We start from the raw sequence: 72,089 nt of genomic DNA on the forward strand, positions 1-72,089 counted from the left end.
AGGAAGACAGATCTTCAAGAAGGTAAAGGTTCAAGGAGATAAAGATTCAGGAAGGCAAAGATTTAGGAAGATAAAGCTTCAGGAAGGTAAAGCTTCAGAAAGATAAAGCTTCAGAAAGGTAAAGCTTCAGAATGATAAAGCTTCAGGAAAGATCCAGGAAGATAAAGATTCAAGAAGACAGATCTCTACGAAGATAAAGGTTCAGGATGACAAAGCTTCAGAAAGGAAGGTAAAGCTCAGCGACTTGACTACCCACCTCGAACGACTTAGCCTGCGGTCGCAGACTAAAGTTATAGGGGGTAGTTCAATAAGGTAAACAAACAGGAAGGTAAAGGTTTGGGAAGACAGATCTTCAGGAAGGTAAAGGTTCAGGGAGATAAAGATTCAAGAAGGCAAAGATTTAGAAAGATAAAGCTTCATAAAGGAAGGTAAAGCTCAGCGACTTGACTACCCACCTCGAACGACTTAGCCTGCGGTCGCAGACTGAAGTTATGGGGGGTAGCTCAATAAGGTAAACAAACAGGAAGGTAAAGGTTTAGGAAGACAGATCTTCAGGAAGGTAAAGGTTCAGGGAGATAAAGATTCAAGAAGGCAAAGATTTAGGAAGATAAAGCTTCAGAAAGGTAAAGCTTTAGAATGATAAAGCTTCAGGATGATAAGATTCAGGAAGAAAAAGCTTCAGTATGACAGAGCTTCAGGAAAGATTCAGAATGATAAAGCTTCAGTAAAGATCCAGGAAGATAAAGATTCGGGAAGATAAAGCTTCAAAAAAATAAAGCTTCAGAAAGGTAAACCTTCAGAAAGGTAAACAGGAAGGTAAAGATTCAGGATAATAAAGCTTCAAGAAGATAAAGCTTCAGGGAGATAAAGCTTCAGGGAGATAAAGCTTTAGAACGACAAAGCTTTAATATGACAAAGCTTCAGAATGATAAAGCTTCAGGAAGGTAAAGCTTCAGGAAGGTATGAGGATAAAACCTCTTTAAAAAATCATCAAGTAAGACTTAACACTTTGATGCAAATAGTTTTTTCTATTCTCCTCTGTAAAAATTTTCAACAAACCGATTGTTTGTTCAAATTTTTTTGGGGTAGCTTAAATTTCAAAAAATTAGACCAGTTCTTCACTCGGAAAAAACTGACACAAACCGATTGTTTGTTCAAGTTTTGGGGGTAACTCTAGTATAAAAAGTAAGATTTATAAGAAACCGAGATATGTCTCAGAAGAAGTTTTTGAGTGAGAAACTTTAAACTTTTTTCCAGGTAAAGATGTTCAATTCAGTTTGAAAAATTATGATGTTCTACGGCTAATAAGATAAGGAAAGTGAAAGTCAAAATGTCCAAGACTTCCATTCATCAACATTGAAATTTTGTTCATTACAATTTTTTTTTTTTTTTTTTGCATGAAAAAGAAAAGATACATTTGAAAAGGAAAGTTCAAGTATTTACAAGTTGAAGCCCCGAGACTCACTCCGAACTCCGAGATCTCTTTTACACCATCGTCCAGGATACCAAGAGGACCTGACTATCCGCCTCGAACGACTTAGCCCGCGGTCGCGGACTAAAGTTATGGGGGGTAGCTCAACAAAGTTAAAGTTTATGCAAGGGAAAATCACCGAAGCTACACCAAGCTCTCATATTAAGATCTCTCAGGAGCAACTCGGACAAAGATACGAGGAGACAACCCCTATAACAAACCTTACGGGGAGACAACCCCTATAACAAACCATACGGGGATATCACCTCTACAAAAAATAACTAAGTAAGTTCACCGCTTCTAAAAGATTTTTTCCTATCCTCCTCGGTCATAACTCATACAAACCGATTGTTTGTTCAAGTTAAGGAGGATAACTCAAAGTAAGATTTTTTCCTCCTAGTCTCGGAGGCAGAAAAAAAGATTTTTCCCTGCTAGTCCCGGAGGTTGAAACAAAAAGATTTTTTCCCTCCTAGTCCCGGAGGTTGAAACAAAAGATTTTTTCCCTCCTAGTCCCGGAGGTTGAAACAAAAAGATTTTTCCCTCCTAGTCCCGGAGGTCGAAACAAAAAGATTTTTCCCTCCTAGTCCTGGAGGTCGAAACAAAAAGATTTTTGAAACAAAAGATTTTTCTTACCCTCCTCGGAGTTAACTTACGCAAACCGATTGTTTGTTCAAGTTATTAGAGGATAAGTGAGAATTGATTTGTTATGAAAAGTTTTTTCATAACAAAGAATTCAAACATTACAAAGTTCAAAAATAAAGATATTCACAGGTGAGACCAAGCTAGATGGTGTTCAGATTACAAGATTCGATATGCCAAGAACAAAACCTCAGGCCACCAGAAGCCCCTAGTCATTGTAAGTCTTGGACAACCAAAGCCTTAGAGCTAGTCTGAGCCTCTAAAGCCGCCAAGAGAGATTTTTGTGGAAGCGGTCTACGAAGCACTACTGATGAAGAAGCTTCGGGTATGTTAAGCCTTTTTCTTCAACGGTTTACCATTTTTTGTTAGACAGAACCTTGATCTCAGGAAAGTTGTATGCAAAGTGTTCTCTCAGAGTGGCATTTCACCACAATCTTGGTGAAATCAACTACATCAGTCCGATCCATCTCCTACCGAGAGTAGAAGATCATCTTCACAACTTTGGCCCGACCAACAATATTATGTAGAGGCACTTATGTAGAAGATATTTATGGGAGTTTCTATTAGTACTCCGACAGATCAAAGTGTCCAAGAATTGAATTGGCATCCATCAGGTTGGACACCACTCCAATCCAAAGATTCAAGGCATTATTTGTCATAATTACTTTGAAAGAGGCAGCAATTGTTAGATACAGGTTATGGAAGATCCAGATTCAGAAATTGAGGTACTTAATTCTCTTACATTCTAAATTCAAATAAGAGAATTAGGGGGTAACTGTTGGAGAAATAATCAGCTCCAAAGACACGTGGGCCTAAGGTAGTATCGGGGGCTGAACCCATCGGGTTGACCCGGCCAGATTAGACTTAAGTACAAGACCATCCATTATCTCCAAAAAGCCGCATATCCCAAATATATCAAGATAGACTTCTATCCCATCAAATATGGGATAAGGTACCTAATAGAATGACATTAGCTAAAGATAGTGTCATATCCAGTTTGGACTCTACTACCCAATTTGAATTCTATGAAGATAAGATTAAAGACTATGTGATCTAGGACTTGAACTCCTAATTAGATTGTGCTCCAAGCACTCCAGTAGTTTCATAACTGTGAACTGTGAGTCTATAAATAAGACTACTACGTCAGGTACTTTTGACAGGCAGATTCTCTAAGCTTTGAGATTATTGATACTCTCCAGAAAATAAATAGTTTGAACTGACTTAGGCATCGGAGTGGGGGTATGGTTGGCACCCCCACGAGCCGACGAGTCGTTTATTATTTTGAAGATTACGAGGAGAGTTAATTACAAGGAAGGCAACGAATCACAAGACAACACGTCACCGTACCGGAAACTGTACCAACAAATTGTTTTACTTCTTTTCAATGTGTAGAATGATTATTGGATATCTATTATGATTTACGGATACATGTGATGATTTGAGATGATTTCACATAATTGATTGCTTGGTTTTTATTTACAAACAATCGGATATCTCTTGTGATTTATTCTACGGATACATTTGATGATTTGGTTTAAACTAAATATCTTTTGTGATTTGTGTAAAGAATTGATACATGGGATGTTTTGATTAACTGTTTGAAGCGTAATAAAACATACCTAAGATTTTAATTATGAGAACTTCGGATTAATATTGATGAATATGGAATATTTTGTTATGATTCGGTGAGTGTGGATTTCAAAACCTTAGTATTTTTCTTTTGTTTTATTTTACTTTATGTTTTCTTTTTATCAAAAATCAAACTTCTTTTGGAACTAAGTTAAGATTTAATTAATTTAGAAACAAAATTGTTCTTAAAAAACACAATTCCCTATGGGATTGACCTCGCACTTGTAATCCATTAACTGCAAATGATTCGTGCAGTTGCGAGTACAATTAAAATTCACATCAATACAATCAAATGATTGATTGAATTTGACATGATTGAAGGTTCAATCGAACGTCAGTTGATCCTAGTACATTAGTCTAATCGATCATGATAAGATCTAAGGATCAATAGAACTTGACACGATTCAAGGTTTGATCGAACTTCCGATTGATCCTAGTATATTAGTTCAATCGATCGTGATATGGTCAAATGATCAATCAAACTATATGAATTTTCTATCATCTTTGTGCACTAGCTTGATTGATTACTGTTTGGTTGCTCTAATATGTTCAACATCCAATAGAACATCTTGTTCCTCATAAGTGAACATATCTAATTGCTTTCTCCATCATTTGAACCCCAACCCCTCGAGCTTTCAAAGAAAATTTTCTTGGATGGTTATGCACTCTGCCTTCCCCACTGATGGTGTTTATCTTTTTCACGGTAACTAGCATTTGGCGAATCGCAACCATGCAAACTTGCTGATTCATTTGACTTTTCCAAATCGAGTCTTTTACGGTTTAGATTGAACTATCCCCTCAATAATCTTCTTATCCCAATTACAAGCATTTATTCTTTGTTCAAGCAAAAGCTTTCCATCATATCCGCAAGATCCAGATTCATCAACATCTCCAGCTTTTTTCTCCCTACTAGCTGCAACATCAACATCTTCGACCTTTTCCTACTACATTAGTCTGATCAATCATGATACAATCAAATGATCAATCAAACTCTGTGAATCTTGTATTATCCTTATGTATTAGTCTAATCGATCATGATAGGATCGCAGGTTCAATTGAACTATTTGGATTTTGTATATCTTGATTCATTAGTTTCATCGATCATGACAATCGAAGAATTTTGTATTTAGGAATGCATTAGTCTGATCGAATTCTATGAATTTTGTATTATCCTTGTGCACTAGTCCGATCGATCGTAATCCAACTTGACACGATTTAAGGTTTGATCAAATGTCTAATCGATCATAGTGCACTAATACGATCAATCGTGATACTATCAAATGATTGATCAAACTTGACACGATGAAGGTTTGATCGAACGTCTAATCGATCCTAGTGCACTAGTACAATCGATCACGGCATGATAAAATGATCAATCGAAATCTTTGAGTTTTCTTTTCACTAGTTTGCTCGATTGTGATAAGTTTGAAGGATCAATCGAACTCTTTAAATTTTGTCTCATCGAATGATCGATTGAACTCTTCGGATTTTATATCATCTTGATGCATTAGTCCGATCCATCATGATACAATCGAAAAATAGATCGAGACATTCTTGATGGGAATTTTGAAAATGACTGGCTCTTGAAGATTCCAACAGACCTCAACATGTGATGGATCAAGACATTCTGTGGATTTCGTCATGTTCTCCCCTCTCAACGAGGGATTCTTGTTATTTCTTACAATGTTCAGAGACCTCATCATGCTTTCCCCTCTCCATGGTTGATCTAACTATTTGGGTTTTGCATTATCCTAGTACAATAATCCGATTGATCGTGATAGGATCGAACGATCGTATGTGGTTCCCCAAACACATGAAGTATTTTCTCTAGCCAGTTGCCTCTTCCTATTAGCTGCAACAACAACATCTCCAACCTTTTCCTAGTGCATTAGTCTTGTGAAAAGTTCGTAGGCTCATTGAGACACTCTTAAAAGACGCATTGAGAGAAGAAGAGAGACATCATGGCTTATAAAGTGCCCAAATAAAGAAAATCTTAGCGATATAGGACACTTTAACACGACCCCTCACGTGTGGCAACTAATGGCCAAACATGTGGATAACAATGGGAGGGAAAGACCTATCATTGCAAGAAACATGTGGCTCTGATACCATGTGAAAAGTTCATAGGCTCATTGACACTCTCAAAAGACTCCTTGAGAGAAGAAGAGAGACACCATGGCATATAAAGTGTCCATGTAAAAGAAATCTTAGCGATACAGGACACTTTAACAAGTCTGATCAAATCATGATAGAATCAAATAATTTATCAAACTCTACAAATTTTGTATTATCATTGTGCACTAGTTTGATGAATCAAAGAAGTCATGTTCGAGCGCAATTGGCCTTAGTAATGTCCGAAAAAAGATTACAAAAAATAATTACTTGGAAGTCATTTCAAAATTATCAGATCAAGATGATGATACAAATATGTCTTCGATTCTTGGGAATCTCCTCCATCAATTTTTTCCAAGACGCCCAGGATCTCTATGAAGAGACTGATTCCAACTATAACTCTCTTTAGAAGATTAGTTCCGTGTTATATCTTTCCAAGAGCTGCCAACAATCATAAAAGTTAACAATAACCAACTTCAAGGAGTTTACAGTTACTTTTCAGACAAAAAATATCAAGAGTCTGCTCAGAAACATTCAGACCCAAAATTAGCAAGAATCATTTCATGTCAGGAACATCAGAATTATGAAGCAATCAAGTTAATGTTTAGTCAAGAATATGCACCAAATTACTATTTAAAGTCAGGAATATGCAATCATGTCCGGCAAGAATAATCTTCAGAATTTTACAATTATGTCCAACAAGAAGAATCTCAATTAAATTACTATTCATTTGTGATTATCCAGTTTTAGCGAGTAGTAACTGCTCTGTGTATGCCCCAATACAAGAGGACAAATCTTTTAAGATTTTAGAGAAAGGCCCTGTTTAGTAAACCCCTTCCCCTCCCCTCCCCCCCTCTTTTTCTCTGTTTGTGTCAGTACAGATAAGCAGATAAATCTAAAAAAGAAGCCACATTTTAATTTATTCCTATTTTACCCCTAATCTTTCAATGTGAAAAAACAAAAAGATATGGGAATAGACTGAAATGTTGGGGGTAAAATGGGAATAGAAAGAAATGTTGGCTTCTTCTATTCCCATTTTACCCCAACATTTCAATATGACGAAAAAGAAAAGAAAAGGAATAGAATGAAATGTTGGGGGTAAAATAGGAATAGATTAAAATGTTAGCTAAATTTGACTGGTTATCCGTACTGACAAGGGGGAAAGGGGGGAGGGGAGGGGAAGGGGTTTACTAAACAGGGCCGAAAATACATTTCACTTCTTGAAGTTGGACCCCATTTTCTATATGGCTTTCAATGTTTAAAAATTGGCAATCGACTCCATGAAGTTTCAATCATCAGCAAGTTTGCCCATTCGTTAACCTTTTATATTTTTCTTGACGGAAAATAACACACGTGCGTTGCATGTGAGTTTTTAGCGGATGAAGTCTCCAAATGCCTCTAAGGGATAAAGTGTTACAAAAAAAAAAACAGTTAAATACAAAATTTCAAAAAAAAAAAAATAAAAAAGGTAGTGGAAATCACTTTAATGGGCCATGGGGTGGCCGAAACCACTCCAATTGCCATTTTGGCCGCCCCCAATTTTCTTTTTTAAAAAATATATATATTCGATTTTTTGAATTTTGTATTTAACCCTTTTTTATTTTTTTAACACTTTACCCGTTGACAGCCATTTTGGAGAGTTAACGAGATAAAAAGTCACGTACGACGCGCGTGATTAACTTTTCATTAGGGAAGATGAAAAAATTTAACTAATGGATAGACTTGCTGACTATTGAAACTTCGAGGAACCAATTGCTATCTAGTAAACATTAGAGGTCACATAAAAAAAAATTAAAAAAAAAAAAAAAAAAAATCAACTTGAGGTAAAACGTATTTGAGAAATGTTATGATTTTTCCTAAAAGATATGTCACCCTCTTATTAATTTATTATTTTAAATAAATAGAGATATAAGGTGATGAGATATTGACGCATAGTTTAAAATCAAATTTTGGAGAATAAAAAATTTGGAAACCTCTCATTTCTCAAACGTATTTTCCCCAAGATTTTTAAAGAGAAATGATACTCACACACTTCACAACAACGACACAACAGCTTACGCGGAAAGTGATTTTAATTTTTTTTTTTTCATTTTTTTTCTTTTGCTTGAAAACTGGTTGGAGGGAAAGCTGAAATATAATTTCCCCTCCAGCGCTGCCCCCCCTCTCTCTCTCTGAAATTTCTCTGCCGTACAGTTCCACGTCCGGTCAGTGACGTCGTCGGCTTCTCTCTCGGCGGTCGGCCTTCTCCGTCGTCCGGCGTCCCTATCCAGCAGATTCTCTCTCTCTCCGGCAAATATTTGCTGCCTTACTTTTTTGTTGTTGGCCCAGTAAGCAAACAAGATCCAAAAAAAAAAAAAATTGCTGGCTTCCACTATTTGAAAATCAACGGCTGGGCGTCTTCTGCAACAAAGCATCGGCAGCGCCAAATATTCGTCTATTTTGTCGCAACTGGGCGTCCTTCCCTTCTGCACTAAATTCTGTCCCTTTCTTTTTTTCACGCAGAGCAGCAGCTCATCAAGAGAAGCCACGCTTTCTTTGCCAGCTTCTCTCTGCATCGTCCATAGCTCAGTCGCCGGTAGTCCCCGTCCCTCTCGGCGGTCGGCCTTCTCCGTCTCCGGCGTCCTTCTCCGGCTAAAAAAAACAGGTTCTCTCTCTCTCTCTCTCTCTCTCTCTCTCTCTCTCTCTCTCTCTTTGTGGTCGGATCTGTTGCTACAAAAAAAAATGGGGGAAATTTTTGCATTGGTGGATTGCTGCAAAAGCATAAAGATTGAAAAATACACACAATGGAGATTGAAAAATCTTTATGCTTTTGTAGCTAGAGCAGGGTAAAAAACAAGGTGAAATAACAATCTTTATGCATTCATCTGCTGTGTGTATGCGTTCAAGGTGAAATAACAATCTCTCTCTCAGACATAAAGGCTTGGCGAATGGGGAAGAAGAGGGAAGAAAGAGATATGGGTAAGTTCTTTGATGGGGTTATAGAGGCCATGCCAGTGTTTGCCAAGGAGCTGGTTGCGGGGGGAGTTGCTGGTGAGATTGCAAAGACCGTGGTTGCTCCCCTCGAGCGTGTCAAGATTTTGTTTCAGGTACAATTGGGTTGGACTTTCTAGTTGGTATTTGTTTCACTATGATTCTTGTACTTGGGGCTTTTTGGGTTTCTTATTTTTCTTGTTTACTTCTTTATATTTTTGTTATCTTTGATGGGTTTTTGCCAAAAATTATTCTGATTTTGGATCTCTTGGTTTGACTACAAATGACTGTGTTTGACTGTAATTGAATTGAGATGGAATGAGTTCTGAAGATGGTTTTTGTGGGGGCGTCTGTTGCAAATATCTTGGAATAACTAATTGGTGTGTGATTGAGGTGGTAATTTATTCTTGGAACAGTCTGCAAATAATTGCTTCAAGTTCCTCCCCCCCCACCCAATAAGTGATTCCAGAGTGGGGGATTATGCGCTTTCTTTGTAATTAAACAGAGGGCTTCTAATATGTGAAGTTTACTTCGGACATAATTATCTATGTATGAGCTACTCAATCAAGTCCAGGAAATTGTAATTCAAACCATAAAAATTGGAACATGGCCCCAACCTTATACCATAAAGTCACCTACCAATTGACAATTGTGATGTGCCCGAGTTAACTAAATAGAACCCTAACCTTTGCTATATCAACTCAGGTATAAATGCCATAGTTTATTTCAATACGTTTGCTTTATCTTCTTATTTTCTTGCTAATAGCATGACCCTGATTCTGTTGGTTTGTTCTAAGAATAAACTTCTTAGATTCTGTGATTCCAACTAAAAAAATACTTCCCAATCATTTTGATAAAAATTTTGGTTGGAAATTAAGAGTCTACTTTTAAGAATGTACTTCATGAAAGTATTTCCAATTTAGATCATGTATTGCATGAAAACCCAGTAACTTCTCATCCACTCATAGTGGTACAAAGTATTATGTTGGATATTTATAGAAAATATCTACTTATGTATTGGATGATTTTGGTTGAAAATGTCATATATCTTTAATTCGGATGGTAGTGGCCATTGTCTGGTGTAATGGTAAAGTTTCAGGCAGCCAAGCATGAGTGTGCATGAGTTTGAGTCTTAGGAGAAGTAATTCATGCAGAAAACGTTGAAGGATAGGACCATGTTCAAGCCACCCCTCTGAGGATCCCACTCAGGATCTGTTTGTTAACAATCAATCCAAAAAGTGATTTTAGGCCTCGAAATCAATTTTAGAGAGAGTATCAAAATTGGCTCTTATGAAAGTTGTTTTTGTCAAATAAATGGGTTTAAAAAAGTTTCCTTTTGGTACCAAACATTGTCTTTCCACTTATATGTTTACTTAGGTGGGACAACCATTAGGCGATTATCCTTTTCTCTGATTAGGATAGTGGATCAGCAATTTTGGCATTGATTCTCCCTTGGGAAATATGACTCTGTACATTTCTAGCTTTATACTGCCACTGAAGATGGGGTTTGATCCAATAATAAATAGATCATCCTTGAAAGTTAAAAGAGAACTTATTTATTGATCCTTTTTAGACTAGAAAAGCAGAATTCCAGAGCATAGGGCTATTTGGTTCCTTCAAAAAGATTGCAAGGACAGAAGGGGTTATAGGTTTTTACAGGTGGATCCCCGAGTCATTCTTATTTTTGTGAGGTTGTTGCTTGACAACGCAATTGCTTCTTTGGGATTACATTGTTTCAATTGTTGTGTCTTTGATGTCTCAAGGTATATTAATATTACTTCTTTTTCTTAAAACTCATAATTCAAGCCATCATATCACAACATAATTCATGAGAAACTTGCAATCTGAAAAGCTGAAAATTCAAAAAGAAATATTATGGGGTATGAGAAACTTGATGGATAGAGGAGAATATTATAAGATACAAATTAGAAGCAAGTGGAGTGGTTCTGTTTTATTAGATACAAATTTGCAGTCTTTTTGTTTTTTGAGTTTGGGTCTCTGTTTGTTTGTGATGGTTTCGAAGCTCAGGTACCAAATGAGGAGCAGGAGGAGATGCTGAGGAATTTGGAGAGAAGAGAAACTGAATACATGAGGCTGCAAAGACGTAAGTGATTGACCACATTCCCTTTATAGAATAGGATTTACCTTGTGCACTAAATTGTTCTATGATTGATTTCACACAATAATTTCTAAATTAGGTTTTCTGCTTGTTTGATGTTCCAGATGCTGATCCAACTTGAAGGAGGCATTTTGCGGTTGGTATTTGGTTGGTATTTAATGGGACCGCCCAAGAAGCTTCATGAGCTTCATGGGGTTGACGAATATAACGCATAAGATGTAGAACCAATAGCAGTAGCTTTAGAACTACTTCACAAGAAAGATATAACACGAATAAGCGGACAGTGATGGCTTGCTATAGTGGTTGTACTTTAATTGTGGGATTGATGTTTATTGTATGTGTGCTATTTGCCGAATAATAACAGATATTTGGCTATTACTTGTAATGAAGGTTGGAGTTTGTCCCTACTTCGTACTGATGTAGTGTATTGTCACTAACTGTTTGAATAGTTTGCATGGGTTTACATTTTTTTTTCTATGAAATGCAGTTTCATTTGTAGTATGGTGAATTACATTTTTTGTTTAGCAATTTGCTTTCACTAAAACTTTTACAGGAGATTCCTTAGTAGTTAATATACCAATTTGCTTTTGTTGTGGGATTGTTATAATTGCTAGGAGCATACTTAATATGGTAGATAGAGAATGGACTAAAAGTTACTTTGATTATGCCAATCTTCTATTTTGAGGGCATATTCAACGTTATTGTTTCGGTGTCCATGGCGCCATGCTGATATTAGAACGAGTTCTAAGCAGGGCGGGTACAATGTAATATATATTTATTCAACTTTCTCAAGCACTTAATTTGGTTTGCAATAAAAAGCTACTTTCAAATGTTAATGAAACTCCAAATCATGGAGGAGAATTTGAAATTAGATGAATGTAATATAGGATTTTTTTTTTTTTTTTACTAAGTTAAGCACATATTACATTCCTCTAATTTCAAAGTTCAATTCATACACCAGAGCTCAAAAAATGTATACATCAAAATGCCCATCAAATTGTATATCAAAATACTAATGTCAAAATGCCCATCAAAATGTACATCAAATATGCATTCCGCACCTTAACTGTACAAATATATATACATTCAGCATCAAATATACATTCACATCAAATACTAATATCAAAATGCCCATCAAAATGTACGCCAAATATACATAAATATACACCCATCTTTAATGGCAACAAAAATTTACATCAAATACCATTAACAACATAGCATCGGTAATTGGTTTCTTTGTTCTCGGGGCCAGGTTTTTTCACTGCGTGCAGCTCAGAGACTAGAAACCTGAAAAGTGAAATTGGTTTAGTACTACATCTTTCAAAGCTAATTTGAGTAGGAATTAAAACAGGGCGGTAGAAATAAAGACATTAACCCTCCAAATGTATCGGGCTCTTTGGGGAAGTCGTCAATTCCATTTGGCCAAACGCACATCTGAAAACAAATTCAAACTCATATTAAATAATATTACACGTAATTTACGTAAAAGAAAGATTAATTTGTGTTCCTAAAAAGTGTATTCATTTTGGAAGGGAAGTAAGAAAGGTGGAGCCCAAAGATCAATAAGGTGACACAACAGGCCATATACACCATTTCTAGATATTAATGCTTATACCAAAATTACTTACAATCCCTTGCAAATGGCATTTTTCAGATTGTACAGAATTTCTCTTTCACTACATCACACAATTCAATCTGAGGTCTAAATCATATCTACAATAAATAGAGTGAACTGTGAACAACCATGTCCTTGCTTTAAAGCTAACATTCTGTACCTTTAAAGATAAAGGAAAATGTTGACATGAATGCACACATAAAATGATAATGCATGCACATCATTTTGGCTACTAACAAGTTCAAAATACCGACCATTTTCTTTGCGGAAACACTCGTACAATAACATGTATGTCGCTTCCCTCAATAAAACCCTATTCAATTTGACAGTCATTTCCATACATATTCACAATGGAAATGTTGGCTGGTTTAAGGAAAAAAAAAAAAAAGGTAACAAGTAGCAAATCCTCTCTACTAGTCTATACTCCCCACATGATGAGGATGGTTAGCCTAATAAATGCAGCTAGATCAGAAATATGTATGGTAAGAGAATGTTGTTAGACAACACTAAGAATGAGGATTATTAGCTTTGTACATGTACACAAGAATCATTCTTTCACACATATGACATTCCCCTGCAAGGAGAATAGGATGGAATAGAACATATCAGTGTGAAAAATGAGGAGCAATCACAAAACTGAGCTTGAGAAATTGGAAATCAATCATGAATTAAACAAGGATTTTTTGCCTAACCTATGCTGAGGTTGGAACCAAGTTACTCCATGTGTTCCACTTAGAGCTAAAAACCAAGTTATCAAACCACATATGAAAAATAAATACAGCAGCATAAGATCACCTATCAAGAGGTAAACCAAATGGGTGTAAACACCTATGCCAGCTAATTATAATATTTAAACATTAAATTAAATCATACATATGTTTAAGGTTTGAAATTAATTGACAACGTCAAGGCCAATGCCCGGACCACAGCTACAAAACTGGAGTTGATTTACTCATATCAGTTCTCATCTAAATCCAATGAGACCAAAAAACAAAAAATATTGAGATTCAAGGACCAATTTTTTCTTATTCTCCAAGTCCCACTAAAAGTCTCAGACAATAATTCTTAAGAAACTTGCAAGCAACAATTTCAACACAACGTTCAAATACAAAAGGCAAGTTTCCTATGATACAAACACTCCCTGTACCGTAAAACAAAATGCAACATGACCAATCTCTTAGCTTTGGATAACAATTAACAGGTATAATTCACAATAAAAATCTCATCTTTCTCACAATCAAATAATTATAGCGAGAGAGAGTCGCCGACGACGGAGACGGCATCGGTAGAGAAGAACGACGGCGGAGAGAGACAGAGAACGGCAGTGAGATCTGTAAACATGGAGAAACAGTATACCCATAAAAATGTTAGCTCAACAAGGAAACAGAGAAAGAGAGAAAGAGAGAGAGAGAGTACCTTTTTTTGATTTCGCCGGAGACAGATCTGGCCGCCAAATTCGCCGGAGAAACGAACTGGCTAGCCAAAGAGAAAGGACGACCGTTTCACAGAGAGAGAGAGAGAGCGTGTGCGCCGGATATAGATCCGGTCACCAAATTCGCCGGAGAAAAGAAACGGCCGGCCAAAGAGAGAGAAGGACGTGTGCGTCGGAGACAAAGGGAGCCATTTCAGAGAGAGAGAGAGAAGCTACGGGCCCCCCAACTAGTTTTCAGATCCGAAATAAATGAGAAAAGAAAAAAAAATAGGAAAATGTTAGATTTACAACACCAATACAACAACTGTACAACAATCCCTCACATGAGGGTGGATCCCACATACTAGGGCCCATCCTCATGTGAGGAGTTGTTGTGCAGTTGTTGTATTAGTGTTGTACAATAATCAAATCCCAAAAAAATAATTAAAATACCTTTACACGTCAGCACATTGTGCGGGTGTTGTGAAGAAAATGTGTAAGTATGATTACTCATTTTTAAAACACAAAGCTCAGTTGAACTCAGACGTCAGACGTCAGTTCAAAAGAGGAAAAGGGGTAGGGTTGGGACTGGCTCTCTGTCTCTCTCTCTCTCTCTGTCTCTCTCTGTGGATAATCTGATTTGATAGCAGAGAAGAGAGGAAGATGAGTAGCCAAGTGGCGCCTCCTGGGCCGAGGAGAAACAGTGTGAGCCGGAAACAACGCGGCCCCTCCACTGTCAGGAAATCTGCTACTCCCGACGACGGAAATGCTTCCAAACCCTCTTCTCCTCCTGGCCCCCAATCGTAAGTTCCCTAATTCTTGCTTGTTTCCCAGGAAAATTACTCTTCAATATGTTGTCTGAAGGATAGTGGATGGATTTCTAGGTCTCTGGGTGGGGAAAGGACGGTGAAGAAGCTCAGGTTGTCCAAAGCCCTGACCATTCCCGAGGGCACTACCGTTTCCGATGCCTGTCGGCGGATGGCAGCTCGTCGGGTCGACGCTGTTCTCTTGACTGATGCCAATGCCTTGCTTTCTGGAATAGTTACTGATAAGGTTTTGTTAGGATTTTTATTGGTTTGGGTTGTTTGATTTTATCAGGCTCATATGTTTTTTGGTCTTTTGCGGTCAGGACATCGCCACTAGGGTTATAGCGGAGGGTTTGAGGCCGGAGCAGACGATAGTATCCAAAATCATGACGCGCAATCCTATTTTTGTTACTTCGGATTCGCTAGCCATTGAAGCTCTTCAGAAGATGGTTCAAGGTGAGCTTTATATCTTTAGCCATTTTTTTTTAAAAAATTTGTCGTGTTTATTTTTGGGGGCTTACTCAAGTTGGTGATTTGTTATAAATTAAAATCTGCATGACAAAACAATTTATTATATATATTGCTTGAGATATAGCTATCTGAGGCTTATTTCTCTTCAGTGCTCGAGTCAGTCTGTCGAGAGAGGGAATTTTTACCGTTTGATTGGATAATAGACTGAAATAGACTGGTGGGAAGTAAAAGAAACTGCTTCATGTCTTCTGCTTTCACTTTTTACTTGAATCAATAATTGACACCCTGCTTTTTACTCCAAGTAATTCTGAAGATATTATAAGTCTCCACGGCCCTTGGAACTTGGTCATGATAGAATTTCCTAGAATGAAACAAGCTACTGCATTCTTTGGGTCAGTTGCTCATATTGGTGTTTTTCCTTATGTTCCTTTTAGCCCCCAAAGGATCTCATATGATCTTTCTTTTGTTAAAAAAAAAAAGAAAAAGAAAAGAAATCTTACCTAAGATAGTTGGGCATTGGCTGTAATGGTTTCCAGTTATTGAATTAACCTATCAACATGCTTTGCCATCAAACATTTATTTTATTTTGGATTTCAATAATTTTCACAAAATTTATTTTTCATATTGAGCTCCAAATATATGATATTTGGATAGAATGACTCCTAGCTTTTGCCCCCTAAGAGCCACACATGTGAGTTCCCCCGCATATCACTCAAGCAACAAAGGCTCTTTCCTTCGCACTTGGTATGCGTTTTTGCTGTTGCCAAGTTTACTGCAGCTATGTTACAAACCCATGGCTGCTCTATCTCCCTCTCTCTTGGTGCTAGCTTAGTGGGGATTCTTTATATACACCTGTAAACTCATTTTCTATTTGATGTTTATTATTTAAGACATGAACACATTTCTGGAGTTTTATTTGGAACCCTAAATGTTTGTTGTGTTAGTTGAATTCAACTTTATGGTGGCAATTTCTTGGACTCTTTTGATCATCTTGACATGCTCATGAAAAAGAAAGAGTTTTTCTCTGATATCAATTTTTGGAAACAGGTTTTTCCTAAACACTAAAACTCTGCAGAATTTCCCAAAGATCTTTAACCCCTTTTTCATCATGAATCAAAAATCACATCAACTAAACAAAAAGGACTAACTTTTGATCTTTTCTTTTATTTTTCTCAAAAGATTTGGCATTTAAGCATTTTATGTTATCACTTGATTTTACTTTTTATGTTATCACTTGAGCATTTAAGCATTTTGATGGTAACATGAGGTAATTTTTGCTATCTTCTTTGTTTCTTATCTCCTTATCAGCAATGGACATGATATCACATCCTTTTTATTTTTAAAGTCGTTTCTTTGTGTCCTTCACTTTATTGAATTCAAAATCATATTTGTATGTATGCTGTCATATTGTCTTTTTTAAATATATTTTTTGGGTGTGCCTATATGTAAAATCAGTTTTTGGATAACAGGCAAATTCAGACACCTCCCTGTCGTAGAAAATGGTGAAGTTATTGCTTTGTTAGATATTACGAAATGTCTTTATGATGCTATATCTAGAATGGAGAAGGCTGCCGAACAGGGCAGTGCAATTGCTGCTGCAGTTGAAGGGGTGGAACGTCAGTGGGGAAGCAATTTTTCTGGTTGGTTGATAAGTTCACATGTACTAGTATAACTGTTTATCTTTGAATGATGTTATTGCACTCATGCATTCTTGAAGGAAACACTTACTTCTACTCTTGGTTTGAGAAAACGCCTATGTTATAGACTAAATTGAAGCTTAATTTTAAACATTCCTTTGAGGCTTCCCAACCCCCACCCCCCCCCCCCCCCCTGCGCGAGTATTGAGAGGATTTGCCAGAAGTATATAAACAAATAAGTTAATGAAACTGACTAAAGTATGTATTCCTTATGTTTTATGATTTTTTTTTTATTAGTACGAATGTACTCTAACTTATGCACAAAGTTGTATAATCACTTGGTTGCAACTTTAGGTGCTTAGTAATTTGGCTTGTTTTATAGAATTTGTCTTCACGCACCACCGCTAGCAGAGGGAGAGAGAGAATTGTGGCCTTGCCTAGAGGAAGGAAGCTGTTAAAAACTTCATGTTGTTTAATAAAGAATTGTTGGGTAAATGGCTTTAGAGATTCGCTCTAGAAGAGAACTCTCTAAGGAGACGAGTGATTGTTGAGAATTAAGGGATCTAAAGAGGGGACTGGTGTTTAGAGCACTCCCATTAGACTCACTAAAATGGTTCCCTTCCTTATATTTAGGGAAAATTTCATCAAAAACATAAAAAAAAACCCTCCATCAGACACCCTAAATTTACATGATCTCCTTGGGAATCTACAGTAACCATGTATATTTGCATGGTTACTGTAGATTCCCAACCTAATATTTTAATAAATAAAAAAACCATCTCTCTCTCCTCTCTCCTTCCACCTTTCCCGTCCTCCATCGTCTCCACCCCGTCAAAACTCAAACTCAATCAAAATCAGAAATTTCTTCAACCACAGCAAAGCCCCAAGCCCTAGGATCACCGAAAAATTCACAGTTCAGAATTCTACCGGAATTCCACCAAAATTTCACAGTTTGAAATGTCCGGAATTCCACCGAAAATTTCCTTTTGTTTCACCGGAAGTTCGCACCTCAAGCCATTAGAATTGCGCCCTCAACTTCTACGGCGTCGACCCGGCATCACCCACCAGAGATCGGACCTTTCTCTCACTGCGTCTCTTCTTAGGCAACCGGAAATCAGACCCACGGGTCTCTCTGCATCTCCGGTTCTCTCTTTGATTCGATCTCTCTTCCTCAAGCTCTCTCTCTCTCCCTAATTCGGTCTCTCTCCCGGGTTCTCTCACTCTACTTGTTTTGGGTCACAAAGAAGAGAGGAAGGAAGGATCGGGAAGATGAAGAAAGGGAGAAGAAAAGAAGAGGAGGAAGAGAAGAAGGGGCGGTGCACTGGTGGGTTTTGAGAGAGAGAAGACAGAGATGACAAGAGAGGAGAGAAGAAAAAAATAATAAAAAAATAAAAGTAGGAAAGAGAAAAGATAATAAAATAAGAGTAAAAAATAGTATTTAATTGATATAAGGAAAATTTAGGGAATTTATTGTGGGGTGTTTTTTTATAAGGAAGCAAAAGGTAGTTTTGTCCCCTAAATATAGGGAAAATGGTTGGGAAACTGATGGGAGTGCTCTTAGAGGAATCTCAAGGGCCCTATGGGGTGTGCCTTTGGAGGAATATTAGGCATGGTTGAGGAAAATTTTCCAACTTTGTCTCCTACAAGGTTTGGGAATGGGCCTCGTATTCGTTTTTGCCATGATTTTTGGTGCAAAGGAGTGGCTCTCAAGTCTTCAGGCCCAAAACTCTACTTAATAGTGTGTGACAAAGAGGCCTTAGTGTTAGATTATTTGGACTCCTCCGGCACCTATATCCATTGGAATTCGAGTTCCTTCAGAGTAGTCCAGGATTGAGAGATGGAGTCCCTTGATGCTTTCCTCGACCTATTGTACTCCTTGAAAACTCATCAGAGGGTGACAGATAGTATATTGTGGACCCTAGTATGCAATCACGACTTTGAAGTGAAGGGCTACTATAAATCTTTACAGTCTGAATAGCCTTGTTTGTTCCCATGGGAAAACGTTTGGAAGGTTAAGGCTCTGTCCTACATTGCTTTCTTCACTTGTATGGCAACTTTGGGTAAAAAATCCTCACTATTGATAATCTTAGAAGACGGGGTCTTCCTCTTGTTAATTGTGTTGCCTCTGCAAAAAGGATGAGGAGACAGTAAATCACCTCCTCATCCATTGTGAGTTTACTAGCAATCTTTGGCACTTGGTTCTAAAATTATTCGGAGTTTCATGGATCATGCCTAGCGATATCTTAGAGCTGATACACTATTTAAAGACCCAAGGACGGGGACATTCCAAATAGGCTATCTGGAAAGTTATTCTAGAACAATTAATGTGGAGGGGAGGATTGCGAGTTAGATTTGCTCTATTGAAAATCCCACTCTTTGAGATCTCATTTTTATTTTTAATTATAAGTAAACGAAATATCATAAAAAAGCACAAAAGGTGCAATCTAACTACAAGATAAACACCTAGCTAGAAAGAGAAAACAAGTTGAGAAAATCATGAAAACTAGGCAAATAAAAATATAAAGCAGCTATCCAGAGGTTAAGAGTTTAGAAGAAGAAAGAATGTAGTTCCGCCACTGTCTTCTCGCGATCTTCAAAACATCTATCATTTTTATCCCTCCAAGGACACCACAAAAGGCATGGTGGAACCAACTTTTACATAGCTACACACTAAGGACTACCTCCCAGCCCTCTCCAACAAGCGAAAAGGTCTACCACTCCTAAAGCTCTCTGTTATGCCCCTTGGACCTGAACCCCATCGTGAAGCATAACAGAGACCACTCCAAAGGAGAGAAAGACTGGACACCGCCCGTAGACTCAACCACCGAAGGAACATCAAGCAACGAGCTAGAGACGTGGGACGACGCAGAATCACCGCGATCTGCCAGGAAAGGAGAGGACGAGCTCGACTTGAGAAACACCCGCTTGAGAAAGCCCACATCATCATGTTCTCCTTGACCCACGACCAACTTCGGCTTCCTCATGTCCTTGCATTTGCGCTTGTACTGAATCAGAGTCTTAGGCGTAGAGTCTTCCAAGGATAATTTTGGAGGAACCCTACCTTTCGGTGAACCCACCTCAGGCGAAGATTTAGGAAGAGAAAACCCTGAACTAGTAGAACCCAACGCAGAACTAGCAACCAGAACCAGCCTTGCTTCCTTCCTCTTCTAGCACCTAGCATCAATGTTCTCCAACGTCACAGCCTCCCGAACTGCAGGAAGGGGCATACCCGTAAGGCCAAGAGTATCTGACAACTACTCTTCAGCGGTGGCACCGACTCTCTTAGCCTTGGACTTGCGGAAGTAGAGGTTTAGAGGCTTGGACATCACCGGCCCATGCCCCAAATCCACTCCTCTCTGCCCTTGATGAGGAGCATTTTCGGGAGGATATGCTTGTGGGTTGAGAGCTTTAGGGGTTGGTTTGTTTTGTGGGATGTTGTCTGGGGCGGGTTAGTGTTGAAGTGTTTGTTTCTCGTATACTCCGTGTGTACTAAGGGTGCCTTACGTTGTTATGTATAAAATTTGCACTTAAAAAAAAAAAAGAACTCTTCTAGGCATAGCCCAAGCAAACCTAAGGTGATTGAAGATAACAATCCACAAAGCACTTGTGCTCTCACAACGGACAAGAAGATGATCCGGTCTCCCCACTTATTTTGCACATACAACACTAGTCAATCATAATGACATTATGTTTTCATAGTTTATCCATCGTTAGGATTTTCCCTAAGGCGACTGTCCAAGCAAAACACGCCACTCTTAAAGGGACCTTATGATGCCAAATACGCTTCTAAGGGAAAGGGGCACTCATGAGGAACTAGGACGTTATAGGAAAAGATCTCACATCAAACATCCCTCTGGAAGGAACCCATTGTAGCTTGTCTTCACCTCCTTGTCTCAATCTTAGAGAATACAACTTTTTGAGCAAGATACTACCGGAGGCCCTTCTAGTCGTTAAGTAACACCAATCCATGTGTTGGTATCCCCACAAGCTACGCACGACATTACTGGAAATGAACTCCAATTTAGGTTCCTGCAAACAACTACGGACGACATTACTGGAAATGAACTCCAATTTAGGTTCCTGCAAACAAATAAGATCTGCCCTCCATTGTCTGAGCAAGTTCTGGACTCTTACGGCATTTTTCAACTTCATGCAACCCTCGTACATTCCAAGATAAAACCTTAAGCTTCATAAGCCCTCCCCTTTACTCTACCTCGACTTGTACTACCTCCTTTTGAATCATAGTAGATAGAGCAAGACATCTTTTTGAGCTTTCTATTTTCTTTATTACCTAGTTTAGAGCTAGAGCCCAACTTGCTTAGAGATCTCTCTTAGATTCGGTTGTAGGTTATGTACCTAAATTCTTCTCGAATCTTGTAGATCTTGTTAACTTTTTAAACTTTAGACATCATTAGTGTGGTTGCATCTCTTGTATACTTTCCGTGTACTTGCTTTGACTTTTTTTTTTTTAATAATAAATTATTATTCATAAAATAAAAATAAAAATTTAGGTTGTGTTATAAATACCCTAACTAAACCTTTTGATGGTTGAGGGGGTAACCTAGAAGTAGTTCTATTATATGTTCACATTTGCTTAAGCCACCTGCAAGATTCTTGGGGGTTTTTCCTAGTAGAAGTGGGCATGCAACACTCATCAGTGAACTATAGTATCTGAAAAACAAAAGTTTTCAAACAAAGTTGTGTGGCTTTTTTGGTAAGTCAGACTGGATTAGGACAAGCTTTATTGGAAATCACCTGATTTTATGGATTTATATATTCCATGCTTAAACAGCAAACCTTTCAGAAGCTTTAACTTTTAACTTACCATATTTGGCATAAGCTTTAGGCAGCAGTCAACCAAATCGCCACAAAATAACAGAAAATAGGATGCTGAACCCTAATTCTTGTTCCCAAGTAATTGTAAAAATATGACTGGTATTCCACGTTGACCAGGACAAGATGGACCATCTCTTACTAATTGTGAGCTTCTTTCCCTTTGAGAGTTGGCATTATAGGAGTTTTCTCACATAAGAGGCCATAGAAAGGTTTCAATTTAAGGTATAAATTCTTTTAAGATAAATCCAATCCAGTAAAGATAGAGGAGTCTTCATTATCAGAATTCCCCTAAAGATTGTGGCCAATGTACTGGTTTTTATTATTATTCTAATGTTTAGGAGACTGCAACATCTACTTTTACTAGGTTATTACAGAGTATATGAAAGTTAGAATTTAACGTTTCTGTTTATCAACTGTTTCAGCTCCATATGCATTTATAGAGACATTGAGGGAGCGGATGTTCAAACCTTCCTTGTCAACTATCATTGCTGAAAATACCAAGTACCTTTTAAGCTTTACTTGCTTATCTGTTCATTAAAGAAAATAGTGTTTATATAGATTTTGTAGTGTTACCAGTTTTGTAGCTTTGTATGTTTTCAGGGTTGCAATTGTCTCTCCATCAGATCCTGTAAATGTTGCTGCCAAAAAGATGCGGGAGCTGCGGGTAAATTCAGTTGTTATTATGACGGGGAACAAGATTCAGGGGATACTTACGTATTACTCTTTCCTTAATAGGCTTTATCTTTTTCAGTGGCTATTCTGTAATATTTTGGGGCCTGAGATGTCTGTGGGTCTATCTGCAAACAGAACATATAAATTCATATATTAATAAACACAAATATGCAGTTATATATATAAATCCTTGTTTGAATGGATCTCTGCAAATGCCTTTCTCAATATCTCTAACTTTGTAGACTTTTGTTCCCTCCTTTCTCATTCTTGAATTTGTGGGGTGTTTTCTTTTGTATACTCCCTGTGTAGTTGGATTGCGCCTTGTGCTCTTTTAATAAACTACTTTACTTATAAAAAAAAAATCATTACTTCATAAAAATGAAACATTAGTGATATCTCTTTGTTTACAATCTTGGGAGTGCTCATGTCGATAACTTGTTTTAATGTCTGATGACAGCACTCATACTTGTGTCGTCAAATTGTAGCTTTTGGATGACATTTAATTTGTCTTTGAAATATCATCTGGTGTTTGCTTATCATTTTGTGATGCCACTGTATTACAGTTCAAAGGATATCCTTATGCGAGCGGTGGCACAAAACCTCTCTCCTGAATTGACTCTGGTGGAAAAGGTTTATTGTGAAAATCCTATCATTTATTTACTTCTTACTTTTGCAATGTGTGGTTAGCACATACTTAGTTCTAAAAGCTGCTGATACTTAGCATGATCTCACTAGTGATTAAGTTGTTGTGTTTGCTGGTTTGTTTTGTTTTTTTTTTTTGGATTTCCCTCTTTGTCTAATATATTTCTCAAGGTAATGACGCCAAATCCTGAATGTGCAACGTTAGATACAACAATTCTTGATGCCCTGCATGTAATGCATGATGGGAAGTTTCTACATCTTCCTGTTTTAGACAGAGGTGAGCAATGCTTTTTTAGCCCCAGATCTTAAACCAAGGATATCAAGTTTGTTATTAAAAGATGTATTTATGAGAAGTGCTTTATTATTAAAAAAATGACTGACATCTGTTGCACAGATGGATGTGTGGCTGCTTGTGTAGATGTTCTCCAGATAACTCATGCGGCGCTCTCTATGGTAAAGTATTCAATTCCTGATTCCAAGTTGCATGCTTAGAATAGTATTTTCCAGAATAGAGCGAATCATTTTAAGGTTTTCACCTTGCTTTATTGAATCACAAAACATAAAGGAGTAGGCTTATTCTATGTAGTTTATCATAAAAATATTGGCTAATGTTTACGTATAGAAAATTCGAATTAGGTCTTAATTTGAGCAATAAAGTCCCCTTAATCAAGTTTGTCTTTTTCATCAAGTGGATGGTGTTTTAATGCAAATTGATTGAGCCTGTTGAGGTGGCTTTTCCCTCCAAAATTGAGTTACATTGAATGACATTTTAAGTTAGATCAGAAAGGGAATGCAAATAGCCCCAAATCAAACTCATTAAGATCTTCAGGCCTTAAAATGAAAAAACCATGAGTATGTCATTAGGAATTTAGTTTGTTATTTTTGTATTGCCTTCATTTCATCTTTCTGAAATCTTGTTAAAAATATTACTAGTGACCTTTTTTGTTTTTTTCACTTCATTAGGTTGAAAATGGCTCTGGAGTTGATGAGATGGCGAACACCATGATGCAAAAGTTCTGGGACTCAGCACTTGCTTTAGAGCCGCCTGATGATTATGACACCCATAGGTTTCATTTTTGCTGCCTTGACTTTATTTGGTTATCCAGTTGGTTTTGCTGCTAATTCTGCTGGATATTGTTTACAGCGAATTGTCTGGATTTATGGCTTCTGATGGGACAGAACAAGGGAAGTTTACCTATCCGTCTCTTGGTCTTGGAAATTCATTTGCCTTCAAATTTGAGGATCTTAAGGGTCGTGTACATCGAATCAATTTTGGTGAGTGGTCAAGGACAGGATCTTTGGAAGAAGCAGAGATCTGAATTATTTTTTGTACTCTTTTACTCCCTCCATCACATAATGTCTTTTTGTACAAACAAAACACAAGCACTTTAAGGAGAATACTTAAGGCCTTGACAGTTCAAGCTTTTGTATGTTCAAATTCCAAAATTATCGTTGTTTTATTTAATTCTTTGATATAAAGGACACAAATTTCAAAGTTGAGCTAAAAAGGGGAAGTAGGAGTAACTTCAACTTTTTTATATGTGGACAGACAATGGCTGAAGATGACATTCATTATAGGATGCAGGGAGTATATCTTAAAGTGTAAGCATCTAATAGAATGATTTCTAAAAAGTACTTGAAGAGGTTAGAATGCAAGATGTCCCCTTTTAGCTAGAGTTGAATTGGAAAAGGCATGTTATGCATGCACACTTACACCCGCTGGATACCTTCTTTTCATCTCTCTCTCTCTCTCTCTCTCTCATGTTTTTTTTTTTATTCTCGTTGTCCCATAATAACAGCACAATTTACCTTTAGATATCCCAAGATAAGTCCATTAAGAGTAGTCAAAAGATTCTGGAATGGTGTTATTGGGGGGAATAGTGGTCGTTTGAGGGTGTTCATGGCAGTATTGTTCTGATGGTAGTGTGCTGGAAGTTGGGTGGGGTTGGAATCAAAATGGTGGTGAGCTGGCGGTTCAATGGTGGAGATGGTGATGGCTGAGTTGTATCATCTGTTGTTTGGTAGAGTTCAATTGGGAGAAGCATGTTTACTAATCTCTCTCTCTCTCTGTCCACCCCCCCCAACCAATTTTTTGTAAAGAAGCATAAGTGGTTCAATGGTGAGTTGGCTTAGTGTTTTTATGAGTGTTCATTGCAAGCATAAGTAGCATGATAGACAGGTGTGGTTCAATGGTGGAGTTGGTGATGGCTGAGGTGATCTGTAGTGATGCATGTGTTGGGTTTTTTCTTTTCTTTTCTTTTCTCTCTCTCTCTCTCTCTCTCTCTCTCTCTCTCTCTCTCTCTCCTGAATATGTATTGGAGGTCATAGTGGTTGCATGTTGATAGCTGTTTTATGTTGGTTGTGAGGTGGCAATAGCAGTTCTGGTGGAAGTTGGTGTTAGGTGATGTAAAGTGGTGGTGCAGAAGTGAAGTTGGATTGTGTGACTGATTATGGTAGTGACAGACAAATATTTGTGCTTTTTACTCCAAGTAAAGGCCCTTTTTGCAACAAATTTTTGTTTACTTTTAGGCTCTTGATTGGCAGATGTATGCTGGAAAATGCTATCAAATGTACCCACACATATCCAAAAATAACATGGTGATAAAATTTCAGGTACTGAAAATTTGGATGAGCTGGTATCTGCTGTCATGCAACGGATTGGTGCTGGTAATGATAGAGATTGCCCTAAGCTTATGGTGAGCTTCTAAAATCCTTCTGTTTTGATTTGCTTTGTGTTGTACAGGGATTTACTTTTTTCTTTTAATTCATTATTATTTATTTCTGTTTTTCTTAGTATGAAGATGATGATGGTGATAGAGTTCTACTTGCAACTGATGCTGATCTTGTTGCTGCTATTAGCCATGCTAGATCAGCAGGACAGAAGGTGATGGTTTTGGCTTGTGCCTGCTTTGTAGTTTGGATCTAATCCTTTTGCTTTGGAACTTTTGGACTTTGCATGGAAAAGAATAGTGATTTCTCTGAATTATTTACGCTCTAGGTTCCTTTTCTCCCTCTTTTGGCTGATAGATGTTTGATAATCGAGTGTCACTAGGCAATCCAGTGCTTGGAGTTGCTTTCTTTATTGTAATTGCCATTTTTTTTCCCTGTTGTTTGAGACCATTCTGTATGGTAACTCTAGAGTCGGAGCTCTCGTTGCCGTCAGCTTCTGGGTTGGTTCGGGCTTGTCTCCTGTTCCAGTTCCAGCCCCTCTACCTAGTTGCTCCAATCCTGCCGCTTTATCTTAGGAGGCCACTGTCGAGCCGTCCCTTCCTTTCTCCTTCCCTCCTTCGCTGGTTACACAGTCTTATCAGGCGATTACCCTTGTTGGATCTGGTTTTTTCGGTGGACATGGTCTTGATGTTGCCACTGTGCCTTGCAGCTCTGGGTTCGTCCCTCCTCCTCTCACAGGGGTGGCCGAGAAGGGTGAGAAAATTCGCTCCTCTCCCTGTGTTGCAGCCTTCTAAGCCCTTCCAATGTTATTACCGGAAGGCTAGGTATCTCAGGGAAGGTCTAGTGAAGTGGAACGATGGGCTACTTGCAAATTCCAAGGAAGCTTTGAAGAAGTCTTGTGGCTCATGTAATAAGGCTTTGGTTGCATAGCCTAATTCTAAGGAAGATTCTACAGCGCCCCCTTTGAAGTTTTCTGCAGGTACGACGAGCAATGAGAAGAAGGAAGCAAGCAATGGGAAGAAGTGCTTCCTTCGGAAATGATTTCTCAACCTGAGGCCGGCTGTGTTAGCCCCTTCCACCTCTCTCTCCTTGCCCTCTGAGTTGGCCCCATCTTCGACTTCGGAGGACAAAGAAGTTGGTGTTGTGAGGGACAACGGCATTACCCAGTCTCAACAGTGGCCTGTTGGGTTCAATCCTTTTGGGGAGGTCGTGGTGTGGTAGCAGGATGAAGAGTTTTGGGATGGGATGCCTTTGGATTGGGAGATGGATGATGGTCTTGACGTGGAGTCTTTGGCAATTCTCGATGCTTTTACAGAGAATTTTTATCGAGATCAATTGGTAGCTCGCAAAAAGACCATAGGCAAGAGGGAGCTTTTGAATTTGAAAAGCTCCATTAACTATGGAGATGTGAGCGCTCCCTCAAGACGTCGAAAAGGAAAGGATCCCATGACGTAGGGTTGTGTTCTCTCTGGTGGGTTTTGTGGTCTTGGGTTGTTCGGTTTATAGGGTTTGTTTGGGCTCCTTTGGGTTTTTTTTTTTGGGTTTGTTTGGGCTCTTCTTTTGGCTAGCTTTTGGTTGCTTCTGTGTATACTTCCAATATACTTAAGGGCGCCTTACGCTTTTAAAAAAAACTTTTCTTATAAAAAAAAAATTAGCTGCAGGAGTAAGATAGTGTTTAAGTGAGATCTTTCTGTAAAGAGGCTAGGATTTCTTATACACCAAGATTTTTTATTTTTTATTTATTTTTTGAGTTGATTATAGCATTTCTATTTTTCTACCAAAGTTGTTGGTGGATGGTGTATAATTTACGTGGATTGCTCAAGTATGAAATTTGTTCTGAAATTTTGGGAGTAAGTGATTTAAGAGGTCAAACATGCCATACCTAAATCTTCTGCACAATATTATTGTTTTATTGGTTTATGATGCCTAATATAGAACCAGCTGGTTGAACTGAGTGTGATTGGTCGACTCGAGGGAGGATATGGCTGTGGATGGTGTTGAATGGTAAAAGAGGATGCTATATAGCAATATTGATGTGGCTTTGGGCTTTGTTGAGTTGAGATGGATATTTATATAGTTTTGAAGACGGCGAGAGGAGAGGACGGTGTTGGATTTAATGTCTTTTCTTTTTAATACTCTTTACCACTGGGCAGCTGCTGCTGACTTTCCTTAATTTGTCTGGTTTTTAAGTTTCCGACCCCGCCAGCTCTTTTGGCTAGTTTATGTGACTATTGTATGTGGTATTATATTAGTAAAAATGATATCACAGAATACTTGTTGGTGATTATAGATTATAGATGATATAAAACAGGAAAATGTTTGACTATTAAAGTTCATGATTAGTTAGCGTTTATTTATCATCTTCTTTAAGATTTTGATCATGTCGTGTGTTTGTCAGGTTTTAAGGTTGCATCTGGACTTCTCTGAATCAAGCCAGTGTACATCCACCATCCAGAGATCTGAGTGGGTGTCCCTTAGTTCTGGCATTTTGGCAAGTGCAGTGGTTTTAACAAGCATTGGTGTGTTGGTCTACTTAAAGCGCTCAAAGGTCTGAGGATACTACTCTCTTCTCATGAAGTGATTGTTGACAAATAATTCATGGTTGGAATTGCACAGAGCAATGCAAATGTGTTCTAGTGTAATAGGGGTTTGTTTTTGTCCAAACGTTGAGAATTAGAGAGTCCTCTTGTCTAGTAATAGTTACTTTTGGGATGAAATTTGTGTCCCATGTAGATGATTTTACTTTCACTGTTAAACGTGACATCCAAGTCTACTTGATTCTTTTCGCCACCTCTATAAACTATAGAGGCTGCATTGTTCCACAAAACTACTAACACATATACTTACATCAATCCTATGCTTCTTCTTGATGGCCAATATGTTTTTTTATAAATAATCCTTTATTATCTTATATTATACACGATGTAATGCATTTTTTCTTCAATAAATATTTTGTAAGATTCTCTTCAATTTGCTGTATGTGGTCATGGGGTGTGTTCTTTTTTATTATGTGGTATCGATATAATATATAGAGGCATAGGATAATGAGGAGGCTGTTGGCTGTTGCTTATACTAATAGATTTTATTTCATTCTATTTTATTTCTTTTTAGTTATTGAGAGGAATAGCTGTACTTTGGGGGTAAATGCAATATTTTTCAGAAAAAATTATTTATTTTATATTTTATTTTGAAAAAATCAAACCCTTCACTGGCCGGCTAGGCCAACCCATATATGGAGCCGGGGGTGGTCACACCACCCGCGGAACACCTCGCGGTGGACCCCCGAGGCGTTCCGGGGGTGGTCGGGGCCACCCCGGGTTGGCTTCAGGGGTGGCCTGCCATCCCCGGAGACCACTCCGGGGGTGGTTGCGACCACCCTCAGCTCTTGGTGGGCGGCCCATGGGTTTTTTTTTTTTTTTTTTTTTTTTTTTTTGTTTTGTTTTGTTTTTTAATAATTTGATTTTTTTTTTTTTTTTTTTTTTTTTAAAATGTGGGGTTTTTTTTGGCAATTTTGATTGAATTCCAATTAAAATATATGAGTTCTTATCAAACTAAAGGTTAGGAATAACCGTTTTATTTCGCCACCTTTTATTCTTAGGAATATCTATTCATTTTTCTTAATGGAATAGTTATTCTCCAAACCAAACGAGACATCAAAGTATATATATATAAAATAGGGAAATCAATAAGAGGAATGCATAACATTAAGACAAGTGACATTCTATTATTCAGACTAGTGTCAATCATGTGTTTAGTTATCTATTCAACCGATTTCTATTTCAATAAAAAAAAAAAGAAGAAAAAAGAAAACAATCGCTTCCAAAAAACTGCAACAGAGGAATACATATTAGTGAAAAGTTCTAGTGAGATTTTTGCAAACAACAAAATAACCGTACAAACTTAACAAAATAACCGGACAAACTTTCTTTTGTATTTCGCATATATTGGCAAGAAGAAATATTGATTACTCTACTCAAGAACTGCAGTAAAGAAAAGTCAAACGGGAAAGGGTGAATAAGGAACATGTAATGCTTTTGCCATACTCTTTTTACTTTGCCATTTTATATTAGTATTCTTCATTTTTTGTTTTTTGTTTTTATTTTCTGTGATTTTCTTCTTAATTCCTTTCCTTTTTTTCCCTTATTTTTTCCTTCTAATTTATATTTTATTTTTCCTTTCGTAAATTTTACATTGAATTCAATAAAATTCTGATTAGAGAGAAAGATTCCTATTGTTATTTTTTGTACGAGGTATAACGATCTTTTAGTTTACACTATTATTTATTAATTTTTTTTTTTTTTTTTTTGTTCTTTTATTTGGAATGTGTATTACACATTGTTTACTGACTTAATTGATACAGTATTGCTTTCAAGATTTCATTGGAATAGGAAAAATTATACATAAAATATAGTTATTTTCTATTATAGTATGTTTTATTTTTTCGTTTTTTGTCTTTTTTATTTTTATTTTCTGTTGTTATTGAAATAAATAATGCTCTTACTTTCTTTTTTCTATCATATAAGTGGTTTTTGTTATTGTTTTTTGTTTGCTTTCTTGGAACTGGGAAAATATATAGCAAATAGTTATTTTCTATTGTTTGAGTAATTTCTTTTTATTTTTTTCGGATCCTTTTTTTCTTTTTCTTTTTTCTTTGTCTTTAATTTTTATGGTCATGTTAGTTTGTTATTGTTTTTTGTTCTTATTTTTTTTTGTTATAATTTATATATTATTTTTATTTCTGTTCTAAAAAGTAGTTTATATATATATATATATATATATATATATATATATATATATATATATATATATATATATATATATATATATATATATATATTCTTTTTCTATTATTGAGTATTTTTTTTTTCGTTTTTCGTTGGTAGTCCATTTTCATTTTTTTTCTTCCTTATTTTATGTTCTAATTTATATACAAAAAATACAGTTCTTTTTCTATTATAAGGGTATTTTTCAGTTTATGTTTGTTGTCAGTTTTCATATTTCTGTTGTAATTTATATATTATTTTTATTTACGTTCTAAAAGTATTTGGTTTTTTTTTTTTTTTTTTTTTTTTTTTTTTTTAAATTTTAACGTTATATATGCAAAGGATGGTCGGAAAAAAAAAAAAAAAATCTCTATTAGAGACAACTTTTTACTATACCTATGAGGCTATAAATGCATTGGAATCGGAGAAAATATACGAAAAAGAAAAAGACAATTATCTTTATATTAAATGAGTATTTTTCTTTTTTTTGTTTGTTATCTGTATTCATTTATTGTCTTTATTTTATGTTCTAATTTATATGTTATTGTTGATTTTGTGCTAAAAATATTTTCTTTTATGATATATATGTGTGTGAAGGACAGTCAAAAAAATAAAAAAATAAAAAAATTTCATTTTGGCGGGACTTCTTCCTATATTTATCAATTTCATTGAAACAAAAAATATAATTCTTACGTTTCTATTTTTTGTTCTTATTTTCTAAATGTAGTTTTATATATATATATATATATAATGTTGTGTGAGTTACAGATAATTTGATATTGCCCTCCATTTTAAAGGTACCATGTACTGTATTAAGAAAAGAATATTTATAAAATTGACAATATAATATTTGGCTTTATGTTTTGTGATTTATAAATTATTAATTATTCATTATTTGATTACGATGAGTAGGCGATTTTCTTTAGTTGAAATATGTTAAATGTTAACAATATTTTCTTTTGGGTTCCTTTAATCTATATTTTGGACTGCAACATGGTAGACAAACATCATAAGAAAGATGAACGAGATTCTAACGGACACTTACTCAACTAGGTACTATAGGCATGTCTCGAGAGATATGAAGTCTTCCTATTGCTGAATACAAGTTATAGCAATAATGTGAGTGTACTATTTTGTTCTTTGTTTTTATGATTTCCTATATTATGTAAAAGCAACGTAACCACGCGGAGGGGCAGACGACATGGGGTTCTTGGCTGCGGGCTGAGAGTTACATCGAGGTTATGGGGTACCGAAGGAAGTTAGGGAGGCGGAGGCTCCACCACCGGAGCCGAGGGTGGGGGGGGGGGGGGGGGGGGGGATACCAGGGCTAGGTTTAATCCAGAAAAGGAAAGATTCCAAGATTGGAAGAAAAAGATCATGCTACGGATCCTCCTCAGCGGGATTTCAGGGATCGCAGCGTTACCAAAAATAACCCTGAGGTTTAGGAAAGGAAAGTAGATGGAGCGGGACAAGGAAAATATGAAAGGGAGGTGGAGAATAAGGGGAATCGAAGACAGAAAAGGAAAGCTGGAAGTGAGAAAGGCTGAGTTGGGAGCGACAAAGCTGATAATCCACTCTGTTGTGGTGTCACCGCACTGCGAAGGGAAGCACTAGAAACAGGTGGCGCGGAGAACCCTTTCTGACCCACAAGTGTAGGAGTCTGCTTCAATTTCTATCAGTGAACCGGAAGTTCCTAAGGAGGATCGGCTGTTTGCCATTGACCCAAGGTATGAACCGACATCTTCCAAGGGTAACAGTGTATTGGCGGAGGCTGCTGAGCAGCCCCGCCAATCATCATGAGTCTAATATGCTGGAACTGCAGGGGGCTTGCCGGCTTGGGAACCCCCTGGTAGTTCGGGAGATTCACCGATTGGTGAAAATGAAGAAGCCCCGCTTCTTGTTTGTTTCTCATTAAAATAGGAGTAAAGTCAGTGAAACTACAAAAATTAAGATGCTCCCTAGGGTTTGATGGCATGTTCCAAGTGGACCCGGTGGGGAAGAGTGGTGGTTTGGTACTACTATGGAAAGATGACAAGGAGGTGGAGATATTGAATTTTTCCGAGGGGCATGTCTCAGCTATGATTACGCTATTAGATGAGGATTTTTCTTGGAATTTCACAGGATTCCATGGTCACCCTGACCGTAATCTTTGTGAGGCTCTTGGAAACTCCTCTCTCACCTAAGCTCTATAAGCTTCTCTGCACGGTTGTGCATGGGCGACTTCAATGAAATTGTAAACAGTCGAGAGAAGGTGGGTATGATCCGTAATGCAACTCAGATGAGTAAGTTTCGTTCCACTCTGGAAGATTGCAACTTGGGTGACTTGGGTTACCGAGGATCGAAATTTACATGGAGCAATAAGCGAGGTTTAGCAAAATTTATTAAAGAACGGTTGGATCGTGTGGTAGCTACTCCGGATTGGTGTGCCCATTTCACTAATTCGGAAGTTGAGATTCTCCCAGCAAGTACATCCGACCATAGACCTCTCTATCTAAAGTTCGATTCTAGAAGACGTATTTCCTCAAAATTATTCCATTTTGAAGCAAAATGGAATTTGGGTGTGGAGTGCTCTACGGTGGTGAAGGAGGCTTGGACAGGGGAGGGTGATGGAAGGCCTTCTCTGGGCAGTACTTGGAGGAAGCTGGGCAGATGTAAAACAAGGTTTACAGGAATGGAGCAAAGCTAAGTTTGGGAATACAGAGAGAAACATAGCATCTCTAACCAAGAGGTTAGAGCGGCTACAAAATAAGGAGTCTCCAGGGAATTTGGCGTCTATCAAGCTTGTGCAATCAGACCTAAATAATCTTCTGGAAATGGAGGCAGCGGGCTAAATGGAACTGGTTCTCTGGAAGTGATAGGAATACTTAGTTTTTTCACGCTTGGGCTAATCAACGTAGAAGAACGCACGAGGTGGACTAAACTTGATGAAATAGGTGAGGTTTTTAAAAGTTATTTTCAGCTTTTATTTACCTCTGAAGGAGTTAAAGGAGTGGAAGAATGTACTGCAGCAGTTTCTGGTAGGGTGTCTCCAGCTTTGAATGAAATGCTATCTGCTGAGTTTGTAGCCGAGGGCTCTTGCCCAAATACACCCCCAAAAATCTATGGGCCCTGGTGGCTTTGGTGTGGGCATTTTCCAACATCACTGGGGCAATATTGGTGAAAAGGTAAGGAGTATAATTCTGGAATTCTTAAATGGGGGTATGTTTTATCCTGTGATTAATGAGACCTTCATCACTTTGATCCCTAAGACTCCCAATGCGTCTTCTGTTGGTGAGTATCAGCCTATTAGCTTATGCAATGTAGTGTACAAACTAATTGCAAAAGTTATAGCTAATAGGCTGAAATTGGTGTTGCCGTCGATTATATCACATAATCAAAGTGCCTTTGTTCCTGGACGATTAATAACGAATAATGTTCTGGTGCCCTATGAGGCTTTACAACACTTGGATGAGGAGCCAAAAAGGATTTATGGTGGTGAGGCTTGACATGCGGAAGGCATATGATCGGGTGGAGTGGCTTTTCCTTGAAGCGATAATGAGAGCAATGGGGTTCGAAGAAAAGTGGATCACCCATATCATGATTTGTGTTAGAGTGTATCGTACGGTGTTAGTTAATGGAGTGCCTTATGGAAAAATACAATCTACGAGAGGGATTTGACAAGGTGACCCGTTATCGCCGTATTTGTTCTTGATAGTGGTGGAGGGGCTGAGTTCTTTACTCACCAAAGCTGAATTGGATACTCGTATCACAGGAGTTCCAATTTCAGTAGGGGGTCAAAGGATCAGCCACTTATTTTTTGCAGATGATTCCCTTTTATTTTGCAGGACAACGGTCGAGGAGTGGGGGAATCTAACCCAAGTTCTGCAATATTATGAGAGAGCATCGGGACAACAATTGAATGCGGCAAATACATTCATCTTTTTCAGTAAGAACACTAGAGCAGATTTTAAAGAATATATCAGCAATACAGTGGGAATCCAAATCACTGCCTGCTTTGATAAATACCTGGGTTTTCCAGCAATGGTAGGCCGATCAAAGAATCACACGTTTGCAAGCATTTGTAGCTGGGTGCAAAGGAAGTTGGATGGATGGAAAGTTAAGTTCTTGTCTCAGGCTGGTAAAGAGATCTTGATAAAAGCGGTGGTTCAAGCAATTCCCACCTATAGCATAGGTGTGTTCCAACTTCCAAAAGCTCTATGTAAGTCTCTAAACTCTTTGATGTCTAGATTTTGGTGGGGTCATAAAGCAAACCAAAACAGGATTGCCTGGCGGAGTTGGGAGCGTTTGAGCACCTCAAAATTTGAAGGTGGCATGAGGTTTAGAGATATGGCAGTGTTTTATAAGGCTCTTCTAGCTAAACAAGGTTGGATAATTTTGTCTAACCCGGATTCACTTGTGGCCCGGATTCTTAAAGATAAATACTTTCTATCCGAGAATTTCATGGAAGCTAAGGTTGGTAATTGACCATCTTATGCTTGGAGGAGTATTTGTCAAGCCTGGGAAGTTTTGAAGCTTGGAGTAGGTTGGTAGGTGGGCAATGGTGAGAACATTAGAATTTGGGGTGATGCTTGGCTTCCTCCCCCTCACCCTTTTTTATTGTTTCCTCCCCCTGCCACAATGGACCCAAACTCGAAGGTTGCTGCTCTAATTGATACAGCAACGGGCTGGTGGAGTTATGAGTTCATTAATAGTCTTTTTGATCCAGGTGATGTGGCTCGTATATGTAGTGTTATGGTTAGTCCACTTTTGAAGCCTGATCAGATAGTATGGAGAGGCAATGCTTCAGGGGTTTTTACAGTGAATAGTGCAAACCATTTGATTATGGCTAATTCTGCTCAAGCTAGAGATGGAAGTTCTGCAAGGAGAATTGAAGACCCTCTTTGGAAGAATATTTGGCGGTTGCAGATTCCCCCCCCGTGGTTCGCCAATTCTGTTGGTCTGTGTGTAATAACTTGTTGCCCACCAAGCATAATTTGGCCTTGAAGAAGGTTGTCCCCAACCCAGAGTGTCCTATTTGTCTTAGAGAACTAGAGACGGTAGTCCATTGTTTGTTGAGCTGTCCCTCAGCAGTAGCAGTTTGGCAAGAAGGCAGTCGGTGTCTCCAGAAACTCGCTTTGTTGGCTAATGATGGTCAGGGGTTGGTCCGTCAATTCTTTGACAAGCTTACCAAAGAAGTGGTGGAAGCTCTTGTGGTGGCTAGGATGATATGCCTGAGGAGGAACACCTTCGTGTTTGATAAGACTTTTTCATCACCGGCGAGTGTGATGGAGAGCTCTAAACAAACACTGGCAAACTACATGAAAGCCACAACAGAAATAGACCACAAGAGGAGATGATTTTGATCCCCAGCCGGTGGAGTAGAACCCCCCCCCCCCCAGGGGATGGAAAATGGAAGATTAATGTGGACACCGCAATAGATCAAGGAGCCATGAAAATGGGAGTTGGGATAGTCATAAGAGATGCAATAGGGTGGTTTGTAGTAGCGCGGGCTCACCAAATTCCATTCATAGTTGACCCACTTATGGCAGAGGCAATAGCATCTTGGCATGCTATTTCTTTTGGCAGAGAGATGGGGACATCCAAGGTGATTTTGGAAGGAAACTCTTTGGTGGTGATGTCGGCTTTGATGAAGAAGGAGGTTTGTACTCAAGCATATGGCCAAGTTATTGAAGATATATGGTCTAGCTTTTCCTTTTTTAGCTCTGTTGATGTGAATCATGTTAAGAGAGGTTGCTAATATGGCACCCCCTGTTATTGCAAAATCTCCACTTTCGCAGCCGTTAGATCAGACTTGGAGAGGGGAGTGTCATTTTCTCATCCATAATATTGTACTCGAAGAGCGAGAATGAAGTTATTGAGGAATGAAAGTAATCCTATTATTAAAAAAAAATAATAATAATAAAAAAAAGGAAAAAGGAAAAAGGAAAAAAAAAAAGAAAAGAAAAAAAAAGGGTCTCTTGAATTAATGTTTATAAAAATTGAATACATGTGATTTATTTTGCTTCTTTACGAGATAATTTACAACATACCTTTACGTATTTTCAACCTTATTCCTAAATTTTTATTTTGTTTTTAAATTTATGCTTTGTTTGTTTCGGCGTAATATGATTTTTTGAAAATGATTTCGACATTTTACGGTGTTTGGTAAGGGCGAAAATTATGGTCAACGAAAATCATTTTCAGTTTAACCGTAAAAACTTTTTTAATTTTTGGAAAACGATTTACGGTGAAAATTGTAAATCGTTTTTCGAAATTAAACTCTTTGTCTTTGCACACACGTTTGATATCCGATTGTTGGAATCCGGCAATAATCAGTCGTCGGAATCTAGCCGGCGCCGAAATCAAGCAACATCTGTCCACCGAGAACCTGCCGGAGTCGGAATCCGGTGACATCCGGTCACCGTCGCCAGAGCTGGCGGACCAGATTCCGGCTGGATCTGACCAAAATGTCAGGGATCCGGCCGGCTCTGGCCAAAATGGCCGGGATCCGGCCGAATCTGATCAGATCCGAAAGAGTCCGGCTGGAATCCGGCCATTTTGGTAGGATCCGGCCAAACCTGCTTGACGGAATCTGGCAACAGCGACCAGACGTTGCTGGATTCCGGCGACAATTGTAACGCCCCGCCTTTTACAAAAAGACGTAAGTAAAAATTTCGATTTCCACATAGCATTACGACATCATCAGAGTTAAATATTGATAGTGGAATATATATATATTTTTTTTTTCTTTACAATGACACATTAGAGCTGACTGAATAACCTCAATATATAAAATAATAACCTTTGTTCTGATAATATAAATACGTCTTGAATAATAACATACGTGCCAAAAGCGACACTCAATAAAGTATTAGTAATACCAAAATATCATAGTGTGACGTCCCACATCGCCTGGGAATGAGGATGTGCTTATAAGTATAAATGCACCCTTTATGACACAACGCGTTTTCAAGCCGTGATGGTTATGAACCTATCAGAACTCCGCAGTTAAGCGTGCTTCTGCGAGAGCAATCCCAGGATGGGTGACCTCTTGGGAAGTCTGGTTTGGGGAGTCAAAAACGGACAATATTGTGTCATTAGGCGGTGGGTCGTTACAAATGGTACATGATCAGAGAGACCTAGGCGGTCGGGATGGGATCTAGGCCAGCAGTAGGAAATTATTTTTCTGTTAACTTAATAAGTGCACTTGCACAATAAATCCAGTTCCTTTGCATTTCAATTATTGTATTAAACATTATTACTCTTTTCGAAATAATCGTTTCCTTATTTATTGAAGCTCTGAGTTTTAAATTATTTTCTAGTAATTTACTTAATTCAACATATTAGCTAGGTTACCTAGTAGACCTTATGAATCTTTGTGGTTTGGTGTTTGAAAATGGACGAACCTAACCCTTAGCGGTTTGGGGGTGTTACAGTTTTGGTATCAGAGCCAGGTTATAAGGTTCTGTAGACTCGTAGGAGCCAGATCATGAAGATAGACTTAGTGGGGTAATGGGAAATCACATTCCGGCCTAGTAGAGTCAGCCTTTTACTTAAGTTAGATTGTTGGGGAAGTATTCCCTTGCTTGGTTTTAAAAAGGTGGTTCCAATTTAGATGGCACCTATTGCATGCAACAAGGTCGACAATGATGTAGTTATTGGGAATGTTGTCAACAATGAAGCTGAGACTGCAAAGAATCAAACCCTGAACCTGGAGGTTTTATTAGCAACACAAACAGTATACATGCAGGAGGACCTCATCAGTAGAGTATTGGCGATTGAAAGGATGCAGAAGGATACACCTTGGGGAAATGTTTTCACGAACAAGCAATTGCTATAGATGCAAAAGATCGGGCCACATTGTCAGAGTTTGCAGAGTACCTGCTAATCACCAATCGGGTCAAAGTCAATACAACGGACGATGGAACATCGCACCAGCTCAAGTTGGCACTTTAAATTTGATGAATGCTAACGCCTCCAACAAGAGGGACACTAGTAGGCTTCCGACTTATCTGAGGAGTTTCGTTTGAGTAGATGGAAGTGCTACTGTGGTTATCATCATCTTCTACTAAAAGACTGTGATCTAGGGTTAGAATTTCTAGAGTTAGAATTTTGTAGCAGCCTCAGGAGGAGAACGATTTGGAGCAAGTCATTTGGAGGAAAATGTCTACTCGAGTAAAGAAAACGCCATGCCATAGATACCAAGTGGCTGGGCTTTCAAGAATTTCCTTTGAAGAGCTCATTATGTTCCCTTCAAGTAAAGAAGTCGAACTCATTGTTGACCCCTTATTAGGAGTGGTGCATATCTTGCAGACATCGCATCAGAGTAGCGTAACGGAAACATGGTAAGCCTATAACTCACAAATATTGTGTTCAACATTTACCTAACTAGACTGAAGTACCAAGAGTTGTTAGTAGTGTAAGATTTTTGTGTCCTTCAAATTCCAAGACACACCTACCTTGAGACAATAAAAGTTTTCTTTTAAACACCTTTTCCATAAATTCTTATCTTCAAATTGTGTTGACAAAAATCTTTTGGTTTCAAAACTCCAAAGCTCACATTGCTATGGTTGAAATATTACAAAGAATATTTATTATTCCCTATTGTTTTATTACTGTTTGACATTAAGTCAAATTCATGAGTTTTATAAATATATATATATATATATATATATATCTTACGTTTTGATTGAGCCGTAAAGAATGGAAAACGTTTGACCATTGATTTTATTTGACTGTTGGTATTTTAGTAAGCTTTATAAAGCATGGTTTGATGTCCACCCTTGTTTTTCCATTTTGTAAAGATATTAAATAAATAAGTAAATAAAAACAATTGCTTTACGTTTTGTTTTTACAATTGGTGATATTGGATAAATATTGTCCAGTATCAACAATAATATTTTTCAACCAATTATTTGTTTACAATTTATTTATTTAATCGTTAATTTTCAGATTTACTTTATTTCAGTTCTACAAGAATTTTGTGCACCATCCAAAAAAAAATAAAAAAATGATTATGCTATTTTCAGTATAAACTAAGTTCCCAATAAGCATTTTGATAACTTCATCTTTGATTTCCAACCAATTTTTAGCATGCGTTTTATATGTTTCAAAGTGAATTCGTTTTAGGCCAAAAATAAAATAATTGTTAATTTTCATATTGATTTTAATTTTATTTCTACAAGAGTTTTGTGCATCATCCAAAGATTTATTTCCAACAGCTTATATGAAACTTGGCTCATTCGAATTGCAAAAAATCCTATCTAAAATAAAACCTCTACAATATATAGTGGTTTAATTTCCAATCTCACATACATTGGTTAGTGAGTACTTCTCATTCATTTTCTTCCTTCTTTCCATGGCAAAAATTTTATGAAAGAGACAAAGCCCTAAAGCTTTGGATAGCCTTCCTTTAGCAACATTCTCTTTTTTTCTTGTCTCTTTCACTGCCCACCAAGCATACAAACCTTGCTCTTGGGAGAGTAATCCTCGGCATGTACTTCCCTAGTACCATCTCCCTCTCTCCCTTGCAATATTTCAATTCTCCTCATCTTTTCTCTTCATTATGTATACTTTTTCCCTACATTGTCTCTTCTTGATATTTCTTCACACAACTCGGTTAGGCGGTTGTGGTATCCCATTCTTTTGTCTTTTGTTGTAGTTCAACATGGTTAACTTTTTGTGTTTGGAGTCCGTATAATTAGATATAATTAGGCAGTATTACCCGATAAAAAATGCAGTTAGACTGTCATTGAAGCGAAGTCCAAGATTCGTGGAGATAGAAGTACCAGTCAACGGCGATATGTTGCTATATGGAACCTCATACGGAAGGAAGTGTACGCCGTGGCAATATTGGGACGAAGTGGACGAAAACTACTAGAACCAGAAACATACGAGAAGATGTCAATAAACAAACAAGAATCGACAATGACTCAGAGTCGTCAGAGGAGCTATACCAATGTGAGATGACCAAAAAAAAAAAAAAAACCCTACATCAATGCGAGCCGATGAGAATTGGAGTTCGAAGTCGACCCGCTTCTTACCCATTAAAAACAACTTCTGATATGAGTCGTTTGGCAAAGGAGTATGTGGAGGAGATTGTACAGTTGCACAGTGTACCAGTGTTGATCATCTCAGATCGTAACCCAAGCGTTACCTCTCGATATTGGAATTGTTTGCAGGACGCAATAAGGACGAAGTTAAAATTTAGTACGGCGTTCTGCCTTCAGACGGACGAACAATTGGAAAGAACGATCTAGACATTGGAAGACATGAGGAGAGCTTTCTAGCTGGAGTCAATATATTCCTTGATAGAAGTTGCCTACAACAATAATAGCTACCAAGCAAGCATCAAGATGGCACCATACGAAGCCCTTTACGGGAGAAGGTGCCGATCACCACTCTATTGGGACGAGGTTGGAGAACGACAATTGACGGGACCAGAATTAATCCAAGAAACTGCAAGGAAGATTACCTTAATCAAACAGAGACTGACCGAGGCTCAGAACCGGCAAAAGAGCTACGCGGATCACCAACGAAGAGATTTAGAGTTCGCAAATGGAGATAAAGTATTTCTGAAGGTAACACCAATGAAATGAGTGACCCGTTTTGGGAAGAGAGGTAAGCTGAACCCTCGATACATCGGACCCTACGAGATCTTGGATCGAGTTGGCCCTTTAGCATGTCGCTTAGCATTGCCGCCATATTTGTCTGGAGTGCACAATGTCTTCCATGTATTGGCATTACGAAAATATGTCGCAGACCCCTCACACGTGTTGGAGGCTGAAACGATTCCCATACGAAAAAAAAAAAATTGTCATACGAGGAGGTACGCATGAAGATCATTGATAAGAAAGAGAACGAATTACGCCGGAGATAGATCCCAATGGTCAAAGTACTGTGGAGTAACCACCAAATCGCCAGAGAAAGCTTCGTGGGAATTGGAAGAGACTATGCGTGACAAATATCCGCATTTGTTTGCCTAGTAACCAAATAAGGAAGTTGAAGTAGATAAAACTAACTTTGGATGTAATAAATTACGCAGAGTTACCGATATATATATATATATATTTTTTTCTCTCCCCCTTCTTTTTGTAGTTACTGGAATGGAATATGGCTAATTGTTAACTATTCGATTAACATGTGCAATAACGATCTCAGGGCGTACACCAGACGAACCAAAGCGTAGGATCCTAGTTCCCGACCACGTCAGGCATGTGACCGATTTATTAAGGAGTTGAAGAACATACTAAGTAGAATGCGCCCTACCTTTGAGGAAATTCAGTATGCCCCACCTATCGACAAGGACAAGATGAGGACTTTGCGTTGGGAGGAACAGATAAAAATCCTAGGCGATGATGACATTGACGAAGGGAGTACATGTTGCTCTGACTTTAGCTTTGAGGAAGGCCCGATATGGGTACCAGAAGAAGAAGAAGTCGATCCAGAGGAGGACCCCCCTCCTCGAGTACTACTCAGAAGAAGATATGTACGTCTACATATCACAGGATAAAGTGGACGTTGTAGGCGGACCTGAGTACGACTCCAATACCTCAGGTACCTTTCGTAGCTACTATTGTAGTTGAGTACTGAATTTCGAGGACGAAATTATTATAAGGAGGGGAGATTGTAATAACCCCGACTCCCTTTCGAGGGTAAAATAGTCTTTTATTACCTATGAGAATGGATGACTGGACAAAATAATAAAAACCCGATATTTTATATATAATACTTTATGTTTTTTTAAATACCGCTTTTATATTTTGCCAAATACCTTCTTTTACATTTAAAAATAAAAATTTATTAATATTGAATGCCTCTTTTACACAACAATTTATAGTAATATTTTATACCTAATTTTTTTGTCTTACATGTAAAAGTCTAATTGCCAAAAACCCTAGTGGTCCCAAGTAAGAAAACCCTAGACTTACAAATACACCTCTTATGTGTGAGCCTCTTTTCTCATCCCACAAAATTTTAGAAGCCGTCTCTCTCTCCCTCTTTCACAAAATTTATGGTTTTCCCCCACTTCTACCTCTCACGATAGACCGCACGAGGTAACCTCCTGTTCTCTTCTTTCCATTTCCTTTTGCTACAGCTGTGGGTCATGAACCATGGGTTGTCCTTGTTTATTGTTGATTGTATATTTATTTTCTTCCTTGCTCTTCTTTTCATGTACTAGACTAGGAGTAAGTTTTGTTGTTCTTTCTTCTTCACCTAAGCCTTGGGATATTACTTTTTCCTCCCCTTCTCTTTTATGAGCAATGCAAAGCATGCCTTGTACCTTTTTTTTCGTTGCCCTTCTGAAAACAATTGATTTTTGGGTTCTTTCAAGCCTTAAACAAAAAAGCATTATTTTGTCCCATAAATTTTTCTTTTTCGTTTCATTGCAGGAATTGTCCTAATTTTCCTTGTTCCTTCTTTCTTTTCGGACAGTGATCTCCCCACTTGATTTCGGCGACTTTAAAATTTTTCCTCTCTTTTCTTTTACTGTACCCTACCAGATTGTGTCCTATCCTTACGGTTTTGCTACAACCATTTGTTATTTTATTATTATTTTTAGTTGTCTTAAATCTGTTTCGCAAATAAGCCAAAACATTTTTAATTTAAGTATTTCAAACCTTCTTGTAAATTGCTTAAAATCATAGAGCCTTTAATAATTTATTTTGAGTATATGTATAATTTGTGACACCTAAGTTTATAAAAAAATCTACAGTCGCTAGCACGTGTTAATGCCTTCTTTTAATATATGTTAACATCTATATACAAAGCGTAAGGGACTGGTGTTGATAAGTCCTATTATATATATATATGTATATATATTATGGAGTTATTTTAACAACCTATTATATTTTCGGTAATTTATACGTATATATATATAATAAGGTCTGTCTTCACTTCACAATTTATTTTAACAACCTTTTTATTTTATTTTATTAACAACATGAAACTTCATCAACTTATACGACTACAATAGAAAATATTTCTTATGATATTTATCCTTATTGAATCCTATTTCTAATAATAAAAATATGTTATTTCCTATTTAATAGTTTAATTATTATACGATAAATGTCGTCGAACGTACCTCGGGAATCCATTCTCAATAGGCTAGCAAGACGAACCGTAGTAGTGTCTGGATATTTTCTAGTGGCGAGTGTGTAATATTAATTTGTTGGAACCTGTATTCAGGTGATTAGCTAGCTGTCAAGGAAATTTCTTTGGTTGCATTCGGAGAGGTAAGGGATCCTCTACCCCTTCTCAAATTGTTTTATGTCATATTATTTTATCATTTTATTAGTATATTTGAAATTAATTGTTCTTGTTCCGTATTTCAAATTATATTGATGCATGAATGACTGTTTTAAAAATAATTATGAGATAAAAGTTGTCGGTATAAATGTTATTCTTGAAATCACAGTTTTAAGAGAAGCTTTGGTTATAAAGAATTTTCTAATTATTAGTAAACTGCTTAGTTAGTTCCCGAGATGGGAAATTATAGGTTTTTTTTGTAATTAATGAGAAACGGAGAGCAAAAACCCTCCCCACACATTGCCTCCAAAGTTATCAAAGGAATAAGAATAATTTTTGAGAATCAGATTTTTACAAATGAGGCATGTGTGTATGGAGAAAATTATTATTTTGGCCCCAGAGATTTACAGAGTTTAAGCTCGGTACCGTTGCTTGGATGGAAGCGCAACCGCTCAAGGACTTATAGAAAGCGGATCCATCCCTATGTTATGCTAAGTGCACTTTAATTAATTAGCTGATGGGGCAGGGCCTGTGGCCACAGTTTACCTGCCTGAGGTCGCAGTAGACCGCGCAACCCTAGTACACAGGGCGTAATAGTGTACATGGGCCCTACATATGAGAAATTTATTTATCAACCAGTAATTTTATATGTTAAGTAAAATGCTGAATTTTTATTTGTATCTAGAAATTTAGATTTCAAGTGTATTTTAATAATTGTTTTAAAGAAAATGAAGTTAACTCAACCGTTTTATGGTTGAGGGTTACCTTACTGAGCATTTCTCGCTCACCCCTTATTTTGTTTTGTTTTCAGGATATGATCAGAGAAACCTAGGCGGCCGGGATGGGATCTAGGCTAGCAGTATGACATTATTTTTCTGTTACCTTAATAAGTGCACTTGCACAATAAATCCAGTTCCTTTGCATTTCAATTATTGTATTAAACATTATTACTCTTTTCGAAATAATCGTTTCTGCATTTATTGAAGCTTTGAGTTTTAAAATTATTTTCTAGTAATTTACTTAATTCAACATGTTAGCTAGGTTACCTAGTAGACCTTATGAATCTTTGCGGTTTGGTGTTTGAAAATGGACGAGCCTAACCCTTAGCGGTTTGGAGGCGTTACACATAGCATCAAAGAGACATATAAAAAGAGTTTGACACCAATGCATGAAATGATAAACTAAGCAGGGTAGTCCATCACATCCAAGAGACCACAACACAAGAGGCAACTTAGCCTCAAAAGACTGCTACTCAGATCCATCTAAGCATCTGGATAGTCCTGATACTCTTCGTTCTCAAACCCTGTATTAATAAATAATATAGATAGAAATAACAATACAAAAATACCAAAGTGAGTCCGCTGTTTCCAATAATATAATGAATGCTGATTTATTTATGAAATGCAACATAATGAAATAAAATAAAATAAAATAAAGATTATATATATATATATATATATACAATTTATGGCCTATGGTTGCAAGTCATAGTCATAGATTGAATATGTATATGTATATATAAATAAATAAAGAAATGGCGTGACAGTTTTATATGCAGAGTTTTAATTATATCTTTGAAGCACTCCTCTCGTGATGGATCTTACGGTCCGTATTGGCATGTTGATAAGGATCCTACGATCCCCCTTTTACGAATTATCTCCCATTTTTTATTAATCTTTTACTGGAATCCTACGGTTCCAGCATAACTGAAATCCTAAGGTTTCAGTGGCTTGTTTATTATCCTCTTTTCGGTTGCCTCCTCATTCACTGAGAACCTAGGAACTCCTGTGAAGCCTCATGTACCCACTGTGGATCTAGATCCAACAACTTGTTATTATACAGATTATTAAAATAATAAAATATGCAAAGCCACATACGCAAACAAGTAAATAAAGTAGTAGACACAATATTATAGGAAAAATCCACCAGCTTCGACCTCAGTAAGTATAAAGATATTTGCCTTCTTTTGCTTCCAAAAGGGTTTTCATACAATTGGTGACAAAGGCTTCTAGAAAAAGGGCTAAAACTGCACCCTTGCTGTAGCACATGAAACATAGTATTTTTCTCCTTTCCTTTTAAAAGAGATGTAACTCGTGAGAGCAACAAGGTGTTTCTTCTTTTTGTTTTCTTCATTCTTTTCCCTTTCATTAACATCATAAACCGAACACACAAGGATACACTGCAATACATTTTAATGCACACAATAGTGAATTAATATAATTCATTAACAATACACTCCAATACTATTCTTATTCCTAACCTCCAAACCTTAACTTAATTTTTTATCGTTATTCTGTTATGGTAACGGCATGTAAAATTAATCCAATTACATTTTATTACTAATCTTTTTATGCGGAATTTATTACGGCATTTATCAATGCTTTGAAATATTTATTTATCAAAATAGATCTCGTAATACCAATTTTATAAAAATAGGTATAATAGTTAAAACCCATGATTTTTACAATAAAGTTGTGCAACCCAAAATAGCTTGAACCTTTAATTAAAATAATATTGAGGCATGTACTGTTTCAGCTATTCTAACTGAAACAGTGAGATACCAAAATAGATTTTAGCCAACATATGGCTTATTTTAAATCAAATAAACTTAATAACTTCGTTAATATAATTAACGGATATTATACTTTAGAAATGAGTGAAATAAAATAACTTCATGCTTATTTCTTATTTTAATCTTTATAAAAATTGAGCAGAATAACGGCTTTAATATATATTAAATGCCTTAAATACTTAAAAGTATTTGGGCAGCATAACGGCGCTTTTGTAAAATAATGTATTTTTACTTGGGCATCATAACGACGTATTTAATCACTCCACTTTGACAATCCTGTTTAAAACACAACTTTAAAACATTAGATTACTTAACAAATAACTCATAAATTCACAATATTAAAATAAAACTTTAATTAAAAACCAAATATGTTTATTCTTTTTCTTTTCTTTCTTTTTCTTTTTCTCTTCTTCTTCTTCCTTCACAGTAGAGTCGAGAGAGAGACAGAGAGATAGAGAAGGAGAAAGAGCTTGAGAGAAAGACTTACCCACGGGAGACAGAGAACTTCGGATTTCTTCTACCTCTGCTGCTGGACCCAAAATTGTGTGAGAGAGAGAGAGAGAGAGAGAGAGAGAGAGAGAGAGAGAGAGAGAGAATTTGAGAGAGATTGGGAGAGAAATTGAGATGTGTAATTGAAGGAATGGATTGGGCTCCTTTTATAGTGAAATGGACGGCCAAGATTGCTCCAAAACGATCACATCTAACGGCTGTGGAGAAGATTTGGGGAGATTTGGTATTAAATATCAGATTTTCGGAGATTCGGTGCATGAATCTGTTTTCTGCAGAAAGTCGATCGATCGCATTTTTACACTATGAAATAATCGATCGATCTAATTAAACAGTAAGTCGATCGATCTACTTTTTACACTATAAAATAATCGATCGATCTATTATACTTAGCCAAATTTTCATCCGTTTCAGCACCTATATAACTAAATCGCTCAATCGATTAATTAATCGATCAATTAATCGATTGATCGATCGATTTCAGCTTCTAATAAGAGTTCGATTCCCTAATCGCACAATCGATTTTAAGACATTAAACAATCGCTCGATCGATTCTATAATCAATCGATCGAATTAGACTTGGTTTAATTCTAATCAAATTTAACTCTTATACACTTATGCATATATTTCTAATAAATATTTAATCTCTTAAATATTTATACCTATCTTGATGAATATTTATTCCACAAATATTCATATGTATATTATTCCTATTATTAGGCCTTAAATCATATTTTAAGATATTTTACTCAATATCTTAAAATACGGGGTATTACAACAGTCACCAGACTTTGATTTTTGCCTTTCGTAATTTTTTCGTGTAAGCTAAACGCCGAAAAATATTTTCGAGAAAATCTTTTTTTCTAAAAATAATTTCGCCGAAAATATTTTACAACGGAAATCATTTTAGGTCGAAACAAACGGAGCATAAACGTAACATTCTAATAGAATAACTCAAAACTTTTTTTTAAAACTACTTTGTACATTATCTATTATTTTAAAAAAAACATAAGCACATAATTAAGTACGCGACACAGTTTTAATTCGTATGTCGCAGGTTATGTACTAGTCATATATAATAGGAGAATCAATAGGAAGAGAACCTATAATCGTGACATGTGGCATTTCATACCGTTGACAAGTGTACCTATTTTGTGTAAAACATTCATTTAGTTTTTTTTTTTTTTTTCATAGAAAATAACTATACGTCGATAGAAAATAACTATACGTCGAAATTTACACTTTTGCCACTCCCTCTCAATCATGAAAATGCGGCACTGCACATAAACCATATCCCCATTCCCCACAATCAAATTTACACTTTTGCCACTCCCTCTCAATCACGAAATTGTGGCTTATACTATCAAATTTACACTTTTGCAACTCCTAAACTGCGGCACTGTTCCCACGTGTACACCCTCAAAAATAAATAAATAAATAAAATTTACACTTTTGCCACTCCCTCTCTCAATCACGAAACTGCTGTTTTTTTTTTTTTTGGCAACAAACCATATAAAAAAACCGATTCATAAAAAAATAATCAAATATTGTCTGTCTATTTCTCAGACTCTAAAGAACTCACCACCCTATCAGACTCTCAACCCTTTACGCCGATCAAGTAAGTTTTTTAGATAGTTTTTAATACTCCGATTATGTTTATTATGTTTCGTCGTGAGAATACTCATATCGTTCAAAAACTCATAAAACTCTGATATATATCTCAGTACAAATGCAAATCCATAACGAAGCAAAACGCTTATTTCTCTCTCTATATATCTCAACAGATGGAAGAGTGACCAGAAAACGTAGTCAAACTTACGCACCCATACACTCCATATATATATATTATATTTTGCTTTCCTGGAACTGGAAAAAAATATACAGCAAATATTATTTGAGTAATTTCACTTTTTTTTTTTTTTTAAAGTAAAAAGAATTTGTATAAAAAAGTGAAAAAATTTTGTATTGTAGTTAATTTTTTATTTGAATAGTAATAAAAAATTATTTATATGATATAAAAAGTGAAAATGTTATGATGTTGATTGTTATTGAAAAATGTGAAAAAGCAAGAGAAAATGTTTGCAGCCCGCTATCGTGGCATGGCAAGTTCATCGCCAAGCAAGCCCAATAACTTTCAAGCATGTCACCGGCCGATTTGGAGTTGGTAGCCAAGGAAAAATAAGTGGGCATCATTTTTAAAAAGTACACGATCCATCAAAGATGTGAAACTTGTTGTACTTGAAACAAATTAACTAAAACGGCTTTAAAAAATACTTCCAAATCAATGTAAACACCATATATGCTAACTAGATGGCCCGTTGTCATTGGTAAACGTGTCCAATGAGTTAATCTTTGAACTTGGTTTGAGCTCCCAAGTAAAAGCATTCCGGCTCTACACTTTGAGCCACTGATAGGAACTCTCGGTGAATTGAACGAAATGAAAGATAGTTTATAGATAAGACTCCAATCAGGGAATGGAGACAACCACAAATGACATAAGCCAATACAATATTCAATAATTAAACTACATGCTACGCCTTTATTTTATACTAGAGCTACCACTAACATGCTGCCATATAACTACCCATAGATAACTGCCCACTACTAACGATCATGCCCACTACTAGATAACTGCCCACTACTAACAATCATGCAATCTTCCACTAAGATTGCATGTAACTGCCTTCCCCTGTATCCCATGCTTTCTAGCCACTTTCTGATGGTATTCCCGCACTTGCTGGCAGCTCCTCATGCAGTGCCATATATCGTGGGTTGGGGTGAGGTGTATGAGCGGTCCGTCGTGGAGTGCTATCATTCGCCCGCCTTGGAAGAACAGCCTTGTCCGCAAGGTGGATGGACGAGAACTGTTGTTGGAGTTGATCGGGGTCTTCCCAAGTGGCATCCTCGAGAGCCAAGTGTTTCCATTGGACCAATGCTTCAGTGACAAACTTGGTACCTCGTTTGACCCAGCGGTAGTCGAGGATCTGGAGGGGTTCAATGATTGGCCCAGTGTCTTCCGAGAATGGAGGCAGTGTAGGAGATATAGAGGTGTCATTCCCAAATTTTTTCTTTAGGAGTGAGACATGGAACACATTATGGACCTTAAACTCCATTGGTAGCGCCAGGCGATATGCAACCGGACCAACAACTGCAGTAACCTGGAATGGCCCGAAATATTTGTTTGCCAGCTTCTGATGTGCTCGACGGAAGACACTTTGCTGTCGGTAAGGTTGTAGTTTTAAATATACCCAATCACCCACTGTGTATGTCATTTCCCGACGCTTGGCATCCACGTATTGCTTCATGCGATTATTGGAGTGAACCAGATGGGTCTTCAACTCTCGAAGCAACTCATCCCGGTTCTGTAGAGTGTGGTCAACCTCGCTGACTGGTGATGTCCCAACCAAGTAGTTAATTAGTCGCGGTGGTGCTCGGCCATAGAGTGCTTGGAAAGGTGTTGTACCGATAGAAATGTGGAAGCTGGTGTTATACCAGTATTCTGCCCAAGATAGAAAAGACTCCCAAGACTTGGGATGCTGACTGGTGAAGCAACGCAAGTACTGTTCAAGGCAGCGATTGACAACTTCTGTCTAACCGTCTGTTTGGGGATGATATGCCAAACTCATTTTCAATTCCGTGCCTTGAAGCTTGAAGAATTCATTCCAGAAGGAACTGATGAAGATTGGATCGCGGTCACTTACTATTGATCGTGGAACACCATGCAACTTTACGACTCCGGAGGTAAAGACCGTAGCTATCACCTTAGCTGAATATGGATGGCCGAGAGCAAAGAAATGGCCATATTTAGTTAATCGATCCACAACCACAAGAATGGAATTCTTCCCTGCAGACATGGGTAAGCCATCGATAAAATCAAGGCTAATATCTTCCCACACCTGTGTTGGAATTGGCAGAGGCTGGAGGAGTCCTGCTGGAGATCGGGCTTCATGTTTATTTCTTTGGCAAACATCACATGCTGAGACAAAAGCTTGGACGTCAGCCTTCATAGCAATCCAGTAGAAGCTTTGTGCTAACCTCTTGAGAGTCCGCAGGACTCCAGAGTGGCCTGCAAATTTGGAAGAGTGGAATTCCTGGAGGATTTCATTTTTAAGTGCGGATGTGAGAGAGATGACAATGCGTCCCTTAAAAAATAAAATGTCATCCTGCATCTTGTAGTGGGGCATAGTTGCTGGAGTCTGCTGCAATTTTTGGTGAATTGCTAGTAGGTACGGGTCAGTGGCATTGAGTTGCTTTAGATCCTCCCATAAGCTGAATTGAGGTCCCGAGATTCCATCCAGTGTTGGTCCGGTGATGGATAGCAGCAAGGGGCTGTGGGGCATTCTGGACATGGCATCAGCAGCTGAATTTGTGCCTCCCGGGCGATAAACAATTTCGTAGTCATAGCCGACTAGCTTGGAGACCCATTTCTGGTGCTCGGGAGTGACTATCCGTTGCTCCAACAAGAACTTGAGGCTTTTTTGGTCAGTTTGGATTTGGAACTTCCGTCCTAGGAGATACGGTCGCCAAGTTTTTATGGCTTCCATGACAGCTAACATCTCTTTTGCGTAGATTGCCCATGCCCGTTTAGTTGGTCCAAGCGCCTTGCTTAAGAACGCAATGGGACGCTTTTGCTGGCTCAAGATTGCTCCAATCCCGAAATCAGAAGCATCTGTTTCTACAACAAATAGATTAGTAAAATCAGGTAAAGCCAAGACCGGGGTTGTGACCATGGCATTTTTCAGTTTGTCAAATGCTGTTACAGTAGCCACGGTCCAACCAAAATTCCCTTTTTTGAGGAGTTCTGTCAAGGGTGCTGCTATTGGCCTATAATTCTGCACAAACTTGTGGTAATATCCGGTAAGGCCGAGAAAGACTCGCTGCTCAATGATCGTTTTGGGCGGTGGCCAAGATTGCATAGCCACGATTTTTCAGTTATCAACTCTAACGCCTTCTTGAGAAATGATGTGCCCGAGGTAGTCCACCTCATGAGAGCCGAATATGCACTTGGAGGGCTTGACATAGAACCTCTGAGCACTTAATATCTCGAAAACCTTTCGGAGATGTTCTACATGCTCGTCCCACCGTTTGCTGTACACAAGTATGTCGTCAAAGAATACCAATACGAATTTCCGCAAGTAAGGTCGAAATACCTCATTCATGGCTGCTTGGAACGTGGAGGGGGCATTGCAAAGACCAAAGGGCATCACGACATATTCATAATGCCCACTATGAGTTCTGAATGCCGTTTTGTAGATGTCGTCGGGGTGGACTCAGATTTGATGATAGCCAGCCCTTAAATCCAATTTAGTGAAATGGACAGCCCCATGCAATTCATCTAGCATGTCATCCACTGTAGGAATTGGAAACCAATCCTTAATGGTGACTGCATTAAGGGCCCGGTAATCGGTACAGAAGCGCCATGATCCATCTTTCTTTTTCACTAGGAGTATTGGCGAAGAGAACGGGCTGGTACTTGGCCGAATGAGCCCAGTGTTTAACATCTCGATCACTTGTCGCTCTATTTCATTTTTTTGACAATGAGCATAGCGGTAAGGTCGGAAGTTGCTCGATGTATGTCCTTCTTTCAAGGGAATTCTGTGATCAAAGATTCGTGAGGGAGGGATGCCCTCTGGCTCTTCGAGGAGGTGCTGGAATTCCCTGAGCAGGTTTTGAATTTCATGTGCTACTGGGGCTGCATCTATCTTTGTTTTTGCCACGGGTATCACAGCAAACAATTCCCCTCCACCTTGCACTTCTCGGTCCATAGCCTGAATTATTATCTCCCGCGTAGGCTGCATTGTCTGGGCTGCTAACCTGATTGACTGATTTCTCCATTGGAAACTCATTGTCATTTTTTTCCAGTCGCATAGCACCGGTCCAAGATTTTCTAGCCACTGGACTCCCAGTACTATGTCTATCCCATGTAATGGCAAGGAATACAAAGTTGTAGTAAACTGGAAACCTTGTATGGAAATTACAACATTTGTATACCTTTCGGTGCACCGAAGCTTTTCCCCGTTCGCCACCTTGACTGTGAATTCCTCCGTTGGTGTTACTGCCAGTTGTAGTGCAGAGGCTATTTTGTGGTCCACAAAGTTGTGGGTAGACCCACTGTCGATAAGGACCACCAAGGTCTTCCTTCCGATGGCAGCCTTGACCCTCATGGTTTTAGGCCCATTGCAGCCGGCGATGGCATGAAGCGAGATGAGCGGTTCTTCTTCCTCAGCACAATCATCCCCTTTGGATGCCCCTGTGAAGTCTACAAGCTCATCATCTTCTTCATTGGAATATGCTTCAATTAAGAAGGTTTGTGGTTTTTGGCACTGATGTCCCGGCGTGAATTTCTCATTGCACCCAAAACACAGTCCTTTTTCTCTGCGTTTCTGCATCTCTTCCCAAGACAGCTTCTTGGCAGCCCCAGAAGAATAAGTTCTGGAGGTCGGTATAGCAGACGTCGCTCCTGTGTGCCCGGTGGTAGTTGCTGCCTGCCCAGTAGATCTTTGCATGAAGCTAGTGTACGTCGCTCGTGGACCATCACCCCGTGGGTTCTTCCGAGTTTTGGAGAGGTTTTCGTCCCTCATGCGTGCCAATTCAATAGTGTCACGAAGGGTCTTGGGTTTGAACATACGCACTGCTGAGACGATGTATGATTTCAGCCCTTCGAGGAATGCTCCTACTAGTGCTTTTTGGCGCCAGCCATTCACCCGATTTGCCAGACGCTAGAATTCCTACTGGTACTCACGCAATGTGCCGGTTTGCTGTATCTTGGTGAGAGCTTCGTCGTAGTCCTCCATCTCGGTAGGACCAAACCGAATCAGCAACTCGTGTTCAAAGGCGTCCCATGTGATGGGGGCCTGTTCTTCCTTGTACAGCTTTTGCACCCACTGCCACCATTGGTTGGCTTCACTTTCAAGATGAAAGGCTGCCAGTGACACCTTCTGTTCCTCGGGTATTTGCTTGTAGTCGAAGTACTGAACAACCCAATTCAGCCATACATTGGGGTCATCTCCCGAGTATCGTGGGAATTCCAACTTAGTGTAATTGTTCGATCCTTTAGAACCAATTGAGTGCCCGGAATTATGATTTCCGTGGCTTTGAAACGATCCCTTCTCCTTGTCTGTTGATGACTCGCCCTTCTCAAAACCCTTAAAGAAGAGTTCCTTAAGCTCCACAAAGCTGGCATGTGAATCCATATTCATCTTCTGCACGACTTCCTTCAGCTCTTGCATTTCTGATTCTAACTTCTCGATACGATCCTTGTTGGTCGCCATGGTCGAAACCTGGCTTTGATACCAAGTTGATAGGAACTCTCGGTGAATTGAACGAAATGAAAGATAGTTTATAAATAAGACTCCAATCAGGGAATGGAGACAACCACAAATGACATAAGCCAATACAATATTCAATAATTAAACTACATGCTACGCCTTTCTTTTATACTAGAGCTACCACTAACATGCTGCCATATAACTACCCATAGATAACTGCCCACTACTAACGATCATGCCCACTACTAGATAACTGCCCACTACTAACAATCATGCAATCTTCCACGAAGATTGCATGTAACTGCCTTCCCCTGTATCCTCTGCTTTCTAGCCACTTTCTGATGGTATTCCCGCACTTGCTGGCAGCTCCTCATGCAGTGCCATATATCGTGGGTTGGGGTGAGGTGTACGAGCGGTCCGTCGTGGAGTGCTATCAGCCACAGTATGCAACAAAGCGACATCATTGTTAAAATTTTGACAAGAATTTTGCAAAAAGGTAAAAGTTAAGAATTGATTTTGTGGGAGTCATGCACATTTGAAAAAAGTTGCAAAAATTGGTTTGTTAAAATTTTGGAAAGAGTTTCGTAGAAATTACAAATTGAAAAATATTATATATATATATATATATATATATAAGAACTGGGTTTTATAAATGTTTAGTCGAAACGCTGTTTTATTTTTATTTTTAAGAAATGTTAGATTTTGACAAGAGTTTTGTAGTTTGTTTTGAAAAATGTGTTAGTTATGGGGTTACATTTGAAAATCTACTTGGATAACGAGTCTTGAGAAAAGTTTTCGGTGTTTAAAAACTTACCAAACATGCCAAAATCTTTAAAGTTTCCTCAATATGTGTAAGACAAGAAGCACACAAGAAAGTAGATTCTTGATTCCAAGTGATCAGAGCCCTCCCCCCCTCCTCTCTATGATCTCCTTTTTACATTTTTCTTTGTTTTGAAAGAAGGTACATCTACTGCATATATGCTTTTGTTCCACCGTACGTCTTTGCCCATGCGCGCACATCCTTCATCTGCCCCAGTGGCAATTCTAAGATTTGTTCGTTCTCCTCTTTTTCGAGCCTCTCCATTGCATGTGTTCCCTTTTCACCATCCTAGAGAGAGAGAGAGAGAATTTGGTTTGGGGTTTTTTGTGTAAGGGTGTCACAGAAAATAGTAATGGAATTAATGAAATACATGGAATCGATAATCTGAGATTGGAATTACAAGTAATATAAGATTCTCTTCATCCACTCTCCAAACCATAAATCATCACATCAATTCGATCTCTTCATCCCCTTTCCCCTACGGTGAGCCCATGAATCCAAGTAACTGCCAAGTAACTTCCCACAACACACCCCACTAATATGATAACTGCTCACACGTACGTTAGAATACTATTAACTTCCCCAATACATATTGGTATTTCTCCTCCATCTCTTTCTTTGTTTAGACGGAAAATAGTTTGAGAAAGGATAAAAAGATCAAGTATGGTGTTTCCTGTTGATCCTCTCTGCATCACATTACTTGTTCAAGCTTGATGAATGCTTTTTTTCTTCTTTTTTTTAGCAGATCGATCGCCACAATTAAAAGAGATGGAACTTGACCAACTACACTATCTTGTTGCCCTGAGACAATTATATGGGCTTCTTCAAAATATTGGAAATGGCCTGCAAAACAAAAGCTCACAAAATGTAGGCCTTGTTAATTATTTTGATTTGTACCTGCTTTTTCTCTCATCTTATCATTATCATCCTTTTTTTTTTTTGGTATGCAAATACTACGAACAGTTGGGTGAGAATGCACGACTCTTGTTAAAAGAACTGCTTGACAATGCTACAGCAAAGGTACATCTCTTTTTTCTTTTCTTTTTTTCTTCTTTCTTTCTTCTTCTTCTTCTTCTTTTTTTTTTTATTTATTTTTTATTTTATATATATATATATATATATATATATATATATATATATATATATATATATATATATATATTATTCAGCCTCCCATGTGAATTAATTGTTCTTATTTGATGATTCAATTTCTCACGCTGGCCTTGTCAGATTATAGGTGTAGGTGCCTCTACCACACCCTGCTCATCTCATATTACAGATCCACCCATGTTATTAAGAGCTTCGAAATGTCGAGCAATCACTTCACCCATGAAACCAATACTCATCAATGAGGAGGAGGAGGAGGAGGAGGAGGAGGCAGTTTCAGAGCTTTCTAAACCCAGAATCTCTTCAAACAAACTCCATCAAACTGGTATAAAGCTAAAGCAATCAGCCAAAGATACAGAAAAACCGACAGTTTCAAACAAATTAGGACACAATCACTACTTAAGCCCATCTTTTTCTGGATTGCGACGAGCGGAAGAGAAGGGAGTGGTGACAAGTAGTTCCTCAAGCTGTGTAGCAAATGAGAGAGAGAAAAAAGCCCGTGATTTTTCAGAGGACGTCAGATATGCAGTCAAACAAATTGAATCTCGCATTTCAGCTTTGCAACCTTCTTCTCAGACAAAGACCAGTGCAAGGAGTTTCGCTGGTGATCAGCCTGTATTTTTGGGAGGAGGACTTCATAGGGAACGCGACTGGCGTTGCCAAGAAAGAGCGAGTGGCGACTATGTTCACGGGCTCAGGGTCCCTACGGATCACAATGGCCTTGCCAAGAGGATGATGGGTCAGCTATCCAAAGAGAATCACAAGCCAAGTAGAGAGAAAAAGCTGACGCTTCAGATGCCAATCAGACCAACTCTGCTATATCACAAGCCTAGTACTACTCAGAACAGAGCTGAAGTAAAGACCAGTAAGCTTTCACCGCGTCATCTTGAGCGTGATGGCGGCTCTTCAAGTTCAGGGTCGACATACTTATCCTCTCCTACTGATCATCAACAAAGTAGTAGTACTAGTAGTAGTTCATCATTGCCAAGTCAGACAGACAGTACTGCAAGCATGGCACATGAAAGTAGCACTACTAGGGAGAGAGTGGGTGCTACCCGAAGAAGATACAGATCGGGCCGTCGGAGGAACCCCGGACGCTTGAGGAGATTCAAGAACAAGCTAGGACTCGTCTTTCACCACCACCACCACCACCACCACCATCACCATCATCATCACAATTACCGTGATGGTGATCATCATAGTGGTAATTCCCGTTCTATGTGGAAGCCGTTGCGGAAGATGTTTCACCATGCTAACGCGAATGTGGTCCATGAGAAGTTGAAAAAATCAACGGTCGCTAAAGTGCCACACAAGAACCATGTTGGACATTTTAACACGCTGGTGGAAGGGCTATTGAGGCATGTTGGGCGTCAAAAGACACGGAAGAGGATTGGGGGTGTTGGTAGTAAGAAGGTGGCAAAGAAGTTCCAGTGGTGGCAGAGGTTTCGACGCCACGGTGGAGTAAAGCTACCCAAAAGGAGGCGTGTTAGAGTAGGTTTTTGAGGCAAAAAGCGCAGCTAAAGATGAGTTAATTAAGAATGAATTTTTGCATTTTGTGGAATATATATAATGTCTAGTTTATTTTGCTATTTGACAAACATTAATTTAGAAGAAGAATCTCCTGCTCTCTCTCTATCTTCACCAATTAATCCTGCAAATTATCTTCGAGTAATACTATATATTACCTAACGTGTTGTAACGTTAAATTATATGAATTCAATTACAAGAGCATATATAAATAATAATAGTGGCACGTGTTTTTATGTTTGTCAAACAAACTTGTGCAACATTACTAATTGATTTGCCTACTACGGCAAACACCGGAATATATCAAATAGAATCCATATATATTTCCGTTATTCTATTTAAAAGAGAAATTATCAATCAACAAGTATGCATGAGTTGATTATTGTTTCGATATTACATTTTACGGTCAAGACTCCCTCGAAGAAGTAGCCTAAATCTTATTCGTGCATTTTATTAATATATGTATATATATATATATATATTTGATTCACATCAAGTGGGCTCAGTTTTTTCACTACGTTGTTTTAGTTTGTAATGTCACGTGTGAAATTAAATATTTCAACTTACGGCTTTGTCTTAAAAGCTGCGGGGCATTACAGCCTTTCACACGCTCTGTTACAATCACCGGCCACTTTAACCAATTCAGGCAAAGTGTAAGTCTCCTTGTTCTTGGAAACAATAAGTTGAATTGTATTGGTTAAATGAGACTGTCAAGGACCGGAGGATCATATCCACCTGAAATTGACAATCAATCTATGCACCCAAGACCTCCATGCGATCATATCTCACTACAAAAATACAAGCATTTTGACGCGTGTATACAGTACCCGTTACTGGAGACACGCGTCCAATTTGAGACACGTGTCAAATTGTAACATCTTTACAATTGGACGCGTGTATTTATTACACGTGTCCAATTGGACACGCCTATTAAATACACGCGTCCAATTGGACACGTGTACTTAATACACGTGTCAAAATTGGACACGCGTATTTTTACACGCGTCCAATTGGACACATGTATTAAATACACGCGTCCAATTGGACACGTGTAATAATACACGTGTCCAATTGGACACGAGTATTAAATACTCGTGTCCAAATGGACGCGTGTAATAATACACGTGTCCAATTTTGACACGTGTATTAAGTACACGTGTCCGACAGTTATTTTTCCCAAAAATAAATTTCAAAACAAAAAATGTGTTGTGTTAATTTTTTGAAACCAAAAAAAAAAAAAAAAAAAAACTCCTTATCTTATTAACCATACAAATCTATGAAAATACGGTATACATAACTTATACACATAAAATTAGGTTTGAAAATTATATGCTATATGTAAATTCTATGCTTGGAAACTAATAAGTACGTAAACCCTAACCTAATTTACATATTGTACTATATGCATAATTAAACAAATTTGGTGCTATATATATAATTAAACCAAATAGTTCAAATTAGGGTTTAGTTTTGTACACCATCTACGTTTAGAAACAAAAAAAAAAAAAAAAAAAAAAAAAAAAAAAAAAAAAAAATTAAAACATGACAATGTTTAAAAACCTATAATTAATACTATATATATAGATATGCATGCATGTAAACGGTTTATAAACTATATATAGTACATACACTTAGGGTTATGGTTTTTTGCTATATAAAATACATACACTTATGATTAGGGTTTATATGATGAGTTCTATATATATATATATGGTATACTCATAAGTACGTAAACCCTAACCCTAAATTGACATATTGTACTATATGCATAATTAAACCAAATTTCTGCTATATATATGTAAACCCAAAAAAAAAAAAAAAAAATTGCAACATGAATTTAAGTTAGGGTTTATAGCTATATATAGTATATATACGTAGAGTTAGGGTTTATGGCTATACATAGTATATAATATATACACATAGAGTTATGGTTTATAACTATATATAGCCATATACACATAGAGTTATGGTTTATGGCTATACATAATATATAATATATACACGTAGAGTTAGGGTTTATATCTATATATAGTATAGGGGATTAGGGTTTATAGATATATATAGTATATACATTTAGGGTTAGGGTTTTTAGCTATATATCTATATATATATATATATATATATATATATATATATATATATATATATATATATATATATATATATATATATATAACATACACTTAAGATTAGGGTTCATGGCTATATATAGTATATACACATAGGGTTAGGGGTAGTATAGTATAAATACTTATACTTAGTGTCATGGTTTAAATTTAGGGTTTATATTTACATTTAATTTATAGTTTATGTTTTAGTTTTAGGGCTTAGGGTTTATCAATGTGTACATACAGTACATGCAGTGCATAAACTTAGGGTTGCATGGGTTTATATAAAATAGATATAATATATATATATATATATATATATATATATATATATATAATATATTTTATATATAATTATAATATTAGAAAAATCGCATTTGGAGACGTGTATTTATATACACCTGCACACGTAGGTAGTACGTCGTCTGTTAGTAGTGCATCTGCAGGTATGATTTATATTGTGTATAAGACAAAATTAATTTCAATTTGTTTTAATTACCCCTTTAATTTTGCAAGTAATATTATATACTTTAATTGTCTATATTATTTGCAGGTAATTCGACAACGGTTGGTACGTTGTCGCCTGTTGGACGACGGCTGAGCCAGACCTCCACTGTCGCTACACCTTCGCCCGCTACACCATTCCTTGCGCAGCAAACGCCGGTTGGCGAGAACACGTCTGGGACGATACCTCGTGATTCGCAGGGACGCCCTTCAGATTTGTAGATATTTTGTGTAATTAATTTTTATTTGTAAATATTTGCGTAGTTAACGAATACGTTATTAACTATTGGTTTGTGTAATATGATTTTGTGCTGTTTTTGGGTAAAATAAATATTGCGTTATTTGTGGTCGGAAATAATAAAATTTGAAATAACGAAAATTTATTAAACCAAATAATTTTAAATAACTAATAACAAAACTAAATTGAAAAAAAATTCCAAATTGAATTTTTTATTTAATTATTTAATCGTATTTTTAATTTAATTTAAAAATACAATTAAATAATTAAATTAAAAATTTATTTAAATGAAAAATTCAATTTGGAATTTTTTTTTTAAAAAATAACCGGTTTGACACGTGTATTGTGATACACGTGTCTGTCAGTTTGACACGTGTATCACAATACACGTGTCAAACAAATTGTGCAGTTAATGACCTGCAAATCTGACACGCGTCTCACGCGTGTCAAAATGCACGTGTCTAACTGTTTGACACGTGTACGACACTGTACACGTGTCAAAATGCTTGTATTTTTGTAGTGTCTTGACAATGATTGCAAACTAGAGCTCCGATCCTTTAGCCATATTAGTATCAATCAGGGTTCCCTGCCGTGTCCTGCCTTTTTTCACCAAACTTCTCCTTCAGACTAGCCATGATGTCTAAAGCAAGTGAAAAGTCATGCATCTCATGCTGGAGTGCATTTGATAGAGACATCAAGATGTAACACTTCTATTATCTCTAGGGATGTAATCGAGCCGAGCCGAGTCGAGTTCGAAGATTTCAAGACTGGCTCGTTTATGAGTCAAGCCTAAATAGTCGAGTTCGAATTCAAGCCGAGCTATAAATTATATGTTCAAGCTCGGCTCATTTAAAACTCGGGCGAACTCGAGCTCAAGCTCGAGTTCGTTGAAAACGACATTCGAGCCGAGCCGGGTTACTGGACAAGCTCGGCTCAACTAGAGCTCGATGTAAACTATTAAATTTTTCAATGAGTGATCAAAGCAGAATTCAAGCCCAAATTTATGAACAACCTCTATGCATTTATTAATAACATAAATATATAATATGTAAGTATATAAGGCATATTATAAAATATATTACATAACTATAGTTTATAAGTAACAAATTAATAATATGTTATTATATATAACTACAGAGTATAAACAATGGTATATGTATAATGTGAACATATAGTAAGTCTAATATATTCTATATAACTAAGTAAATATAATATAAGTATAATATATAACTATTGTTAACCATGTGTGATGTGATATATGTATTTATATATATATGCTAACTATTTAATATTGTTATATTGTTATATACTAATTATTAATAACATAATATGTTAATTTAACATACTAAATATTGTTATTAAAGTATTATAATTAATATGTAATACTATATATATTATACTATGTTTACTATTTACTAATATATAAGATATGAATGAGCTAACGAGTCGAACTAACGAGTCAGGCGAGCGATCCGGTCGAGCTTTAAACGAGTTGAGCTCGCGAGCCCCTATCGAGTTTTGTCGAGGGAGTCGGGTATGTATCACTTACTAATCGAGCGGGTTTCAACAGTAACGATCGAGTTTCTACAATATCGAGCTCGAGTTCGGATCGAGCTAAACCGAGCGGGTATCGAGCGGGCTGTCGAACGGACTGGCTTATTTACATCCCTAATTATCTCATTGAACTTTTGCTAGCGATCATATCGTTGTTTGTCCTATTGAGCGAGCCACATCCAAAGCTGAAAATTTTGGACAAGGCTGAGACAACATAAAATTATGCCCTTCAGCCGTCAGCATATTATCCAAATGACCAAATTACGTTTCCAGCCTTCGTAATTTGGTCCAGTCAATATAGTAGTGTCAATAGGGCTAATGAAAAATAGAACATAATCAAGGAATGTCAATTTTGCAAACAAAAATTTAATATGAACCCAAATCATATATAAGCCTAGTTCTTCCTTAGAATGGGACACGTGGCAAGAATCCATACTTTTTAGTGACTAAACCGGTCATTTAAGTACTGAACCGATCTTTTAAATAAAATTGAACTGGTCTATTTAATCTCTCTCTCTCTCTCTCTCTCTCTCAATTAATGGTACAAGTAGGACTCTTTTATAAAAAAAAATGTGTTTCTTTATTATTTTATATTTTTGGTTGAAATCTAAATATGTTTACATTTTGTTTGTGAAATTTTTGGTTGAGCAATTATTCATTTGAATGTTTGTAAGATTTTTTTTTATTCGTTCATTTGCTTTTTCGAATGTTCAGAATTATATAGGATTGAAATATAATAGGTATCACATCGACAATAAAAAAAATTCATGCTAATTTTTTTTTTAATGCTTTGATAATCAAAATCATAGTTTTCTTTTTACTATTTTTCTTCTTCATACTTATTTTCATTTTAAACTACACCTATGAGAACAAAGATTTTAATATGTTTTAATTTATATGAATTAAACTAAAAATAAGGGTTTTATGTTTTAATTCATTTGAATGTTTTATGTGATATTTGTTTTTCTTTTATGTGATTTACACGATTTTCACTTATTTTTTGGAAGTGTTATCCTGCTTTTGAAAGCAAAAAAATGCAAAATTTATTTGATTATTGATAGAAATGTATTTAAAACACTAAAGAGTTAATTAAGCATTAAATTTGAAATGCTTTATTTTTTTTTTCTAATGTTCAAAATTATATAGATTTTATTTTTATTGAAACATAATAGGTACGTATCATACTAACAATATCATAGATTCCTACTATTAATGCTTTGATAATCAAAATCTAGGTTTTTCTTTTGCTATTCTTTTTCCTTTACATTTCTTTCCATTTTAAACTACACATATTTTAAATATTTTAAATGTTTTAATTCATATGGGATTAAAACTAAAATTATGGTTATTTTGATAGTAAAATTTTATGTGATTTATATATTCATCCAGTGTTCTTTGTGCAATGGAGAATTATGATACGTGGCGTGAACCCATAATTTTTAAACACTAAACCGGTTTTTTAAGTAAAAAAAAACCGGAGAATTTTAAAGGTTGAATCGGTTTTATCATGATTTAAATAAATTTACTGTGCTTTAATGAAAAAGATCATGGGCGTTAATCTGCATGAAACCAAAATAAGGATTTTTTTTTCGCATTATATCATTAAGTGTCATTATAGCCACATTAAGTTGTGAGATTTTTTTAAAAAAATTAAAATTAAAAACATGCATTAATCTCAAGTGGTCAAATTTTAATTTTTTGTTCTCCAAAATTTTATTTAAAATTTTTTCCTTATATGAGATTTCATTAAGTTCAAAATTTTAATGTACAATATTATGGTTTCGAAATTTATAACTCTCCAAAATTATAGAGAGACAAAATTTAAAACTAAAAACGTATTACATTAACTACCCATAATTGACCATATCATATACGTATTGCATGCATTAATTCTAAAGAAACCGTACAAGTAAGCTGAAAAGTCATATTACTCTCTTAAATTGGTTATTTATACCTCTTTCTCTTTAGGGTTTGAAACATCTTGAATTGTGAAATCAAGAGTATCCAGCAGTGACATTCAAGAGAAGAACAGAGTGTTGAAGTACATAATTTTGTTTTGTTTTTTTGAAGGACTTTGCTTTCTTTTTTCTTTTTCTTTTTTTTCTTTTTTTTTTTTTTTTTTTTTTTTGGTTTTGTGGAGGTTGAAGGACTTTAGATTTTATGCATTTTATATTTAGAATCTAGATATTCTTCTGCTATTTTTCTTTTCTTTATACTTTTCGTTTTCAACCATGTCTACCTATGCGAATAAATTTTCATAAAACATATTTATTTTTCTCTATATTTTTTTTCTTCCTAATATTCAGAATTATTTGCGTTTTATTTGTATTGAAATATAATAGGTATCACACAAAGATTCTTACTAATTTTGTATTAATGCTTTGATATTTAGATTAAACTATGTATTATATATATATATTTCTTTATACTTTTCATTTTAAACCATGTATATGTATGGGAACAAATATTTAAACATGTTTTAATGTATATGCAAAACTAAGATAAAGACTTATGTTTTTCGAAATTTAATTTTTTTTGTTTATGTGATTTACTCCATTTTTAGCCAATTTTTTGAAAGTGTTTTTATGCTTGTGAAAGCAGAACAAGGTAAAAATTGGCAAAAATTTATTTGATTGTTGTGCATAAAAAGAATATAAATACTTTTGAAACACCGAAGAGATATTAAGCATTGAACATAATGTGAAAATTTTTTGATTGCGTTAAATATTTAATGAAAGATTTTGTTTTATTTTGTATTCGTAAAAAAATATTTTGTTTAGTTTGTTCAGTATTTTTTTAAATGTTTATAATTACTTGGGTTTCGTTTTTATTTAAATATAATAGGTATCACACTAATAATATCATAGATTCCTACTAATTTTTTATTAATGCTTTGGTAATTAGATTAAAACATATTTTCTTCTTGCTATTTTTTTTTCTTTATACTTCTTTTTCGTTATAAACTATTCATATGGGCACAAAAATTTTACCATGTTTTAATTTATATGGATTAAACTAAAATTAAGTGTCTTATTTTTTAGTTATTTTGAATGTTTAAAGGAATGTTTTTGTTTTCGTTTGTATAATTTACTCGATTTTCAGCCATTTTGTTTAGTTTGCTATGTATTTTTTTTAGAATGTTCAGAATTATATGGGTTTTATTTGTATCAAATGTAATATGTATCACACCAATAATATTAGAGACTCCTGCTATTTTTTTTATTTATTTTTTTATTAATGCTTTGATAATCATAATCTAGAGGTTTTCTTCTTGCCTTCTTTTTTTTCTTTTTTTCTTTTTTTTTTTTTCCTTTATACTTCTTTTTATTTTAAACTACTGATATGGGAACAAAAATTTTAATATGTTTTAATTTCTATGGATTAAAATAAAATTAAGGGTCTTATTTTTTAATATATTTGAATTTTTTAATGGTTTTTTTTTTTGGTATGATTCACTCAAAAAAAAAAATTTGAAGTATTTTTTTTTGCTTTTGAAAGCAAAATAAGGTAAAAAATTATTTGATTAAGCATTAAACGTGATATCAAAGGATTTATTTGATTCATTAAATGTTGAGTGAAAAAATTTGTTTTATTTTGTAGGATTTGACTAGGTGCTGTTTGCAGCACCATCTTGACTATCGAAAAAACTACAGTACCTACGTTGCAATATTTAGAATTTAGATTTTTTTTTTTGCTTTTTTTTTTTTTCGTTATAAACTACACATATATGAACAAATATTTTAAAAACTTTTACTTTTTTTGGGTTAAAATAAACTTAAGGGTTTTAACCTTTATTTTTTTTTTTATTGAAAGATGTGTGATAATTATTTTTATTTTTATTTTTTTACAAACATTTTTTAAGCTATAATAAAAAGTACGATGAAGATATGTTTAAATTCTTAAACTAAATTATAATGAAGAATCTCGCGCATTGAACGTGAAGTGAGAGGATTTATTTGATTCATTAAATGTTTAGTGAAAAATTTTGTTTTATTTTGTAGGATTTGACTTAGGTTCTGTAAAAAAAAAAAAAAAAAAAAAATTACAGTATCATCTTGACCATTAAAAAAACTACAGCACCTATGCTATAATATTTGGAATTTAGATTTTTTTTTTTTTACTTCTTTTCGTTATAAACTACACCTATGTGAACAAATATTTTAAAAAATTTTGCTTTTTTTGGGTTAAAATAAAATTAAGGGTTTTAACCGTTATTGTCTTTTTATTGATAGATGTGTAATAGTTTTTTTTTTTTTTTTTTACAAGCAATTTTTAATCTATAATAAAAAGACCAAATATGTTTAAATTCTAAAACTAATTACAATGAAGAATCCTGTGAATAGCGCGGGTTATGTGCTAGTAACTATAATATATTAGAATGCAACAACCTAATCCTGCAATTAATATCACTCAAATAGCGAGTAAACATTAATTACTATAACTAAGCAAGAACTATTCTCATTATTAATGTCATCTAGGTATCTTATTCTAAAAAATTAATAATTTTTCACTCTTCCCTAAGCCTCTAAGTTTAAGATAACAAGAACACTAGCAGGGAGATTATCATCTTGAGAAATGATCCCTATACTCATTTCTCACAACAGCCCCACAACAAGCTGACGCGGCTGGTAATATTTTATTATTTTTTTACAAAAAGAAAACAAAAAAAAAATAATAAAATATTACCAGCCACGTCAGCTTGTTGTGGGGCTGTTGTGAGAAATAAGTGTAGGGATCATTTCTCTATCATCTTACTTAGTCAAGTGTACACGATTGTATATAGATTCAATGTGATCCCCAAGCAACACCACATCAGCGTGGGTCATTCCCGATGTAATGACATCTCATCTATCCCACAAAAGTGTATGGTTGTAATCCCCAAAGTAAAACACCCTCTGGCAAGTAGCATAGCCCATGGTCAAGGCGATGTGCTCTACTTTACATTACTATAGACCAACAAATTACAATGGAGGCCGTGAAACTCAAAACTCTTGAATTTTTCTCCCACTCCAATTGTGAGTTTTCTTAAACCAATTGTGATGAGATCACAATTGTGACATTGCCCTTTCATAACATTCTTAATATGGATTGAAATCCTAATCTCATAAAGAATACTAGTTCGAGTAGTAATCCTAGTCAAACGAGGAATAATAAACAAGTAAAAGTCTTATTTAAATTAGGAGTCATAATCTCGATCATTAGGAATCCTAAATAGGAGTTCAAGTCTCAATTGAAATCCTAGTCAAACTAGGTCTTATAGTCTCTGTAGGAATCCTATTTACAATAGGAGTCCAAGTCCCATTAAAAATCCTAATCTCATTACGTTTTTTAATCATTGTAGGAATACTAGTCAAACTGGGAATCCTAGTCATTCTAGGAGTCCTAGTTGGACTTCATTTTTGGAATCCTAATCTCATTAGGGTTCCTTATCTAACTAGGATTTAGGCATTTTAATCAAATTAGAATGCCTAAAATGAATCAATCCATTTTGGGAATGACTTTCATAAAATGGGAACCCTACCCAACAAGAGAGGGTTAACCCAATCCAATTAGAAAACCTTATTCCAATCTCATTGGAATTTTGTCTTGTCTTAGGTTTACGAGTCAAAAGTCCCACTCCTACTAGGAAAACATTTAAACCTATACCATATAGGAGACAACTAAAGTCAAGATTTGAATTGCATTCAAAGTCCCATTCAAATTAGGTTGGGTTTTTGAGAAAACCCTAAAACCTCTTCCAAGGGGCAGCCGCCACCCTTGGGGTGCTTGCCCCTTGGGGCAGCCCCACCTCAAGATGGCAGCCTAGCCATGGTTGGACCCATGGCTAACCCAATGGGTGGCCATGGGTTGTACCAATTATGGCCAAACAACCACCATGCTAAAAAAATAATCTTTTGTGTTTCAAAACGATGTCAGAATATTCAAAAATACTTTTTGAATCAAAGACATCAACAAAAGAATTCAATTAAACATCAAACATGTTTAACAATCAAAATATGCATTCAAAGTTAAGAACTTGAAGACACTCTTCAAGAACACATCATAATCACATCATACAATGATTTAATAATGATCTAAACATGCTATACATATACTAAAACATGTTATACAATCAAGAAACAAACTTTCCATGATGATCAAACAAGATTAAATCAATCAATATTGCATGTTGCTGGAAAAAATAATCTCAGCAATGTTGCAACGTTAAAAAGAATTGGAAAACATGCCTAGAACTCTTCTAAAACATTAATCTAATGTTTTTAACGTGTTAACCATGTTTTAAACATGCCAAATCAATCAAAGAAAGAACTTTTCAAAGAGTATAAAGCATGCAAAAAATAATCAACATGAACACATGTTGCTGGAAAAAATTCTAGCACCATTGTTTTGATGCAAACAATTTAATCAATGATTAAACATGCAACCAGAATCTTGAATCAAGGTCCTAACATGTTAATAATCATTCTAAAGGACCAAGAAACATCAAAACCAAGTCATGAGAGCCGCTGGAAAAAATTCCAACAGCAGCCCCAACCTGTTTGGAAAGTTGCAGTTTCCATCTCTTTTGCTTTTTATCCCTCTTCTTTGTCCGAATTAGTTGGGGAAGTGACTCGGATTGATTCCTACAGTGATGTCCTACTCTCAACGAATGCCTACCTTCATTAAGCCTCCTTTGTCCTTAGTAAGACCATCCTACACCAATTCAATGCCACAATGTTTTATGTCCATCTCCTTACAATTCAAATATCAATTTTTTATTTTTTTTTTCCTAAGCAAGAAAGGCATGCAAAAAATACCAACTATGACTATTCTATCTGACTGTGGCTACAAGAACACCAACCCGCGAGGAGCTGCACATAAAGGGTCCAGATAGCCAGAACCGCAAGCGCTCCTTCAAGTCCGACTAAGTCATTACCTAATCCCGCTACATCAGGGCGTCAATGGGACCTAAAGTGGCTAACACTAATCAGGCTTGTGTGGAGATTTCCATTGCAGGATTCAAACCCACGCCCTAGTGCGTGCTAAATTTCTTGGGAATTTCCTTGAGTCCACTGAATCACTACCACTACAACGTAAAATAATGCGAAGCCGTGTTCTGTTCTGTTCTAATGGAGAAGAAAAAGGGAAGTGAGAAAAAAATCTTGGGTGACGACAAGTACACACCGACCGAGATTTCAGGACAACGTGTAGCACCGATGCTGAGCAGTGCAGGCATCATGTGGCACGTGTCGCCATGTGTTTGGGTTGGTCGTCTTACGATTTCATTGCCTACACGTCTGTCTTGTCGATTTCATTAAAATCAGCTACGGGCCTACGACATTGCTTTTCAGTACTCGTGTCCCTCCATCCGTGAGTCTGAGCGTGAGGGTGAGCCAGAAAAGCACCGTAAATGACAACCGGAGGTTTAGTTTAAAAAGAAGAGGAATGATAGCTATGTAATGTAGCTAACAGTCACAACAGGGAAAAAGGGGTGGAAAGAGCCATGGAGAAGAAACCACTGCCTAGGGCTATTTCTACAGAACTATTTTACAAGATGGCATTCAAAACGACTCGATTTGACATGCCAAAAAAAGGTGAAAAGGATCTTTCTTTCTTTCTTTCTTTCTTTCTTTTTTCCGAAAAACAAAAAATTCTCTGCATTTTTTAATTTTTGGCCTGCACAAGCATATGTGGAATCTTAAGACAAATGACTTGGATGTAAGGCCAGATTCAAAATTTGTGTCCACAGCACATTCTGTTACCTTTGCTTAAGAGTTGCAATGGAAGGAACAGGAAAGATGATTGATCCTTGGTCCTGAAGCGTGAGATTCGAAGTGCAAGTATTGCATACATACTTTGTTACTTGAAGTAGTCTTACCGCAAAATTGCGACAAAATTGGGAGGTGATCCGTCTTCTTCCTTCTGCTTCCAAACTTCACCATTGCCTTGGATGTACCATGATACTCACGGAGATATTGGTGTATACAAATCTGCAAGTTTACAAAATCAGGCCAGGTAAAATGCTTTTCTGACGAAGAATCCCAATTTTTATCAACTTTGTTAAAAAAGTTGTCATGGCATTAATATTGCTCAATAGAAAACAATTATAGACAAAAAAACAAAACTGGAATAGTAAACTAGAATACCCAAATATTGTCATGAAAGTCATCGTGGATGATCTTTGTGAAACATATCAAATACGAATTTAATCAAAAAAACACATTAATTGGCCTCTGCAATGCCATCCTTTCCACAATCACCATCAGCTGGTGCCTTAAACAAATTGACATTCAGAATGCTTTCTTACATGGTTTTTTGAAAGAGCAGGTCTTTATGGAACAACCCTCTGGATTTACTCATCCACAGTTTTCAGATCATGTTTGCCACCTTCAGAAGGCGATCTATGGATTGAAACAAGCTCCGAGAGCTTGGTTTTCTCATTTGAGCAATAAACTTCTTCAACTTGGTTTTGTGGCTTCTCAGGCAGATTCATCATTGTTTACTTTTCGGGGCTGTGATTACTGTTTGTTCATTTTAATTTATGTTGATGACATCATATTGACTAGTTCTTCTGCTGCAGCAATTGAATCTTTACTTGTTCAACTTCAACTGGAGTTTGCTATTAAGGATCTTGGCTCTTTGCATTATTTTCTAGGTGTTGAAGTCATTCCAGTCAGTAGTGGTATTATACTTTCATAACAACATTACATTATCTCTTTTGCAGCATGCTAACATGGTGATGGCAAAACCAATCACTTCTCCTATGTCATCTGCCCCTACCTTTATTTGATGGGGATCCTAGTCTTTATTGTAGCATTGTAGGCTCTCTCCAATATCTATCATTCACCAAACCTGATATTATGTTTGCAATTAACGAAGTGTGTCAATTTATGCAACAGCCAATAGTTACTCATTGGACTGCAGTTAAACGTATCCTTCGGTACCTGAAGGAAACTGTTGGTCATGGATTGCTCATTCAACGCTTATCTTCTTCTTCTCTAATAGACTACTCTGACGTAGATTGGGCAGGTTGCTCAGATGACAGAGAATCTACAGGTGGTTACTATATTTATATGGGTTGCAATTTAATTTCTTGGGCTGCTAAGAAGCAAAATACAATCTCTCGTTCTAGCACAGAAGCAAAGTATCGTACTATTGCTAATACCACTTCCAAGCTCACATGGTTATCGGCGTTGTTGAATGAACTTGGTATTTCACAATCTCAATCTCCTACTCTATGGTGTGATAATATAGGTGTGATAAACGTTGAATGTTACACATTCAAGCCCCTTAACTTATATATGTTAATTCCTTAGCATTGTTATTTGTTTGATTTTGTGTTGTTTTATTGTTTTCAGGTTTTAAATAAAGATGCAATTAATTCCATTAATTTTGGGCTTAAAGCACACTTTGAGAAGACCTAGAAGATATGTTTAAGCTTAACCAATCATAATAGAATACCTATATGATGTGGTTAATTTTAATCAAATCAAGTGAAGGATTAAATCGGAATTTCTCTAATAAGAGTCAAAAATCGGATTGGATTCAAATTTGGATTCTGCATATGTCTCAGTGTTTGAATCATAACTTTTGCGTCAGACATTGAATTGCAATAAAATTGGTAGCGTTGGAAAGCTAATTAAAAATTCAACAAATTTGTCAGAAATAGGCTTTCCCAAATTCGGACGTTTAATATATCAAAATCGCCTCGCAATAAAGGACCGCAATTCTGGCCGAATTTGGAATCCTTTTCCTACTTGGATTGAAGTTTCAATCTCCTACTTGGACAAGAAGACTCAAGAGACGATTTTTCTGGAATTATAAGAGCTTCTAGGCCTCTCCTAATCTCTATAAATAGGCCTCTAAACATTGAAGAAAGACACACTGCTACCTAGAGCAAATTCAGAGAAAAACTTCTTGAAGGCTTGAAGAGTTGAAGAGAAGTAATCATGGCAAGAGGTATTGCAGCAACTTCATGAGCGGCTAAAAACCTTTGTAGGGTATTGATGTAGCCCTATCCAAGCACAATGGTTTGATTGTATTTTAATTTAGAGAATTTTAGTTTATGCATGTTGGTTGTATAATTATGAGAATTGCTACAATTTGATATTGTTCTTCATCTTTTAATGCAATTGTTCTTCAATTCATAATCAATATTGGCAGAATTCTTCTCTTGTCTTAGAAAGATTTTTACATTTATTGAACTCAAAT

The 72,089-nt window shown here is 36.6% G+C and overlaps 1 protein-coding gene and 1 non-coding gene across 3 annotated transcripts; both read left to right on the forward strand.

Annotated features, from left to right (window-relative positions):
- The first annotated feature begins 14,500 nt into the window (after nt 1–14,500).
- LOC133857108 (CBS domain-containing protein CBSCBSPB3) lies at nt 14,501–28,577 on the forward strand. 2 transcript variants are annotated; one of them, XR_009898304.1, is made up of 14 exons: nt 14,501–14,769; nt 14,851–15,019; nt 15,096–15,228; nt 16,713–16,883; nt 22,139–22,217; nt 22,317–22,430; nt 22,952–23,018; nt 23,202–23,307; nt 23,425–23,483; nt 23,994–24,097; nt 24,175–24,305; nt 24,580–24,632; nt 25,644–25,726; nt 25,825–25,866. XR_009898304.1 is itself a non-coding variant. In XM_062292238.1 (14 exons), the coding sequence occupies exons 1-14, from the start codon at nt 14,630–14,632 to the stop codon at nt 28,252–28,254; spliced, it is 1,602 nt and encodes a 533-aa protein (XP_062148222.1). In that variant the 5' UTR covers nt 14,501–14,629; the 3' UTR covers nt 28,255–28,577. The 2 variants fall into 2 exon arrangements, 1 of the variants encoding a protein (XP_062148222.1); XM_062292238.1 differs by lacking the exon at nt 24,580–24,632 and adding an exon at nt 28,099–28,577 and having other exon boundaries at nt 25,825–25,914.
- Nucleotides 28,578–59,383: 30,806 nt separating this feature from the next.
- LOC133858203 (small Cajal body-specific RNA 14) lies at nt 59,384–59,480 on the forward strand. Its single transcript, XR_009898481.1, has one exon. It is a non-coding gene; the product is annotated as a small Cajal body-specific RNA 14 (non-coding RNA).
- Nucleotides 59,481–72,089: the final 12,609 nt, after the last annotated feature.

This window comes from Alnus glutinosa, chromosome 14, assembly GCF_958979055.1.
Source record: "Alnus glutinosa chromosome 14, dhAlnGlut1.1, whole genome shotgun sequence".
Lineage (NCBI taxonomy): Eukaryota > Viridiplantae > Streptophyta > Magnoliopsida > Fagales > Betulaceae > Alnus > Alnus glutinosa.

Coding starts and splice junctions, on each gene's coding strand:
- LOC133857108 (XM_062292238.1), top strand. CDS start 14,630: ATGAGTAGCCAAGTGGCGCCTCCTGGGCCGAGGAGAAACAGTGTGAGC. Junction 15,020..15,095: donor CTGGAATAGTTACTGATAAG/GTTTTGTTAGGA, acceptor TTTTGCGGTCAG/GACATCGCCACTAGGGTTAT. Junction 24,306..25,643: donor TGTACATCGAATCAATTTTG/GTGAGTGGTCAA, acceptor ATAAAATTTCAG/GTACTGAAAATTTGGATGAG.